Source organism: Microcebus murinus, chromosome 16, assembly GCF_040939455.1.
Source record: "Microcebus murinus isolate Inina chromosome 16, M.murinus_Inina_mat1.0, whole genome shotgun sequence".
NCBI lineage: Eukaryota > Metazoa > Chordata > Mammalia > Primates > Cheirogaleidae > Microcebus > Microcebus murinus.
Window position 1 is genome coordinate 51,361,126 of NC_134119.1, and position 68,607 is coordinate 51,429,732.

Consider the following 68,607-nt stretch of genomic DNA (forward strand, 5'->3'; position numbering starts at 1 on the left):
CCACCGCGCCCGGCCTGTCACTGTTTTTTATTTTAGCCATTCTGAAAAGTATGTAATGGTATCTCACCGTGGTTTTAATTTGCATTTTCCTAATGGCTAATGACATTGGTCATTCATCATTATTTGCCATTTGTATATCCTCTTCAGTGAAATGTCTCTTCATATTCTTTAGCCCATTTGCTAATTTTTTTAAACTGTTGAGGTTTTTTGTTTTGTTTTGTTTTGTTGTTTTTGAGACAGAGTCTCGCTTTGTTGCTCAGGCTAGAGTGAGTGCCATGGCATCAGCCTAGCTCACAGCAACCTCAAACTCCTGAGCTCAAGCAATCCTCCTGCCTCAGCCTCCCGAGTAGCTGGGACTACAGGCATGTGCCACCATGCCCAGCTAATTTTTTCTATATATCTTAATTGGCCAATTAATTTCTTCCTATTTATAGTAGAGACGGGGGTCTCGCTCTTGCTCAGGGTGGTTTCCAACTCCTGACCTTGAGCAATCTGCCCACTTCAGCCTCCCAGAGTGCTAGGATTATAGGCGTGAGCCACCACACCCGACCCAACTGTTGAGTTTTGAGAGCTCTTTTTATAGTCTCAATACCAGGCCTTTCTTTTTTTTTTTTTTTTTTTGAGACAGAGTCTCACTTGTTGCCCAGGCTAGAGTGAGTGCCGTGGCGTCAGCCTAGCTCACAGCAACCTCAAACTCCTGGGCTCAAGTGATCCTTCTGCCTCAGCCTCCCGAGTAGCTGGGACTACAGGCATGTGCCACCATGCCCGGCTAATTTTTTCTATATATATTAGTTGGCCAATTAATTTCTTTCTATTTATAGTAGAGACAAGGTCTTGCTCTTGCTCAGGCTGGTGTCGAACTCCTGACCTTGAGCAATCCGCCCGTCTCGGCCTCCCAGAGAGCTAGGATTACAGGCGTGAGCCACCACGCCCGGCCCCAGGCCTTTCTTAGGTATGTGGTTTGCAAATATTTTTTCTCAGTCTGTGTGTAAAAAAACCTTTTGATAGGAATTGCATTAAACCTATAGATCAATTTAGGGAGAACTGACATCCCTACTATGTTGAGTTTTCCAATCCATGAACATTGTATGCCTCTCCATTTATTTAAGTCTTCATTGATTTCTTTCATTAATGTTGTGTCATTTTTAGCATATGAGTCCTGTACATGGTTTACTAAGTTTATACCCAAGCATTTTAACTTTATTTGAAGTAATTGTGAATGATATTGTGTCTTCAGTTTTGGTTTTCATGTGTTTCTTGTTGGTATATAGGAATGCAATTGATTGTTGTGTGCTGATCTTGCATCCTGCAACCTTGCTGAGCTCACCTACTCAATCCAAGAGCCCTGAGGGATAGGGAAGAGGAGTCTCCACACAGTGCATGCTCAACAGAGATGCAATGGTAGAGGAAGTAGCCACTGTGACTGCCCCATTGTATGGGGATAGGCTCAGACACCCAGGCTTGCAGCTGGTGAGGGGAGAGTTGCACCTAAGCCAGGTCCCTCAACAATGAGGCCTGTACCACCCCTCCCTGTCTGCCAGGCGGGTTGGGGGATGTTGAAGTCCCCAGGCCAATGGCAGCACCCAGAGTAAGTCTGTGAGGGACCAGGTCCTTGGGGAAGGGGTGAGCACAAGGTGAGGAGCAGGAGAGAAGAGGAGATTGGGGACAAAGATGAAGGGGAATAAACAAAGGAAGAGCTGAAGGGGAGGACTCCTGGACCATCAGGGGTCTTAGGGTAGGATAGCCTGGTGACCCACTGTTCTCTGGCACCCCTGGTGAGCACTATTTTCTTTTTGTTATTGGACAGGGCTCCACAACAGAAATCCCAAAGTGGGTGACTCCATGTGACACACGCACACCCCCCATGCTAAGCCCTCAACTGCAAATGCTGAAACCTCATGGTCAACTTGCTCAGACTCAGGTGTGGATGACAGATGGGGCCTGCTGAAACAGATGAACGTTTAAGACAAAACATAGGAACAATATTGTGCATGTCCGACAACAAGGATGTGTTTGGGGGACACGTCCCACTGGTACCTCCACCCAGACAGCCTCCTTGGGTTTCCCCAGAACAAGCCAGATACAGCTGTGGTGTCAGGCTGTTTTTGCAAATATGCTGGGACACCCCCTCCTGTCTGCCTTCCAGTCCACAGGCCTCTCCGTCCTAAGCAGAAGGACAGAAGCCTGTGCCTACTCCTCTGCCCAGCTGTTTCCCCAGCTGCAAAATGCAGACAACCAGGAGAATGTGTTGTGGGGCTGCCCACTGTTGGGGATGGGGAGCGCAGACAGGCTCTTTCTGGCCTCCCCTCCCTCCTGTTGGCCAGCAACGCCGCCCTCCCTCCCACCCCAGTCATGCTTCCCTAAGTCTGATGACTAGTCTGGATGTGAGTGAGGCTCTCTGCAAATCCAGCCTCTTCTCCCTGTGGCTTGCTTGGACCTCAGGAATTTGGGGTCCACAGCTCTTTTCAGGAGATGCAGACTTTTGCTTGGGCTGAGTTACTTCAAGTCCTCCTTCCCTGCGTCCCGCCGCACGGGCTTGTACTGCGTGGCTGTGATCTGGCTGGCCCCTGCGAGGAGGGACTTTTGTCCCTGTTTTTGTGGCAGGGAGTTCCATCCTGAGGCTGAGGGAGCAGGGTCCCACTTCAGCGACAGGTCCTTTTTCCACCAGATGGGTGGCGACCTCCTCCCCCAGCTCTTCTGGGTGGGCGGGGACTAACCCAATCGCCCCACCCCCGCAGGCGGTCCTGGCGCACGCGGGGCACTCATAAAGTCTGCACCGCGGGGACCGGTCGGTGACTGTCCGGGGCGCGGCGGGTGATGGCGGAGCCGGCTGGGGCCGGGCCAAGGGTGGCCGCGGATGGGCCTGGAGCCTCCAGGGACCGGACGGAGACAGCCGAGGCCAAGCCGGGAGCCACCGAGGCCCGCTCCCTGGGCGCACGGCCGGCCCACCGTGCCTACGCGCGCCGCTGGGTCTTCCTGCTGGTGGTCAGCCTGCTCAGCTGCTCCAACGCCATGGTACAGCCGGGACTGACGAGGGGGTGCTGGCACGGGGGAGCCCGCGACCCCCGCCGCGGCTCTGTCCTCGGCCGCTCCCAGCCAGCTGGGTTTCGTTTTCCTTCAGCTACAGCGCAGCGCCCAGGTCCGGCCCGAGGTGCGGCCGCGGGGCACCAAGGGCGCCCTCTCCAGGCCGAGGCTGGCGGCGGTGGAGAAAGGGGCAAATCAGGGCGCGGAGCGGGGCGGGTGCTTCGGGAGGTCTGCAGTCGCTGGGCCCCAGCCCCCCACCCGCCTCCTCCCAGACTCTCCTCAGCCTCCGGTGGCTCCAGCCAGAGGTCTAGGGTCCCTCTCCTCAACCCATCATACACAGGTGGGCTTGGAGAAGGAACCTTCCTCCATGCTCCCCAGCCCCAGGACAGGCCACCACCCCCTGCCCCTGGACAGGTGTCATAGGCACCAGAGGGGAGGGAGGGCTTGGAGCTTTCCTTGCTGCCCTGGGGCTCTTTGAGGGGCCTCCTGCTCTCGCACACCTTAGGCTGTTATGGCTTGGTCCTGCCCGAGCTTCCAGGCTGTGGCTGCCCCCACATCACCTCCTGGGCGTGCCTGTGCCTCTCACTCCCTAAAGTGTGTGCAGGAACCTGCCTGTGTTTTCTGGCCCTCCCAGGGAACCTCAGGAACTGGTTGGGCAGCATTGGCCACTATGCAATGGGCAGCTGCAGTTGGCAGCAGGACTCACAGCTCAAGGAGGTGCTAGGTTGCTGTGGGACCATCAGGACGCCAGACCTGCCAGCAGGGGTGGGGCGTGCAGTGTAGGGGTCTCCGGAGCTGCGGGCTCTTGCTCATCTTTTGGTGCCCCTGCAGGCAGGTTCCTGGGGCCAGTTTCTTGCTGGGCGGGTGTGGAGAGCCAGCCTAGCTGACACCAGCCGCATTTGCAGCAGGGCCCTGGGCTCTGCTGGCTGCCCAGTAGCCAGGCTAAGCCCTCGCTCCTGCTGTGGGCTGGCTCCCTGGTCCCCTGTCTAGACACCGGGGAAGCCACAACTGGCGCTAGGTGGTGGTGAGGGTGCAGAGGGTGCTCCTTGGACACTCAAGGGCACTCTACTGCAATTCCACACCTTCTTATCTACAAGTTATCATGGAGCAGACAAAAGTCCGCCCCCACACCGTAAGCAGGAGCATCGCCTGCTGTCAGGGACCATGGATCCCAAGTTCCGAGAGGGCAGGTGGAGCAGAGCTGGGGATGGCCCTGAGGAGGGACCCAGCACCCTGAATATGGGGGTGGTGGGGCCAGGAGCAGAGGAAGAGAATTCTTGCACATGATGAGTTAGATAGTTGTTCTCCCTACATGTCTCTGCCCCATCTGGCCATGGCTTCAGCTCGGGGGAAGGACAAGAACTGAGCCGTGAGTGGGCAGGGGATGGGCTCGGCTCAGCAGGGCAGCTTTGTGAACAGACACTTTGCTAGTCTCACTGGGCAAGGCCAGGCAGGAGGTGGCAGGACCTGGGCAGAGGCTCTTTCTGAGCCTAGAAAATCTGTCCCTTGCACTGTCCTGAGAAAAAGGAAGAAAAGGCAGCTATTGCCCAAGCTCACCGTCACATGGGGCTTAGTGGTCAGGCCTCCAGCCTCATTATGTGTGGGGAAGCCGGGGCCCTACTACTCCACCATGGAGGGTGTGCCCTGGAGCGCTTCCATCCTCAGAGTTGGATTAATCATGACCTTTGGTGAGTAGCACATCCTTGCCACTGGTCCCTGGCTGCTGGGCACCCCCATAATAAGGCTTGGTGACTCCACTTTTGGCCCTCCCTTCAGGGTGAGCTGATCACCTCCTCCAGGAAGCCCTCCCCACATCCCCAAGTGCACTTGTGCTGTTTGCTGCACATCTGTGGGGTGGAGTTATCCTGGCACCTGCTGATGTCGAGGGTGGGAGTGTTGTTGCTCTGAGGTCAGTCTCACCTGCCCAAACACTGGGGTTTCCTACAGGGGAGGTCAGTTGGCCATGGGCTGGGCCAGGTGTTTCTACCTGAGACTCAGTCCTGAGTTAGCAGATGGGCTGGAGGTACCTTTGCCCACCCCCAAAGCAAAGGGCTCCAAGGTCCCTCTTGCCTCTGGACACTGCTGTCAGCTGCCCTGCATGGCTCAGGGCCCCCCACACCTCCTGCCCTCACCCACCTGGACATCAGCCATGGTGTTTCCACCACCACCTGGACCTCGAAGTCTCTCAGAATGTGCTCCACTGCCCGGCCCATCTCGACACACTATGTGTCCTTGCGACCAGGCACAGGGCCGCACCCTCCCTCACCCTGGCTTCTCCCCCTTCACTTTCCAAGCTCCAGGGCCATGTCTGGGTGACTTCACCCCTCTGATACTCTGGCCTTGCTGTGTCTCCCTGTCCACAGCCTGTCACTCCCCTCCCCCTTCCACACAGCACCTCCCGACGGTGCATGCTCCCCTCGCCGGCAGCCATCACCTACCTCAGAGAGTCAGGTCGAGTCCTGGCAGGGCTCACAGTCCTGCAGGCTCTGGTCTGCCCCCCAGGCTGGTCCACAGTCAGGGTACACTGTCAGGGCATGGTCTCCAACCCTGCTACCTGTGGGGGTGTTCCTGGGCAGAAAGACCCCATGTCCGTGTTGGGCTGCGTCCCCATGGCCTTTACAGGCGTCCCTCAGGTTGGCCGGCAAAGCTGGGGGTAGCAGGGGGCTGGGGCCAGAGCCTGGTGGGCAGTGTCTGTGGCCCCTGGGGCTGACTCCTGCGTGCTCCCTGCAGCTATGGCTCAGCTTCGCACCTGTTGCCGACATCGTCGCCGAGCACTTCTTCCTGTCCACGGAGCAGATCAACTGGCTCTCACTGGTCTACCTTGTGGTGTCCATCCCATTTGGTTTAGTGGCCATCTGGATGCTGGACTCTGTTGGACTCCGCGGGGCTGTGAGTCAGACTCCACTCCATAACTTGCTCTGGGATGGGGAAGGGTCTCCTGCATTGGAGCGGGAGAACTACTGCCTCCTCCCCAGACCAGGGTCCACCACCTGCACCAGCCAGGCCTCCCAGGCAGAGCAGTCGGGGAGGCAAGGAGGATGGTGGTCTGGGCGCTGGGAGGGCAGGCATCTGGGGACCCAGAGGGGTGCCCATGCTGGTGGCAGCACTCCTGACCCCATCCTTACAGACCATCTTGGGCGCCTGGCTGAACTTCGCTGGGAGTGTGCTACGTACCCTGCCCTGCATGGCCATTGGGACCCTCCACCCATTCACCTTCTTCATGGGTGGCCAGAGCCTCTGTGCCCTGGCCCAGACCCTGGTCATCTTCTCTCCAGCCAAGCTGGCTGCCTTGTGGTTCCCAGAGCACCAGCGAGCCACGGCCAACATGATCGCCACCATGTGTGAGTCCAGGGGTGAGGCCACCTGGGTCCCCTCTGGCCCTGTGCTCAGATCCTCTGCTGCCCTGGCTCTCCAGCTGGTGCAAGGGACTAGCGCCAAAAAGGCTTTGCCTGTGGCCTGGACACAGCTAAGATGATGTGTTTCTCTGTCCATCCAGCGAACCCCCTGGGCATCCTTGTGGCTAATGTGCTGTCACCTGCACTGGTCAAGAAGGGAGAGGACATTCCCATTATGGTGAGAGAGCTCATGTGGCACCTGTGTATGTGTGTGCACACACATGCATATGTATCATGCATGTGTGCTCTCTTTGTTTAGCCATGTACGTGTGTGGTGTGAGCATGTGTGTGCTGTGCATGTTGTGTGTGCATACACATGTATATGTGTGGTCCATGTATGCTGTGTGTGGTGTGTATCCATACCTGTACATGTATGGTGTGTCCATGTGTGTGCTTGTGGATATGTATGGTGTGTGTGTGTATCTCTGTGCATGTATGACACACATGCTTATGTATGCTACATGCATAATATGTGTGTTTATGCATACCTGTGCATGTGTATGGTATGAGTGTGTGCTTGTGCGTATGTGTGGTATGTGTGTCTGTGTGCACATGCATGGTGGTGTGAGCATGTGTGTGCCTGTGCATGTGTGTCTGTATCGCATGCATATGCATGGTGCATGTGTGCTGTATGTGCATACATGTGCATGTGTGTAGTGTGAGCATGTGTGTGCTGTGCATGTGTATGGTGTTGCATGTGTGTGCATACATGTGGTGTGTGCTTACACATGTATATGTATGGTGCATGTGTGCTGTGTGTGCATACCTGTGCACATGTGTGGTGTGTGCATGTGTATGCTTATGTATATGTATTGTGTGCATATATGTGTATACCCATGCATGTGTGTGGTGTGAGTGTGTACACATATGCATACCTGTGTCCTCACACCTGTCCGTGTGACACACCTGGCTATGTTAAGACCTTCTTCTTATGTGGGTGTGCAGCAGGCAGTTAGATGCGGAGTCTGGTGCCCGGGGAGGTCGGGCTGGCGTTTTCAAGGAGGGAGCCATCCCTGACAGTCTGCAGAAAGCCAGGGCTCCTCATGATGCCCCGTGGCAGGCGTGGAGGAAGCAGAGCAGCTCTCAGGGCCTGGAACTCAGCGGCCGCCCGAGTGTGGGCAGGAGTGACTGGGGAGAGTGTAGAGTGTGCTGCTGGCAGTCCAGAGCAGGGCCGGGGCGCCACGTGGGGCGTGTGTGTCCACGTGGCCTCCTGTGCACACGCATACCCTTTCCCCAGTTGGGCGTCTGTGCCATCCCTGCTGGCCTCGCCTGCCTGCTGGCCACCACTTGCCTCTGGGAGAGTGTGCCCCCCACCCCACCCTCCGCCGGGGCTGCCAGCTCCACCTCAGAGAAGTTCCTGGACGGGCTCAAGCTGGTTGGTGCTGTGGGATGGGGCAGGGTGGACCTGGGTGGGAGCAGGAGGCCAGGGAGGGTGCCCCCACCCTGGTCTGAGCAGCCCCTCCCCTCTAGCTCCTGCGGAACAAGGCCTATATCCTCCTGGCTGTGTGCTTCGGAGGCGGCACTGGGATCTTCTCCAGCCTCATGGCCCTTCTGGAGCAGATCTTCTGCGAGAGAGGCTACTCCAGTGTGAGCCCTGGGCCCCGCCCTAGAGGGGCTCTGCCTCCCACTGCCCGGTGTGGCTGCGTGAGGTGGGGGTGGTGGCTGTGGGAGGGGGTTGGGGGTTGGATGGGAAGGTGGCAGCCCCGGGATTCTCTGTGTGGACTCTGCGATCCCCCTTCCTACAGGCCCAACCCTGCAGGGCTCCAGGGAAGGGCCACCCTCAGTATTTAGGAATGCAGATGGGAGCCTTGCTCTGCCCATGTATCTCCAGGCTGTGCCCTTTGCCCTCTGGCATCAGTGCTGGGTGTGTCTGTGTGTTCCTGTGCACATGTGTGGCATGTGCATGTGCATCTGTGTGTACACGTTTGGCTTCTGCCTTCTGCTTTCTGGCATCAGTGCTGGGTGTGGGGTTCAAGGGACATATTTCTACTTCTGCCAGGGGCTCAGAGGCATTAAGGACCCATGGGGTGGGGACTTCCCTTTAGCAATTGTTTTGATCCTGGGGCAGGGGGTGGCATGGAATAGGACACCCCCTCCCACCCCAGCAGGCAGCCAATAGCACAGCTATAGCCTGTGTTGTCATGCCTGGGCCTCAGGCACCATGAGCCCCTTGGTGACAGTGTACTTCCTAAGGATGCTGGCCGCCTCTTGAGCCCCTGGCAGCTCCCTACCCCAATAAATTGCCCCAGCCTTTCCTCTCCTCCTCCAGGAGTTTTCAGGCCTCTGTGGGGCTCTTTTCATCGTGTTTGGAATTCTGGGGGCGCTGGTTCTCGGTATCTATGTGGACCGGACCAAGTGCTTCACCGAGGCCACCAAGATTAGCTTCTGCCTGACCTCTCTGGCCTGCGTGGCCTTTGCCCTGGTGAGAGTGCCCTCAAGCTGAGACCACGCAGGGGTGGGAGAGGGTGTCCTGAGTAGAGGGGCTGGATTGTGAGACCTTGGACGGGGCAGTGGGCAGCTTGGCTGGAATAGATGTCTGGGCCTCTCAGGCCCAGCTCCTGCCTGCTGGGGTGGCCCCTGGGTGGGGTGGGGCTTCCTTGCACCCATGCAGCCGAGTCTGCTGCCTGCCCAGGGCCGGTGGATCTGACCGTGCCCCCATCCTCTGCCGCTTGCTGCCCTCAGGTGTCCCAGCTGCAGGGACAAACCCTTGCCCTGGCCGCCATCTGCTCACTGCTCGGGCTCTTTGGCTTCTCGGTGGCGCCCGTGGCCATGGAGCTGGCAGTGGAGTGCTCCTTCCCTGTAGGGGAGGGTGCTGCTGCAGGCCTGGTCTTTGTGCTGGGGTGAGTGTCCATCTGCCCCCTTGCACCCTGGGAGCCCAGAGACCCTCCCCTGTCCCACCTCAGGCTGCACAGCCCAGGCCCCTTTTCTATGAATTGAGAGACCTGCCTGCTCTGGCAAGGGCTGACCGCATACTAAGCACCTGGGCCAGCCAAGGGGGCCCATGCCAGCCAGAGCTGTGCACTGCCCTCGGAGTGACCAGTGGCACGGTGGGTGGTACAGGTGTTGGCCCCTTTCCAAGGTGGCATGTGGCTCTGGTAGGTGGGCAGTGATGCTGGCAGGGGCTGAAGGCCATGTGTGTCCAGGCAGGTGGAGGGTGTACTTATCATGGTGGCGCTGATGGCGCTGACTGTGCGTCGCCGAGAGCCGTCATTCTCCACCTGCAAGCATGGCGAAGACCCCCTTGACTGGACAGGTGAGTGCCCCTTTGGGAGCCCCGGGGAGCAGAGGCCAAGCCAAGCCTGCCCAGTTGGAACAGCTCAGGAGCCCCCATTCCATGCCCTGCCTCTCTGCCCCATTGGCTCTCCTCAGTGTGTGGGTGCTGGTGGGGTCAGAGGTCAACAGGCAGAACCCCTGGGGTCAGCATGGTGGGTGAAGCCCAGAGACCCTGACAAAAGCCCAAATGCCAATGTGAGTTGTTTTAAACCAGAGAAAGAGAAAGTGAAACAGACATGGTGGCAGAGATCTGAGAGTGGAAGGGGGGGAGAGACAGAGATAGGGAGAGAGACAGAGACAAAGATAGGGAGAGAGATAGAGACAGGCAGACACAGAGACAAAGAGAGGGAAAGAGACAGAGGTATGGTGGCAGAGATCTGAGAGTGGAAAGACAAGATGGAGGGAGACAGACAAAGGGAGAGAGACAGAGACAGCGAGGGAGACAGAGAGATGGACAGAGAGGGGAGTAGGGCAGAGATCAGAGGTGGGGTTGCACACCCATTTCCTGAGACCCTGTGCTGGTGACTTCAGAGCTTACAGCTCTTGGAACCTGGGACTGCAAACACCCCCTCACCCTTAGGGGTCTGCCAGAGGCTGAGAACAGGGTCTGTTTCCAGGGTTGCTCTATGGTTTGGTTAGTGGGGTCTGCATGGGCCGGGATCACATCTGCCCATCAGTGGCCACCACGCTTGGCTGTGCTTTCATGTGGGGAGCTCTGGCTGTGCAGACAGAGCTGTGTGCTGTGTCCCCAGGGTCCCTGCTGCTGATGGCCGGCCTGTGCGCCCTCTTCAGCTGTGTCTTGGTGCTCTTCTTCCATACCCCGTACCGGCGCCTGAGGGCCGAGTGTGGTGTGTCCCCCTCCACCCAGAACATGTGCCCAGGAGCTGAGGACCACACATCCAACTCTGAAATCACCCCTGGAGGCTCCCAGTACGCACACACTCCAGTCAGTTCTTCTGGCCCTGCCTCCCCCCTCCAGGAGCCGCCAAGGTCCGAGAGACTCTGACCAGGGACGTCTTGTGAAGGGGACGCTGGGGGCAGGTGTGGGCCACCTTGGCTGTGCTGGCCATGGCTGAGAGCCCGCCACAGAAACTCAGAGGCTTTGGGGCACCCAGGGCATCGCCAGGCAGGGCAGACCCTGTGGCTGCACGGAGAAGAGCTGCTGCCCAGGCAGGCCAGACAGGCGCGCTGGGAGGGCGGCGCAGCGGCCTCGCGGAAGGTGGGGGCCGGTGTGGCACGGGAGTACAGCTGAGGTGCAGCGCAAGGGTGCGGTCCTGAGGGCCCCTCATGGCCGAGTCTGGAGTTGCCGGGTGAAGGGAGCCCCCTCCGCTGCTAGCCCGGGACAGCTGGTCCCAGCCGGCGGCCGCGCACACTCCGTGCCCCAGGGGGACACTTGGAGGCGGTCTGCAGGTGCACATTTATTGAGTGGGCGCGGCCGGCGGGGCCCTTACTCCTTTTCCTCCCCGTGGGTGATCACGTAGCTCAGCGCCTTGTAGTCCAGGTTGCCCGCCGCGTCGATGGTGGCGAACTGGAACATTTGGTCGACCTGCGAGCAGTGCGCGAGTTGGGTCGCGATTACAACCCAGGAATGCACCGTGGCCGCTCTGGTCTCGCTCCTAGTCTGACTGCTGCGCGGGGGCGGGGAGGGCGCCGGGCGAGGGAGGGGCCTAGGGGCGGGGCGGGGCCAGAGGGGTGAGGGAGGGGCCAGAGGGGGGAGGGAGGGGCCAGAGGGGCGGGGCAGGGGCAAACAGAGCGCCGGGGTCTTCTACCTGACTTGAGCCCACAGTCCGTCCCCCATTCCCAAGCTGGTCAGCAGTGCCCAGGTGTGCAGCCCCGTGGGGAGGGCTATGTGAGGTGTGCGGCGAATGGGGTCCTAGCAGGTGGGAGGGCTGTGGTCGCGAATGGGGTCCTAGCAGGTGGGAGGGCTGTGGTCGCGCTGCTGGCGCGGGGCATGCGGAATGGGGGGCGGGGGATGGGACAGCATTGCTGTGAGCCCTGCCCCTCAGGCCAGGACGGACGGCACGGGCCGCGGGGTGGCCTCCAGCCGCTGACCTAATCCCCCTGAGCAGTTCCGTCTCTCAAATGAGCACTTGAAGGGCCGAGGCGCTGCAGCCTCTGGGGGCCAGCGCCTCCCCTGGCAGACCCGGGAGCCCTGCTTGAGAGAGGGCTGTGGGGGAAGCGGGCAGGGGCTGCGGCCAAACCTCATCTGCAGTCATCTTGTCAGCCTGGGACATCAGCAGACGTTTGATGCTGAGAACAGGGAGATGAAGGAGCCCAGTTAGGCTCTGAGAAAAGGCGTGGGTAGGGTGCTGACAGGAGGGGTGACCCCTAGGGTGCGGGTGCTGTAGAGACCAGAGGGTGGGGCCCACATGCTGCACCCGCACCCTCCCCTGCAGGCGTGGCACCTCTGAGGTCACCAGGTAGATGTCATCACTCCTGAGTGGCTTGCCTGGGGGCTTCTGATAGGAAGGAAGACTAAGGGAGACCGGAGGCAGTGCCTGTACACCAGAATATCCCCTTTCCCCAGCTCTGGGCACCAGGAAACTCTCCATAAAAGGGGCTAAAGACAGCATAGGTTGGAGGAACGATGGCCACCTGGGGTGCCTGGTGCCTGTGCAGGTTGGTCTCCACTTAGTTATCCCCAGGACTCAGGACCTGGGATAGCTGCTCAAGGCCATGCAGCTGGTCAGAGGTGGGGTGGGGGATGGGGGCTTGGCGTCCAGGTAACTGACAATCCCTCTCTGAGGCAGTGTCCCTCAGATCCTAGTGGGGGAGGCCATCAGGGAGCCCTTGGAGACCAACATACTGCCCAAAGCCTGGCACTCAGTATTCCTTGTTGATGCTGCCTTTGCCCTTGGGGTCGAGCATCTTGAAGGCATTTAGAATGGTCTCCTCAGCGTCTGTACCTGCCCACAAAGAGGCCTTGAGCCCTAGGCATTTGGGCTCCCAGTCCTGCTCCAGGCTGCCAAGGAAAAACAGGGCAGGGAGGGAGACCAGCCCTGTTCCCAGGGCTCCAAGCCTCGGTCCACGTGGCACCTTCAGCCTAGAAGCCCCAGGGTTAGCCCAGGCCTGGAGTTGAGGGCTAGTGCTCTGTGAGGAAGGACCAAGCCCTTGCCAGCTGGGCAGGCAGCAGGTGTGGGGCAGGAAGTGAGTGTCTGAGCGCACACACTCTGGGGTGGCCAACAGAGGCCCTACCAAAGTGGGCCCCAGAATGCCAGGTCCTGGGGCTTCCCATTAAGAGATCAGAAATTGTGGACGTTCATGTGAAATGTCGGGATTTCTAAGTGTCAGGAGCCCCACCCAAGGAGGAGGAGGAGCTGGCCCCAGGCACTCACCGTTCAGTTTCTCCCCAAACAGGTTCAGGAACATGGTGAAGTTGATGGGCCCTGAGGCCTCCTTAAGCATGGCATCCAGCTCCTCACGTTGATCTTGCCTATGGCAGGCACGGGGCAAGTGTCACTGGGGAGGACCCCACTCTGCCCCATTGTTCCTTGCTGATATGTCTGCTGTCCCACCAGCAGGTGGGCAGGTGGCCCCAGAGCAGTGCCAAAGGAGGGGGGATGGGAGGTGCTTAGCCTGTCAGGGTGCAGGGTGGGGTGTGTCAGTCTCACCCCAAACCCTGAGCCTTGGAGACTAGTGTTGAGGGCAAGAGCAGAGGAGGCATAGACCTTTGGAGACACTTTGATCTACCATTGTTACAACCGAAGGTGGGTCACCTATGACCCCCACCCAGGTGGAAACCAGTCCCCAGCTCCCACAGCAGGACCTCGCGCCAGAGGCAGCTGCTGGGAACAGGACGACCCTGGTGAGGAATGGTGGCCGGGCAAGGCCACACAGCACTCGGGGTCTGCTCTGCAGAGGAGGGGGTGTCTCACACCCTCCCCGGAGCCCCCTGCCCCACAGCCCACCCTGGGTTTTCATGCTTGGGCTGTGCCACCCAGCCTGTCTCACTCTGGGATGCTGTCTGCTAGCTCTGACCAAACCGGGAGGTTGCAGCCACCCCTCACAGCCTGCGGGGATATGGGTCAGCCTTTGAGGCCATTGCCCTGGCTCCACTCAAGGAGGAGGGTGAGGGTGTCCAAGTGGATGTTCCCTGCTGGCCTCCTTTGTGGGCTGCCCCGGCACCTACCCAGAGAGGCATAGGTGTCCTTCAGGTCCTCCTTGTCAATGAAGCCGTCTCGGTTCTGATCCATGAGTGTGAACGCCTGGGGACCGAGGCCAGGGTCGCTGTGCTGTGGCCAGCCAGTCCCACCCCTGCCCTCGTCCCCCAGCTCCTCAGCCCTGGGTTGAAGACAGGCTCCCATTCCTATTGGCTCTGGAGTGAGGCCCACATGGGGGTCTTCCCAGCGCAAGCTTCTGGGAAAAAGGGCTCCTAGGGAAAGGAGGAAGTCTCACCTCTTTGAACTCCTGGATCTGAGTCTGCTCAAAGTTGGAGAAGACATTGGATGATGCCCTCTGGGCACGAAGGGCCCCCCCCCCTCCTTCTTCTTGGTCATTCTGCTGGCCTGAGATGAGAGAACCGAGGCTGAAGGTCCCCTGGCTGGCTGGGGGAAACTTCTGTGGCACCCTGAGTTTTGGGCTACTGAACTCAGAGGCAGGCCTTTGGGGCTGGAGGGGCCGGGCAGCTGGGGAGCACACCTGCCCCAAGCCTGGGTGCCTTGGGGGCAGCTGCAGGTGTCTGGCATTGGCATAGGGAGTGGGGGAAGGGTAGTGGCTCAGCTCACAGCTCTGCAGGAGCCAGCTTAGCCTCTGAGGGCTCGAGGGGCAGATGAACTCTGTGGGTGGGTTTATTCTGGGCACTGGGCTTCCATGATGGCTAGGACCTTCTATCCTGCCCCAGACTGTCACCATGGCAGCATGGGGCACATCTCTCTCACCCCCCAACATCCATACCTACACATGCACACTCATGTGCATGTTTACATATGCACACATGCTCATGCAAGTGTGCACACACATTTAAACACACTCCTGTGCATACACACGCCCCTGCTGCAGTGCCTGCCTGGCCACCCTCACCATGCCTGGGCTGCCTGATGCGATCCCTCTGTGCTCCTCCCTGCCCAGGTTTAGCCCATCTTAAGCTCCTGTCTGGTCCCCCAGGACAGCTCAGACTTTGGCTGCCACTCCCTACAAGGACAGGCTTAAGGCCACCCCAGGGGACTGGACAACTGCAGAGTAAGCTTCAGCAGCCCAGTGGTGACTCAGTCACCCTCATCCTGCCCCACCCAGGAAAGTCTGGTTTCTCCCTGCCCTGACCAGGAAAGCCACTTGCACACATTCTTGGCTGAGGAGCTGAGGGCTTGCTGGGGTACCCTAAGGCCTACCAGGGCTGCAGGAACTCCAGAGGCCAGAGAAAGGGGCAGCTTTTCCAGATTTGCACAAAGTTGCTGTGAGTGGCCCCAGGGACTGGTCAGCAAGCCTTTGCAGAGCACATTCTGTGTGTCAGCAGTTTCTGTGGCACTGTCGTCACCTCCCTGCCTCAGTAGCAGATAACAGCCCACACCCCTGGCCCTGGGACCCCCCTCATTCTGTCCTCATGGCCAGAAGCCCCTAGCCTGGCCCTTGGGACATGACATTACTGGCTTGTAAGAGCCTTGAAGGTGTCCAGCCTGTCCTGGACCAGGGCCCAGGTCTTCCTACTACACCGTAGCCTTGTGGGCAGAGTCTGGGCAGGGGACCTGGCCTGGGGGCCATTTGGTAGTGCCAGATGTCAGAGGCCACCTCAGGGTCAGAACCCACGTCAGGGTCAGAACCCAGATGCCCTGGTCCAGGGTGGGTGTGCAGACCAAGGACTAAGGAGGAGGCCTGCAGGTTGAGCAACGTGGGCAGGTGGGGCCTGAAGCCTGTAGAACAAGCCCTCAGAGCCTCCTGGGCCTGTAGCGGGGAGGGGAGGAGGGGCAGCAGAAAGCAGGACTCAGGGCAGGCACAGCCCTTGGTGCTGCAGTGGGCAAGAGGTGGGAGTGAGTGTGTGCAGCCACTGGAGCTGGGGGGACCATGCTCTGAACCATGTTGAGTCTGCAGCCATGGTGAGACTCAACCATGAGTTGAGTCTGCAAAAGCTGGAAAGACAGAGGTGCCAATGGAGCGCCTACTGCAGCAGAGGTCCCTGGTCACAGTTTCCCCTAGGTGTCACCACATGCAATCCCCAGGGTCAGTGGGTCTTCAGAAGGTGCTGACACCCTGAAATTGAGGACCCTGGAGAGGATTGACCTGCCTGGGAGGGATGTGGGGGAGGCTGCCAGAAGGAAGAATGGGTGACCAGACGTGGGAACTGGGGCGGGGCTGGAGAACCAAGGGCAAGGATTCGCGTGGGACCCTGAGTGGCCCTGGTGGGCTGTAGTAGTGGGGACTGCCACACTGAGATCTGCACTCAGAGGGCCCTACAGCTGCCAGGAATGTGAACAGAGCCCCCTGGGAGAGTATCGGGATTCTGCGCCGACAGCTGACCCCGACAGGTGCGGAGGCCTCAGCAGGCAGCCCCAGTGTCCCGAGCCAGGTGGGACCCTCCCCCACAAATTCTTAGGAAGGCTCCTGAGCCACAGCAGGTCTCCACTGCCTTCAGGAGGACTCCTGAGGGTGAGCGTATGTGTGTGTGTGTGTGTGTGTGTGTGTGTGTGTGTGTATGTGTCCTCTGCCAGTGCCTCTGTCCTGACTCCCCTGAAAGCTGCTGTTACGTACCCTGTCACTTTGGCCCCACCATAGGCCCTAGAGACACTTATTTTTGATTCTGGAAGCAGAAGTTGCTGAGGAGTGTGGTTTATTTTTAAAATGCAGTGAAGGAAAAACCTGGTGTCACCTGAGGGCATCTGCCCAGCTGCTCAAGGGCCAGAACGGGAGGAGGGGGAGCCCAGCACCCATGGCCACCAAGGTGTGCTTTGTGCCCTGTGGGATCAGTGTGGCCAACACTTCCTCAGGCAGCATGGGGGGCCAGGGACAGCATGCTCCTGGCTGCCTGAGGACAAGGTTCAGGCAAGAAGGCCTCAGGCAGGAGTCCTCAGAGGTTCCAGGTCAGCCTCACAGAGGGTAGAGAAAAGAGTGGGGTGGCCCTATAGCATTGGCCTGCTCTCCCCAGCCCAGGAAATGGTGCAGATGAGTTCTCATTTCCCAGCTGGTAGGCCCAGGGCCTGGACTCCTGAGTAAGCCAGGAGAAGGAGCAGGCTCTGCCCAGGTGACTGGAGGGCAGCTTATACCTCCCTGTATGCCCAGGCTGGCCAGGCTCATGGGGTCCTCATGTGGGGTCCTCTCCCACAGGATTGTGAGCACCTGCCATGTGTCCTGGAGTTTTCAATGTTGCATTTTATTCACTTAAGATTCATAGTTAAGTTCTCTTTGTTGGCTAGGCACAGTGACTCACACCTACAAACCCAGCACTTTGGGAGGACAAGGTGGGAGGACTGCTTGAGACTAAGAGTTGTAAACTAGCCTGGACAACTCAGTGAGACCCTATCTCTACAAAATATATATTAAAAAATTAGCTGGGTGTGGTGGCAAGTGCCTGTAGTCCCCGCTACTCGGGAGGCTGAGGCAGGAGGATTGCTTGAGCCCAGGAGTTGGAGGCTGTAATGAGCTATCATCAAGCCACTGCACTCCAGCCTGGGTGACAGAGGAGACCCTGTCTCTTAAAAAAAAGTCATCTTAAGGCCGGGCGCGGTGGCTCACGCCTGTAATCCTAGCTCTCTGGGAGGCCGAGGCAGGAGGATTGCTCGAGGTCAGGAGTTCGAAACCAGCCTGAGCAAGAGCGAGACCCCGTCTCTACTATAAATAGAAAGAAATTAATTGGCCAACTAATATATATAGAAAAAATTAGCCGGGCATGGTGGCACATGCCTGTAGTCCCAGTTACTTGGGAGGCTGAGGCAGAAGGATCGCTTGAGCCCAGGAGTTTGAGGTTGCTGTGAGCTAGGCTGACGCCACGGCACTCACTCTAGCCTAGGCAACAAAGCGAGACTCTGTCTCAAAAAAAAAAAAAAAAAAAAAAAAAGTCATCTTTGTAAACACATGGATTTGATAGTGAATAAGAGTGGGCCCCATCCCAGCAAAGGACACCAGAGGAGCCCCAAGCCTTGGTTCCGAGGAGTTTCTGACCTGAGCAGTGGAGGGCGAGGAGGCTGGAGCACAGGCAGCAGCAGGGAGGGACCGAGGCACTACTGCTTTGTTGCGGCAAAGGAAGCTGATGGCAGGGGGTGGGGGGGCCCAGAACCCCAGAAGAGCGGTGCTCCCATGTAAGCTCCAGGCCTGCTTTCCACGGGAACGGTGTGTCAGCACAGTGGCACAGCTGGGAGGCTGTGGACACCTCTGGCCTCATTTTTGGGTAGCCCCTGCCAGGGCTGACCACGAGACAGTAGGACACAGGCAGCTACTGTGAGGTGGGCAAAGGCTAGCAGAGACAGTGTTCCCCAGGCTTGGGTTGAGGTAGGCCTTGGAGCGAGGGATTGTGGGATCCTGAGGGCTTGAGTCAGAGGGACTAAGGGAGCAGCATGTGTTAGGGGTGGTCTTCCCAAGACTCCAGCCCCTCCTCCGGATGGGAGTGACGAGGGCTCCCAGGGTAAGGAAGCTCTAGCCTCCCTATGGGGCTGGAGCCTGGGTCCCAGTGGTCGGCGCTCCGAAGGCACAGCGGTCGCAGGAAGAGGGCTCCAAAGTGCCATGCTCTTCCCGGCCGGCCTGAGTCCAAAGGCGCCATTGGGCAAGGGGCCTAGGGGCACAGGGGCCTGCCCACGAGCCCACCTGTGCTCGGCTCACTCGGTTCCCCGGGACCTGGTTCCTGGCCCAGCACTACCCCCGAGGGCTGCGTGCCCAGGGGGCCGGGATGAAGCTGGGGGCCGGCCCGGAGCACCCTCGACCTGAGCTCCAGGGCTTGTAGGGTATTCTCCCAGGCAGGAGTGTACAGCTAACTTGAATGGACGCACGCCAGAGCCCTCCCCGGGAAAGCAGCCCGCACACACCACGCGGCTCAGACCCCGTCTCACAAAGCCACAGCGCGTGCGCAGCCGCTGGTGTGCGTTCGCGCATGAACGGGGAGCACCGTCACCCTCCAGCCACCAGGGGGCGCCGCCGGAGCGCTTTGGCTGCCACGGCGCGTGCGCCCCTCCGGAGCACATTTGCTTCCCGGCTTTCCGGGCCCTTGGGCCGTCCTCTTCAACCCTTGAGTTGTGCTTCCGGTGCGAAGATCAGGGCCAAGATGGTGCCGCCGGTGCAGGTCTCTCCGCTCATCAAGGTGAACCAGACTTCGTGGCCGCCGCCCGGTGCTCTGAGCCTCCGCGTCCTGCCTCGCGCCCCCGCCCCGCGAATCCCGACTCCTGCCCCGCGCCCCCACCCCGCGAATCCCGACCCCCGCCCCGCGAATCCCGACCCCCGCCCCGCGCCCCAGCCCCGCGAATCCCGACCCCTGCCCCGCGAATCCCGACCCCTGCCCCGCGTCTCCGCCCCGCGAATCCCGACCCCCGCGCCGCGCGCCCGCTCTGATCCTCCTGCTCCGCCCCGCGTTCCCGGCTGCGCTGACCGCCCTCTCCCACCGCTCTTTCCTGCAGCTCGGCCGCTACTCCGCCCTGTTTCTCGGCGTGGCCTATGGAGCCACACGCTACCGTAAGTGATGGCGGGGCCAGGGCCGGGGTCTGCTCGTCTTACCTGTGGGACTCCCAGTGCCGTTTAGTAAACCCCAGCGCAGAAAGGGGACGGGGGGGGGTGCGAGTTTGCAGGACACATCTTGCAACCTAGACCCGCAGAGGCGACAGCGGGCTTGGCCCCCGGGGCGCAGCCACTGCGCGGATTTAGGGTTGACTTGGGATTAGCTTACTCACAGTGAAAGCTTCTGAGGCCCAGGGACTGGAAAGCGCCTGGTTCTGGATGAAAGCTGGTAGTGAGCGGGTGTTGGAGTGCTGAGGTCTGACGGGAGGCAAGTGGACCTCCGAGTGTTGGCAGAGGACCTAGGGAGCAAGTGCGTGAGGGGTGGGCTGCAGGGACCCTGTAACTTCTGGGTTGGGCTCTTTTTGGGATCAAGATCAGGCCTTGTCCTGCATTGAGGTAAAGGAGAGTAGACAGCAGGTGTATCTGGTTCACAGCATCGCTGAAGATACCTTGACCTGCGGACTCAGTTCCTTTTATGCAGCGTTTTCAGTGAATCGAACACGCTCCCCTCAACAGGTTACTTAAAACCTCGGGCAGAAGAGGAGAGGAGGATAGCAGCAGAGGAGAAAAAGAAGCAGGATGAGCTGAATCGGATTGCCAGAGAACTGGCAGAAGGTACTTTTGTCACTTCTAGATTGTCCCCTCCCAAGTTTTCAGGAAAAATAGGTGGTCTCCAAGTGAGCTCCCTATTTGAGATGGGGCCATCTCTCCTTTTGTCCAGCAGTGGCCCAGTGTGAAGAAGAGTGCTTGAATTCTCCTTTGTGGAGGGGGCTGTGGAGGGGGTCTTGATGACAGCCAGTCTTTGTTGAGGCCCAGGCCACAGGCTGCCCATGTGAAGCCACATTACCCCCCCTTAGAGGCCATGAGATGAACACACTTTGCCATGACTGCCTCGGCAGAGTCAGGTCCGGGTGTGCAGGGATAAGGAGACAAAGGAGAACAGTTTAAGTAGGGCATGGCTGAGTTCTGCTAGAGGTGGATATTGAATCATTTAAAGGCTGGAAGTCTGAAGTACTTTCCAGTTGCCCAAGAGTGTAATAATGTATGTGCTTTCTCTCTAATCTTTCAGCCCAAGAGGACAGCATATTTAAGTGAGAAGTCTGTGCCAGCCTGCTGGTGTCCGGAGCAGTAGTGGGTGAATAAAGCTTCCTGTGTTGTGTGATTCTCTGGTTCCCTCTCATCTACTGGTGTCAGTTGTCTTGATTTACCAGACTCAAGCTCGGCAGTTGTACTTTGTCTTTGCAGTTTGTTTGGGGTGGAGGATGGGGAGGGGGTTTCAAAAGAACTAGTCGGCATCATCAGTCACAGACACAAAAGGTATTGCACAAATAGTGAGACGTACAGAAACCCATTGCTTGTTCTGTCTGGGGCATCTAGCAGGCCAGACTCCTAGGTGGGCTTTGGCCCTCTGCCCCCTACTCACAGACCCTCCTTTTGATCCCACGAGGTGACCAGGTCAGACTTAAGACTAAAATCCAAGGATATGGGCTTCAGAGGATGAGGCCAAGGTGCTGCTTGAGCTGTTCAGAGAGGTTGGGCCTGTGCTACCTGGCCTTCCAGCCCCTGCTGGCTGTGAGCCTGTCAGCCCCATGGTCTGGTGGTTTGGAATGGAAAAGTTGATGTTGCTATTAATACTTCCCAGCTATATGCCTTGAGCAAATTTCTAGGCTTTGAGCCCCAGTTCCATTTGTAAAATGAGTTCATTTGCCTATGGGAAGAGAAAATGAGAAGCCCTACAAATGTTTTAAAGCCTTGTGCTTGGTTAGGGTGAGGTTTGAGTGAGGGAGGTGACATGGGCCTCCTGAGCTCGGTGGGATGGTATCCAGAGGGGCTGTCTGCTGTTGGGTCCTGAGAACCCCTAGGAGCCCTCAGTCACAGGCTCTTGTTACCAGGGGTCACTGACCAGTGAGATGAAAATTAAACTGGCTCTTCCTTGCAGTGGGCTGTCCCTGCCCAGTGTCAGGGGAGCTCACATCACAAGCTGAAAATTCTTAATTGCTACCAAAGAAACCATTGGGCCTCCTGCCTCTGCCCTTCACTCTAGGCTTACCAATATTAAGTCACTGGGGCGCATGGTTGCTGCTGTAAGGAAAGCTGTCGCCGCTAGCTAGAAGGAGAACCTGGGCCCAGGTCCTGCCATCAGGCCCCCCCCCCGCCCCCCCCCCCCCCCCCCCCCCAGTTAGGAAGGAAAGGAGCGTTTCATGTGGCGTTTGGTGAAGATCGTTTCTGCTCAGACTCCTCAAGTCTGATGGCTGCTTTGCTGTGGCCATGACCTTTCTGGCAGAATTTCCCGACGAGTCAAATACAATGTGTTCTCTGCCGTAATTCTACCACATAAAAAATGGGCATTTGTTTTCTCTTTATTTTAAATCTCTGGCCTTGTGTTTCTTCCTAAACCAGATGGGAAACAGCATCTCTGAACCCATCTGTCTATCTATATACACATATATACATGTGCAGTTGTGAATGTTCCACTCAATGATTTTAGACACAGTTCACAGACCTTTTTAGAGATCTGGTGGTAACTACTACATATCCAAAAAATGGATGAGTAATATAGCCTACACTGTAAAATATTCATAGTTGGCTTTATAAAAACACAAACCTTGACAAACCCCCCAAATATCCAAAGTTATCTTCAGTCATTTTCTTGAGCTTCCTAACCTCTTGTACCAAACTGCCGCAGGCAGGCCCTGAGTCCTAATGTATGAGTGGCGTGTGGGAGTCATCGGATCCCCACGGGACTGGTGCTCACAGGATGCAGCAGGTTGAAGACTTGGGTGCTGGGCCGCCATTGCAAATTTCTGTGCCCACTGCAAGAGAGGACAAGACCGAGAGTGAGAACTGTGGACTCTGCACCAGCCCAGTGTCTTCCCCTCCATTCCCTGTGTCCTCTGCTAGCACCTGTAGGAGAAAGGACAGAGCCTGGGTCTGTGACCATACCAAGCCGATTAGCTGGGGCTGAGCCTGCCTTAGTGCTTTAGCCCTGTTGACACTGTGCCCGGATTACTCAGTCCTGGCCTCCCACAGCCCTGGCCGCCTTGTTTACATTTTTCTGTTGATAGTGTAGGATTGCGGGGAATAAGAAGCAAAACCCCAGAGCTAGGTGGTCGAGCACAGGCCACACCAAGGCCATGATGTCACTGGGGTTCTAATTTGGGGGCCACTGACTTGTTACAACTGAGTCCCATTCCCATAATGTAGGGTGAGGAGGTAAGTGCTCTGGACACAGTATAGGACTGTTTTTTAATCGCAGCTTGCTTATTTTCTGAGGGTGGCATGGGAGGAGGGTAGGTTTCTGAGTTACTGGATGGTGGAAGAAGTGAGCTGTTAAGAGGTCAGTGGGCTTTCCTGTTGCAAAGGAAAGAACACAGGTGTTTCCTTAGGAGAAATGTGAGATCGCTGGCCAGGAGCACGGAAATCCTTCACTCTGGGTCTGTTAACCAGGTGGATGTGGCGTGCCATGTCCGTGGGATGGGGCCTCCCCACCGCAGCTCCTGCAGTGGGAACCTGAGTGGGCCAGTGACAGGGCTGTCTGAAATCTGCTCTGTCATGTGGTTCTCTGCCCCTTCACATGCTACCCGGGAGGTCCACAGGTGCTGCCCTGCGGAGCACGGACCTTTCTTGGTCGGCTGCTCCTCCTCCTTCTTCTTCTCCTCCAAGGCCTTCACTTTGGCCTCGTACTCATCGGCCAGCGCCTTCCACTCCTTCCTGTTGTTCTGCAGCCGTTCAAACATGGGCAGGATCTCTTCATGGAAACGGGAAAACTCCTGGAGGGAACAGAGTAGTTGCTTTCCCTGCCCATCCCCACCACTCTGCCTCACTTGCCCCTGGGGACCAGCAGGAAGAGGGAGAGCCATTGAGATGGCAAAACCGTAAAAAGGGACAAGGGCTCAGGGTTTGTGTTCTTGATGTTAGAACGGGGAGCTTTAGGGTGTGATGGCTCACGATGTGGACAGTGTTAGCAGGGAGAAGATCCCAGAACAGTAGAAAATGCTGCCTGCAGGGGCAGGGCAGGATGGAGGGAGGGGTGGTGAACGCGGGTGGACGGGCAGGCCCTGCGGCCCCCTCCCGTCTCTCGCACACAAGTGCACATCAACGAGCACACGTCAAAAATCATGTGGACACTGTGTGGATAGAGTCGGGGAAGGCAGTGGGTGTTGCCTGGTATAGGGGCTGTGACTTGTGGCCACTTCTGGACCTAGTCTCCCTGGTCCCACCTTTCCCCACAGGTGCACAGCCCAGTCAGGGACAACTTCATGGAGAACCAGATAATGTCCTCCTCAGGGTGTGGGCTGTCACCACAGAGCACACCCAGAGGATGCTGCTCCTGTGGGGCCAGGGTGTCATGAGGCATCACACAGAGGGCTCTGCAATTGGATCTCTGCCTCAGTATGTCCCCCAGTTCCTGCCCTGTGTCCTTGTGGGGCCAAACGGCAGACCGACATGGAACACCTCAGTGCCACACACCTTGTACACGAATGTGCACACAAAGTCGATGAAGCCAACCTGCAGCTTGGGGAGCTCGGCTGCCTTGTTCCTGTCCATCATAGGCTGTGGGGAAAGCAGAGGAGGGTCACAAGGGGGCCCCCTCCTCAGTCCCTGGAGATCTCGCCCAGCCCCCAACTCCACAGCTCTGATCAATTCGCTCCCAGAGGCGCAAAAAGAGCAGAGCCCAAGGTTGGAGACAGACGCTGGCCCTTGGAAGCAAAAAGCCAGGACGCCCCCCATGGCCAGCTGTCAGTGGCGGCTCTTGTCCACGTCCCTGCTGGCTCTAGTCAGTCCAGCCTTGGGGCCCCCGTGAGTAGCAGACCTCGCCCAGGGTGCTGCTGCGTTGCTGACTTGAAGACCCTGGCGTGTCCAGCTCACCATGGCGTGGGCCCTGCATGCCCTGCCAGGGCCTTCCTGGAGCAGAGCTTGGTCCAGCTGGGCTTACCTGCAGAGCCGCCTGGACCCACAGAGGGGCCCTGGTTCTTCCAGTTTCGACGACTCTCATCTCTGCTTGGGCATCACCCCAGCCCTGCTTTTCCATAGCTTTTTTTTCTTTTCTTTTTTTTTTTTTTTGAGACAGAGTCTTGCCTTGTTGCTCAGGCTAGAGTGAGTGCAGTGGCGTCAGCCTCGCTCACAGCAACCTCAAACTCTTGGGCTCAAGCGATCCTCCTGCCTCAGCCTCCCGAGTAGCTGGGACTACAGGCATGCGCCACCATGCCCGGCTAACTTTTTCTATATATATTAGTTGGCCAATTAATTTCTTTCTATTTATAGTAGAGACGGGGTCTTACTCTTGCTTAGGATGGTTTCGAACTCCTGACCTCGAGCAATCCTCCCACCTCAGCCTCCCAGAGTGCTAGGATTACAGGTGTGAGCCACCGTGCCCGGCGTTTTCCCCAGGTCTTGAGCCCCCTAAACTCATGTAGCACCGTCTCACAAAGTAAGATTAAGACTCAGGACGCCAGAAACCCCGGGGTCCTAGCTGCCAGTGAACCAGGCCGGAGGCTCCTGAGGACCATGATGGGGTCTAATCTCCTTGTTGGGGTGAGAGGTTCTAGAAGCAGCACTCACAATGGGCTGCTGATCCAAGACTGTCCTTTCCAAGTCACCTTGTTCCCAGAACTCAGCAGCCACCAGAAGAGCGACCTGGGGGGCACACAAAGGCAGTCATCGCACACAAAGGCCCAGAAGCCTCTGGGCCTCGTCTTCTGTGCCCCAGACTCTGGGGTCCCACCACGCAGGGCTTTGGGCCACTCTTGAGCACAGGGGGCACTTCCCATGCTGCCGCCCTGGCCAGGGCTGGAGGCAGCGCTCAGCGCTGCTTGCAAACCCCTGTCTGGGCTTCCCAGATGCAGCCCCTCAAGGCTCTGAAGAGGTGTTAATACCAGGTCAATGTGGCCTGTGTGAGCACTAACCTTGCTCTGGACTTCCCAGGGCTTGGTGATGGCAGACAGGTCACAGGCTGTCATCATCATGGCCCTGCAGACAGACAGACCCAGTCAGCAGTATTCCCTGGACGCCTTCTGAGTGCAGGTAGTTTTTATATATTTTCTTGTATGTAAGACAAGCTTGAGACAAGCCTGGGCAAAGATGTTAGCTCCAAATCAACATTTTTTAGATGAAATAGATGAAGAAATGGAAGCTCATGAAATAAAGTGAATGATTGCTGAAGGCCCCAAACCAAGAAGATGGCCTGTGTGTGCCCCCGAAGTCCTGCACTTTCTCCCCTGAAAGTGGGGAGTGAGTAGGGTGGGGCGTTTGTTTTGAGGCATCAGTCGGCTACTGAGAGATGGGCTGCTCTAGTGCCAGAGATCCAGGGGCTGGGGCCCGCTAGCTTGTCTGGGGAAGTGTCTCAGGGTCAAACTGCTGCCGGGCGGGTGGGGCTCGTGCTCTGCAGGGGCTGAGCCCCGCCACTCACATGACAATCTCCTTCCGTGTTGTCTCCAGGGACAGGTACTCCACCCAGCTCTTCTTGTCCTCATAATTCTTGGACTCATCCACGATCTTCTGGAACATTGTCCTTTTCCTGAACCCCAAGAATAAGGGAGGGTGCAGGTGGGAACAAGTGGAGACCACCCTCCCCACTCCCCTGCAGGAGAGGCTGGAGGCCAGAATCCAGGCCCCGTCTGCACCAGGATCGGGCCCCTCCCCTGGCTGTGCTGCCTGAGCCTCAGCCCCGGATGCCCCTCAAGCATCCCTGTTCTGGCCCCCACGGCCCTAGGGAAGGGTGCCCACTTGAAATAGAGTGCCAGGTCCGTTGCGATGATGGCGATGTCCATGAGGTGGATCACATGCTCGTGCTGACGCCGGTTCAGGTTCTGGTAGATGTTCAAGCTCTGCAGGAGGCCACTTGGTCAGTCGCAGGGCTGTGCCCAGGGCCATCAGGGTCCCCACAGTCATCTCAGGACCCAGCCACCAGGACCCAGCCCCTCCCACTCTTGGGTGGCTTGTCTGTGTCTTTCAAGCCCTGGCCCTTGGGTCCTTGGCAGGTGGATCCTGTTCCTCTGCAGCCAAGATGGCCCTGCCAGCACCTCCCTCAGGGTGCCCACCCTTCTCCGAGCAGCTTCTACCTTGGGTCATCACTCTGGACCCAGGTGGCCGCACAGACCACAGCCCGGGTGGGGAGGGAGGGAGGGGTGGCTGGTGTCCTGGTTCCTTGGGAACCACCCTGCTCAGCCACTCCTTGCTCAAGACCCAGCTACCCCATCGCATCCTCTGCCTCCCACCAGGCAGTCCCGGACCCCTGCCTCCTTGGACCCCCCCCACCCCAGGATGATGGGAATGTTTCCGAACTCGGCTCTGGCCCTGGGGCTCCTCACACAGCCCACCAGCGTCCTCCTGCTGCCAGAGCCGGGCCCACCCCCTCTAGCTTCAGCCCTGGCTCCGAACACCGGCTCCTAAGGACACGGCTGCATGGTACCCAGGAGCAAGACACAAACCTCCTCTGAGAGCAGGAACTTCCCAAACTCCAGGTGGTGCCGTTCCAAAATTGAGGAGCCATGGAGCTTGGCTAAGGGATTCTGGGATCTATGACAGATTTCATTAAAAACAAATGAATGGTTAGAAGAGCAGCCGAGAGGCAGAGGGGGTGAGGGGCCAGTGCTGGGTGCCCTGCTGGGGTGGGGGCACCCCTCAGTCCCCAGGGGCTGCAGCCCCTATGGCAGGCCCCGCTTTCTGTGTAGTAGCCACTGGGCTGCTCAGATTCACGCCAAGGGTGCCGAGGCGATCTATCGCTAATTCACATGTTGCCCGTGTGCCCCAGTGTGGAGCCTACTTCATCTGGTACAGGTTGTTGGTGCCGCGGTGGTCAATGTCGTGGCACAGACCGGCTGTCACCATGGCGAAGGCCTCCAAGTCCGTGTAGTAGCTCTTCAGCTTGCCCGTCTGTGGAGACAGGACCTCCCATGTGTATGTGCCCTGGCTCCAGTGGGGCACAGGGTGGGCGTTGGGGTGCCGGGCCTGAGTCTTCTCCCCTCCCCCCAGGTGCCCTCCACTCATGGCCAGGCTGGAGTGTGCAGTCGGGGCTGTCGGCCTCCTCCAATCCCTCTGCCCTTGAAGGGCCTGTTTCTCCCTCTGGGGGCACGTGGGGCACTACCCTTGGCACCAGCAGGGGCTGTACAACCCTGGTCATTCAGGAGGCCTGACAGGGAGACCTGTCTTGAGTCCCGGCTACGCACCATGAGCAATGTGAACATCGTCTGGGCCACGTTGAAGCCATGGCGCCAGTTGTGGTAGGTGATCCTCCGGTACCCTTTGCTGATAGAGAACAGGAACCGCACCAGGACCTGAGGGAGCCGAGAGGACACATGGGCCCTGGCACCAGGTGGAAGCCCACCAAAGCCTCATGCGCTGATGGCTCTGTGGTAGATTCCCTGCTTCGAGTCCATCATCCCCACGCCCTGTCTCCTAGGCCTCTATGACCTTCCCTGTCCCCCCTGCTCACTGCTGGCCCTTGTCGGCCTTCATGGGGGTGGGGAGTGCCATGTCATGCACCTGTGAGGTGGAGCTGGGTAGGGCAGAATCCATCACCCACCCAGCAGTCCATCCACCAATCCAGTCTTCCTTCCATCCATCATTCTATCCATCCACCTACCCATTCATTCATCAATTCACCCTCTCACCCATCCATCACCAAACATCTAATCACTCACTCACCCATCCATCACCCATCCATCTAACCATCCACTCATCTCTCCATCCACCCATCTATTCATTCATCAATTCATCCTCTCACCCATCCATCACCCATACACCCATATAAGCATCCACTTGCCCATCTACTCATCCATTCATTCACCCATCCACTAATCCATTCATCCATTTACCATCCATCCATCCATTCACCCATCCACCAATCCATTCATCCATCCACCATTAATCCATCCATTCCATCTATCTATCCACTTGCCCACTTTTCTTTCCTTCCTTCCATCCACTCATTCATCCATCTGTTCATCTAACCATGCACTCATCCATCTGATGGTTTATTTTAGGCATACTTGCTGCATATATTTTACCTGTTCTATGATGAACATGTCTGCCCTCCAAACTTCCTGTGGGACCTGGGACCCCAACAAAACTCCCTCACCTCCTGCCTGGGGGATCCAGGACCCCCTGCCACATCCCCATCCCCAAATCCTGGGGGACTTAGGACCCTGCCTATTTCTCCCTGTCACATCACCCACCTCCTGGGGGATCTGGAACTTGCGGACCACGCCCAGCTCGTAGTACATCTGGATGCCACATTTGACCAGCTCCAGTTCTGTGCACTCCAGGTCAGAGAAGTGGAACTCATAGATGTCAAACTTCCTGGGCCCCGGCAGCTCTTCCTTCTGTGAGGAGAGACCTTGGGTTGAGGGAGGCAGGCCCACAGCAGCCCTCACTTGTTCTTCCACTTTTCTCATCTCTGAAGCCACTGTCCAGCTACAGACGCCCGGGCATGTCTGCTGGCATCTGTCCTCCCAGTTGCTCCAGCCTGGAGCCCAGGACCCTCATATCCCTGCCGGTTCAGGCCATCCTCCCCTCTCCTCCCACCCTGTGGCCCAACAGTGAGGACTGTGCCCAGCTGGGCAGACAGAGTAATGGTGGAGAGACAAACAAGCAAACACAAAGGGATGCACCTAAAAAGAGATGCAGACACATGTGGATAAACAACCACACTTGTGGATACACAGGTGCCGGTGTGCACACCACACAGACACGTGCACACAGCTGTACAGTAATATAGAGGAATGACTTTCAGAACCTGCCAAGCACAGTCACATGCTCAAAGGCCTCCTGTGTAGGACTGACAGCCCCTGGATGACTCTGGCTAAATCACGAAGGCAGGCGCAGGGTGATGGAGACACCATGTCACTGCCAAGTTACCAAGTGATGGTCTCGGGAGACTCACAAGCACATGTCCATAGGCACCATGTGCACACACAAATGCGCACACGCGCGCGCGTGCACACACACACACACACACACACACACACACACACTGAGTGTTGTGGGCTCCTGGCCACTCCTGTAGCAGGGACGGCATGCATGGACATCTAGTTCAAGCCATGCCCACAGAAACTAAGCATAGATGGTTCTGGAAAAGCACAGAAGAAACAGGTGGACATGGAGGTACACTCAGCAGTGCAGACGTTGAGTCACATCATTAGCTGGACAAACACACTCAGAGACACGCTGGGTGAGACTGAAAGCCAGGACAACGTAGACACACATGCGAGGCATGTACACACACGTGAACACACGTGCAGACAGCAGCCAGCACCACAAGATGACGCCGTGTGTGTCAAGCACCTGTGAGCTCAGGGAAAGGAGGACTGTCCCCTCCCACCTCAGGGTGGCCAGTCTCCCTGCGAGGGATGGGAGTGGGACCCTCACCAAGATCGCCCCCAGCTCGTCCTCCTCGCAGTCAGCAGGCTCCTTCCCCAGGCGCTCCCTGGTTGGCTAACGGAAGAAGGGTGTGTCCTGAGGCAGCGACAGTGTCACCTCTGCCCTCGTGTGTGGGATGGAATGACGTCTGAGTGCTAACGGTCAGCTTTCCCCTTGCCAAGGCCCCGGTGGCCACTGGCTCCAGAGACAAGGGCAGTGGGTGTGTGGCAGCTCACTTTCCTGTGTGCTCCTGTGTGCTGGGCACTGTTCTAGCCCCCACATGTGTGACTGATGGGCTCTCCTGGGACGGACCCGGCAGCTGAGGAGACTGGGGCACGGGGAGGGCACCCTGGGCTGGGCACAGGGAGGGCCCCAGGGGTGTCCTGGCCCCGGGGAGCCCACCTCCCTGCTGCAGAGGGACTGCCGGCAGGAGGGGCAGTACCAGGATGGCCTGGATTTCGTCCTTGTCGCATTTCACGTGGTAGAGAACCATGTCCTGTGCGATGTCCTTGCGGTTCTCCAGCTTGTTCATCTTGTCGTAGGTGTCAGTGTTCATCACCGACCAGCCCAGGAACTGTGTCAGGGACTGGGAGAGAGGGCAGCAGCGTCGTCCACCCCAGCACAGCCGGGCGCCCCCCTGTGCACTGTGTCCCGCGGCTTCTGAGCAGGCCCTCAGGTGCCACCACAGAGCTCTGCTTCCAGGAATAGGCCCCACCAGCCCTCCCTGCCCCCACTCTCCCCGGCCTTGTGCTGGGCGGGGCCGAGGTGCATGGCGAAGCCCCACAGCCATCGTCCCGCACACATCGCCCCCAAAGCCGCACCTGGTAACAGGTGTTTACCTCCATGAGGACTTCGTCCTGTTCGTCAAACGGTTTCCCATCTTTCCTGTTGTAAAACGTTGCTACCCCCACGATCTCCTCCTTCTTGTTGACGATGGGCATGGACAGCACGTTCTTGATGACCCAGCCCGAGTCATCCAAGGCGCCCTCCTGCAGGGTGGCGTCCAGAGCTGAGCACCCCCGAGACTGGCCCTTGCCCCCGGGGAGTGTGAGCCTTTTTTATTCTGCCTCCAGCTGTGAGGATTGGGTCACTGCTCCTGTCTCTCCACTCCCTCCTTGTGTGTGAACTCATGTCCATGCTTCTTGTGTCGTGGTCTTCCCACTAGAGGAGTGGAGGATATTTTCCCACCAGGCCTGTGAGGGCTGCAGTCACACAGGACCTTCCTCTCAGGATGGTCCTGTGCTTGGTTGAATGCTCTGCTGCCGTGCTCTTAAAGTTCTTAATAATTGCTCAACAAGGGGCCACATATTTTCATTTTGCATTGGGTGCTGAAAATTGTGTAGTTGGTCCTATCTTCCACCCCCCGATACTAGGCCTTGGCAGTGGGAAGTGGACAGTGCACCAATGGCAAACCGTGTTTCCACCAGTCCCTCTGACTCTCCACCTCCCCCAGGAACCAGCCTTTGCCAGCCACGTGGTGCCAGATGAAGGCATGTGTAGCAGACTCGAACCCTCAATGGGGCCCAGCCTGGCCCAGCTGAGCCTGGCCCACATCAACTGAGACCAGCTGAGATTAGCCAAGACCAGCCAGGATCACTTGAGTGCAACAAAGATCATTTGAACCCAGCTGAGCTCAGCCAAGATCAATGGACCCAGCTGAGCTCAGTGAAGCTCAGCCAAGACCCGCTGAGCCCCGCCGACCTGCACACCTATGAGCATGAAACACGTGCTTCTCATTGGCACTGAGACTTCGAGGTTGTTTACGTAGCAAAAGCTAATTCAGTTCATCATGTCTGCACCACAATATCTTCTTGCCCAAGTAAAATACAGTTTCTATTAAGCAATGGACAGGTACCTGAAATTGGAACATTTCATCAGCGGAGGCATTCATGATGTTACAAATCTGGAAAAGGATTAGGAAAACGACCTCACCTCAAGCAGCTGAAGGTATGGTATGATTCTATGATGGACTCGCCACCCCAGTCTCACTTGCAAGGGGTGAACTTCTAAGCTGGCGAAGCGTAGCCGCTGAGGGCTGGCTGCGGCACAGGGAGATAGGCAGGGAGGGGGCTGCGGGAGAGGAGGGGAAGCACCAAGCCAGGGCAGGGCCGCGGCCCAGACAGCACGGGACTCACAAAGCCACTTTCTGCCACGTAGGTTGGAAGGCCGCTGGCCAGGGCCCAGTGGTCGGCCGGTGGAGTGCTGCGGGGAGAGCAGAGGGTCAGAGGACCAGGCGCTCAGGTTGTCAGGAGTGCACGTGCAGACTCTGGCACCGTGTGTGAGTCTTGATCTTTGTTCCCCTCTCTGGGCTCCACGTGGGAGCAGGGGCCATGGAGATGGCGAGCACTTGAGCAGGGCCTGAGGTTTGGCGATGTCTGGGCTGCCTCATCCTCCCAGTGCTCTGCCGTGCCAGGGCCTGCTCTCTGCAGGAGCCCTCGCCCCCTCCTGGGGACCCCACGGCTGCAGCTGCCTCCTGGGACTCACACAGTCACCTGTCCTGCAGTCCTGGCCCTGACTTGCATTCCAGCCTGGCACCTGGGTCCCAGTGCTGTCTGGGGCCTAGGGCCGGGGTCCTGACAGGCTTGTGGGGTCACGGCCCCACGGCCACGCAGCTGCAGGGTTGGGGGAGCTGACCACCTTGCCCAGTCTCTCTAGGCTGGAGTCCTGCTCTGACCTCTGGACTGGACACCCCTCCTCTCCCAGCCCCACAGGGGTACAATGCCAGGCCGCCCCCCTAGAAGCTCCACTTGCCTGGGTGGGGCTGCGTGAGCCAAGGCAAGGCCGTGAAGGCCTCAAAGCTCAGCTGCTGCTGATGGGGCCACTGGACAGTGCACCTGGACCTCGGCCGTCCACTGGAGGGCCCCAGTGCCTCAGCTCCCCTGCTCCCCACTGTCTCCCAAAACAGCGAGTCAGCCTCCTCCTCCTGCCCTGCTCCAGGACACCCATGGCGCAGGGAGCAGCCCGGGCCCAGCCGGGCACTGCTGACTCCACTTTGGTCCTGAAGCCAGGCCTGGGGCTGTGGGTGTCGCTCCTGTGGGGACGCCTATTGTGAAGCCCTGGCACTTACGGAATGACTTTGATGTCTTCCTTGCCGTGGAGGATGTAGTCAATGACTTTGTAGAAGACGATTTCCTAGAAACAGACACGTTCTGGGGCTGCCAGCCATGCAAGAGACGCCAGGTACCCTGCTCCCCACAAACACAGCTACACATGAGCACGCACTCACGTGTAATTACACACGTGCACAACAGATGTATCCACCATGCATGTTTTACAAGCATATACTCACATACACCTTCATACATGCACATTATGGGCACACATGCTGGTACCCGTGGGGCATGCTTCATGCACTCTGACTTGGATCCATCCTCCCTCTGGGTCCCACATAACCCCACACTCAAACTGGGCCCATACTCCTGCACACATGTGCACACATGCACACACGCATGTTCACAGGCTCCTGCATGGGGAGATGTTATGATGATTGCCGATGGAGCACCAGGAGCCTGGCCAAGTAGAACATTTGCTGGCAAACTCGTTTGGGGGCCACCCTCTCCCACCCTGGAGCTGGAGCCAGGGAGCCACCAAGACTTACTCGGCCGTCAGGTGTGCGTGGGCCTGAGTACGGCTGGGATTCTCCCATCAGCACAGGCCACACGTCAAAGAATTCCTGGGCGGAGGAGAAGAGAGTGAGGTGGTCAGTGCAGGTGCCCAGCCAGGCGGGCAGGCGGGCCCCTGAGAGCCCCAGGCCTCACCTTCTCCTTGGTCATGTCCAGGAGGCCCACCGAGTACCGGTCGCAGTTCAGATAGGCCCGCACGGTGTAGAAGGCCTTGTGGAACTGCCTCTCGATGTCTGTCAGCTCCTCAAACACCTTGTTGGCTGACCACAGCAGCACCTGGAGGGGGTGGCACACCTGTGAGCCTGTGGCCACACTTACATGCCCACACCTGCCTGACCACACCTGGGAGGGAGCGACAGATGCTGTGCCCCAGGGTTCCCTCTGAGCACGTGACAACCTGCTTCCTGACCCAGGGGACCTGGGCAAATGCAGGACAGTGAGGCCTCCAGGCTTTGGCTGCATCCCTGCCACTCATGGCCAGCGCTGGCCTCGTGCTCGGGTAGCTCGGGTAGCTGGGGTAGCTCAGGTAGCTCGGGTGGAAATCAATTGTTTTGAATGCAAAGACCTGGCCAGAGATTCCCCTGACTGGCTGTTGGGTGACAGCTTGTGATAAGCTGTGGACTGTGGATACGAGTTCACTGTTTTCTGGACTTCAGGCTCTCTGTGGCCTCAGCAAGGAGGGTCTGAGAGTGCTGATTTGGTGACGTGCCCACGGGGTCCTGGACAGACCCTACCTGCACATCGAACATCCCTCCCCAGGGCCCCTGGTGGTGGGTGAGCGCTGCTGCCAGGCTCGGACTAGCCCCTGGCCCGCACCCCGGCCCAGGCCACACTCTGTTTCCTCAGTCACCACCACACTGACCCCACCGTCGCCAGGTGTCTCCGGCCTGCCTGGGGCCAGCCCCTCCTCTCACAGGCAGGGATGGCTCCTGGAGCCTCAACTTCCCCTAGACCTCCCTGCAGGAGGAGGCCCCACCCTGTGTGCGCCCTGCCCTCCCGCTGTTGCTGCAGTGGCCCCACCCGAGTGTGAGGACTTGGCCTCTGGCCCCCTTTCTCCACCCCCAGGAGATATCAATGTCAGGACCAATCCCAACACCCCAGACTCGCTGCATCTTCATCTTCACATCGGCAGACCCTGCCTGGGCATCTCCACCCTCAGACGCTCGGCGCCTGCAACCCTGGGCTCTGGACTGCCAGGGCCCGCTGTGCCTCCAACACTCAGCCCTGTCCCCTGCCCTGTTGGGCCTCCAGGCAGCCCCACCCTTCACTGCCCGGCTAGCGTGCCAAGCCTCCAAAGCGACCCTTCACTGCCTTCCCTCCATCCTGCCCAGCATTCTGCCACTAGCAACCTCTGGAATGAAAGGAACACGAATTCCTACACCATCAACAGGCAACTGATAGAAAGATCCAAAAGCCACCCGGCACCAAATCCACATGGCACGCACCACGTCCACCATGCAGGTAGGAGGCAGCGCAGAGGAGGTGCTGTGGCCACCTCTACTTTCTTGCGTGGTGCTCGTGCTTGGAGGGTGCACGTGGCCAGTCTCTCCTGCTGCTCGAGGCCGTGGGCATCTGTAGCTTTTTTTTTTTTGGCAATGATTTTATTTTATTTCTATTTACTTTTAATTGACAAATAATTATGTGTATTTATGGAGTACAATGTAATGTTTTGATCTACGTATACAGTGTAGAAAGATTCAGTAAAGCTAATTAATATCCATCACCTAACTTATCATTTTTTTGTGGTGAGAATGTTGAAAATATACTCTTTTAGCAATTTTGAGGTATACAATATAGTCCTCCCCTGATGTCCTGGGGGACTGGCTCCAGGACCCCAGGGACACCAAAATTTGTGGATGCTCAAGTCCCTGATATAAAATGGTGTGAGGCGTATGACCTCCACACACTTTAAATCACCTCCAGAGTGCTTATAATACCTGCTGCAATGAAAATGCTACATGAATAGTTGTTATATTTTATAAAATTTGCATTTTTTCTTTTTCAGACAGAGTCTCACTCTATTGCTTGGGCTGGAGTGCAGTGGTGTCATCATAGCTCACTGCAGCCTCCAACTCCTGGCTCCAGCGACCCTCCTGCCTCAGTAGCTGGGACTACAGTCACACGCCACCACACCCGGTTCTCACCAGTCTTGCTCAGCTGATCTCTAATTTGCATTTTTAAAATTATCATGTTGCTATTTTTATATTTTTTTCCAAATATTTTCCACCTGTGGTTGAGTAAATCTCAGAAATGGAGCCTGTGGACGCGGGGCCACTGCACGTCATAGACAGTAGTTACCACGAGGTGCAGCAGTCACCAGAGCTGCCCTCTGGGTGGAGACCCTGTGCCCTGCCCCAGCCCTCCTGCTCCCCAGCCTTGGTCACCACCTTCCCACTCTCTTCCGTGAGAGCAACGCTCTCAGAGTCTGCACTGAGTGAGTGCCTGCAGATCTGCCTCTCTCGTTTCCCTGCGTGCAATGTCCTCAAGGGCCACCCATGTGGTCGCTTCACCCTGGGCAGCTTCCTCACATCCAGGGTGTGTCCAAGCTCTGTCCTTCCTGCCCCCTCTGCTGGGAACCAGCCCTTTGGAGGCCCCGGCCATCCTCTGCAGCAGGGCCACCGCCCAGCCCCTCCACCCCGTCTCCCTGGAGCCCTCCCTGGCTCTCACACAGGAGCCACCATCCCCCTGCAGCCCCTGACTCGGTCAGATGTGCGGGACTGCTCCGAGCTCCCACGGGGTGAGCTGACAGCTGTCCCTGACGGCTCTGAGCACCTGATGTGGGTTCTGGTCCTGCCAGGGCTGTGTCTGCAGTGGAGCATCGTGGGGCAGACGCACCAGCCTGCCTCAGGGAGTGGCCGATGGGCCTGTCCTCACCCACCTACGCCGGCGCTCACAGCCTTTCCAACCCTTCCCAAGCATGCCCGATGCCTGACGCGTGCACACTGGACCTCAGGCTCCATGAGCTTGGGCAGGGGTCAGTTCCACCACTGGAGTTAGTGGGTCCCTGAATAGGACTTAGAAAAACAATGGAATTGAATATGAACTACTCGCATAGCCATGGTGCCTGCTGTTCTGCAACGGCCACATGTCAGGTGCAGACATGTGGAAATATCCGGCGCATTTTCACTGTGCACCTGGTCCACCAGGGAGAGCCTGACCCCTCCCTCGCATCCCAGGCACACACGGCGCTCTTGAGACCTCAGGGCCTTTGCACAGGCTCTGTCTGCTGCCTTCGGAGCCCTCATGCCAGGAGGCCCTCCCTGAGCTCCCCCAACCCAGACTCCCTGGTGCCCCACACAACCCCATTTGGTGTCAACCTCACAGAAGTCCCGTGTCCTTGTGCCCCCACTCGACCATGACCTCTGTGGGGTTGGGAGGCACAGCTCTTTGTGCCCAGAGCACCGAGTGTTCAGTGGCTGTGGATGCTCTGCCCGGACCCAGACCGTCTGAGCTCTGCCACTTGCCTCCAGCTGCCGCCGGGAGGCCCCATGGTCACGTCGCCCCCCATGGCTGTCCTTCATTTGCTGGCTGGAGATATGCCCCTCCATGCAACCAGGCTAATGGCCTAGGAGCAACAGCCCCTGGCAAAAAAGTGACGAGAACCACGGACAGGGAGGGAAAGGCTATGCAGCCACCTCTCAACAGCTCTGCAACCACAGGAAGAAGATTTCCCCACCGTGTAAAATGGGGGTGATGCCCTTCTTCCCTATGGGGGGTTGCCACGAGAGATTTCACGTAAGGGTCCGAGTTTCCAGTGTCTCTTCCCTGCTGGGCCCTGTCCCCCAGCCACTCCATGAGCCAGAAGGCCTCCAGGTAGGTACCCGGCTGGTGGCTTGCTTACCCTCCCGTGGGCAGCGGGCCACCACTGGAGGCGTTAGGGGCTCCCTTTGGTCTGGAGTCAGAGTCGGGGGACTGCCCAGGAAGAAGCGGGAGCTTCTGAAATCTCCCGACTTTAAGTGATGGAAACTTGTTAAATCAAACGTTCGTACGTGGTGGGGCGAGGGACACATGCGCTCCTGCAGTCACCGGGCCATGCGCCCCCATCAGGGAGCTGTGACCCCTCCCGGCCTGGGCCTGGGCCCACTGGCCCAGCACAGCCACATGCTGCATCAGCAAAGCACTGGGTGATTGCTTGAGTGACCTGGGCTTCTCGTCAGCCTGAAAGCTGCGGTTTTGCCCTGCATGGATTGATTGCGGGTTCTGGTTTAATGCTCCAAGGTGAACCTGGGGTTGTGGAGTTGGACAGAAGTGGAAGGGAGCATGGGAAGTGCTCACTACTTACGGGAGGGAGGCGTCAGGATGTCCTTGGGGCAGGGGCAGACAGTACCACAGGAAGGCAAGGCTGGCTGCCCCTGCACAGGGGAGAGGGACCCCAAGTCTCTGCCCCAACCCAGGGAGCCCCAGGCTGACAGCCACGCTGGGGAGAGCGTCCCTGCCTGAGGCTCTCGTGGATCCACCAGGGAAGAGTCTTCCCCACCGCAGTCGGCTCGAGTGCCCCGGGCTGAGCACCTGTTGGGCCCTGGAGTGGAGGATGACACCTGGTGCCCCTCAGGCCCCCAGCGGCTCGAGGTCCCAACACTGGGCCATCACTGCCACAGCGCCCCCGACAGGAGGCCTGTTTCTGGGACGTTTCCCCACTGGCCCCACGGTAGTGGCCCCTAAATCTAGGGCGCGGCCCGGCGTCAGCACCAAGGCCACATTTCGCTGTGAGTGCCTGAGAGCTGGCTGTGGAATTCTCAGGAATCCCGAGAGCTGGTTGTTAAACCTAGCTGCTATTAAAATTAAATCATGTAAATCCATAAATTAAAACATTATATGGAAAACAAAGGTAATAAGTACCCAGACGCGCTGCTGCCTCCTAACTCCACTGTGGTTCACCATCCTCCGTTCTCTTGTGGCCTGTGAGTGGCGACTGCCTACGTCACTGCATTCTCCCCCAGCTGCGAGTCCAGCACCCTGGGGGCTGCAGTGATGGGAAGTGGCTGCACCAGCCAGGCCCCCCGCACTGCCCCCCGGCGCAGACTCTGCTAGCCCCTCCTGCGGCCTCCTGACTTCTGAACATTTCCATTTGCTCGTGTAGCAGAAGTGCGAGACCTTCTAAAAGTGAAGGCCCCACCTTCTTCCCACACCCGTCCTGGGGTGGGCGCGCGCCCTCCCACCGTTACAAGGTGCCATCGGGTCCCAGACACGGCCGGCCTGGAGGTGGCAGGCCACAGTCCTGTGCCAACAGGGCCTTCATCTGGCTTTTGGTGACACTCAGACGGCCGGGCAGCGGGAGGAGGCACTCGCTGACCTGAGCAGGCCACTGGTGTGATAGGTCAGAGAGAATTCTAACGTCTGGGGGCCAAACCTATGGCTTCCTCGTTGCTTCTCTTTGGTTTGACCAAAGTGGGTGAGATGCTTCCTGGAAAGGCATTGACAGGTGCCAGCCGGGCAGGGTGCTCCGGACGGCAGCAGGTGAGGAGGCGGGGTCACTGCTGAGGTTTGGAGGTTTGGAGGGTGGAGGAGGGGCGACCACCTTCATTCCAGTGGCTCCAGGAAGAGAGGCAGAAAGCCCAGGCGCCAGACAGGCCGCGGGAACTCAACTTTGCTCATTACAGACGTTTCTTTTCAAAAAGAGCTGTGAGGCAGCGTGCGGCTCGTGCAAGTTAGGGTTCTTAAAAACGCTGTTCAGAGCTTAAGGCCTCAGAAACAGCCTTTTCCTAGGACTAGGTGACATCCGGATGGAAAATCGGAAGTGCCAAGTGCAGACTGAGCTTTGAAACTCCCACTTGGCGTGAGGTTGCGGCCTGACAGCCTGGAACGTGCCGGGTCAGCCGTGTTTCCCAGTGCTGGCAACTCGCCTCCTGCTGGGTTCAGGGTGGGACGCGAGTGCCAGCTCTGGATCCTACCCTCCAGTTTCTGCAGGGGCGTGTGGGAGCAGGGCAGCCAGGGCAAGGGTGGGCGGGGGCTTGGGGAGAGAGGCTGAGAAGGAGCCTGGGGGTCTCGGGGCTCCGGAAGGGGGACCCTGGGGCAGCTTCAGTCTGGTGCTTGAGGAGGCCGGGGTGCTGGTGGGGAGGCAGGAGCCCCTAAGGCCAGCCAGTGACAAGATCTGCTTTAACAGTGCGGGTCTGATCGCTGAGCTGGCATGGGCCAAGGGGCACAGGAGGATAGGGACCCCCAAGACAGTACCCAGGGGCCACTCCCAAGAAGGCAGAGGGGTGGGGCAGCTGGGAGGGGCCAGGATGTCAGTAGTAGGGACTAACCCATCCTGGCGGAGCACGGCCCTGGGGGAACAAGTATATGGGGGGCCCCAGAAGAGGCATCTAGACCTGTTGCCCACGGCCTGTGGCTGGACCTGTGGGTTGATTTGGATTTGGGCTGAGTTAGGAGGCCCAGTGGGATGAGGCCCTCCCCACTTCTGGGAGAAAAGGGGCTGCAGAGAAAGGGAGTGCTCAGAGCTAACCCAGGAGCGGGCCGGACCCTTGGGGAAGAGGCCCTGCCTAGATGCGAGGCCACTGCCTGGAGGCTGCCGGGCAGCTGGATGTGAGGCCCACCTGGACCTGCGCACTCTAACTTCTGGTGCTTCTGGGCCCAGACAGTGACCCTGCGCTGGGCTGTATCTGCCATGTCACCCTAAAGGAAGCAGTATCCTGCTTCTTTGCAGAGATCAGGGAGCCTCGGGTACCCGTGGCACATTCATGCCCTGGGAGAACCTGGAAGCTGGAACCTCCCTGCAGCTCTTTACAGGGCAAAGGCTCAGAAATGTTTGCAACTACTTTTAAAGTTATCAGGATACAGACTGAGAATCAATTGCTTTTCCTAGACCTGGCATTCAGAACACAATTATCAACTTAAATTGTTATAAAAAATGAAATACTTAGGTACAAATCTAATAAAATATGTATAGAACCTATATACAAAAACAATAAAACTCTGATGAAAGAAAATCAAAGATCTAAGAGAGGGATTCTATATGCTTAGGATCAGAACAATCATTATTTTTAAGATGGCAATTCTTCCTGACTTGATCTACAGATTTAATATAGTCCCAGTTAAAATACTAGTAAGATATTTTGTGGATATTAACAAACTGATTCTAAAATTCATGCAGAAAGGCAACAAACCCAGAATAGCCAGCACAATACCGCAGAGGAAAATACTGCCGCTGGCACGAGAAAGTTAAACTTGTGTTCACAGTGGATGCTGAGGTGACCTAAAATTGTAAGAATTCACTACGATGTTTCGCAAATATTTTCTCCTAGGGTATGGCTTGTCTTTTTATTCTCGGCAGTCCTCAGTCACCCTTGTGAGTTTGCAGTTCTACACCACACCCTACTGGCTTGAGCTGGCTGCAGAGAAAAAAACTTAGAGGCATCTCTTGGGCCTAGCAGACTGGCTCCCTGGACCATTCAGGCACTTGCCCTTGAACTTAAAGTGACCAAAACCCTCTTCCCTGTGTACACTGCTAGTTGCTTCTTGATTTTGCAGTCTCTCTCCCCGTCCCACCTCTCTCTCTCTGCCTGGCCCTGCACTCCGGCCCCCGTGACCCAGGACAGATGGAGAATGCCCTTCCATCTCTTGGTGCCCTCCCTGCCAGCATCTGCAGGTAATAAATCTTTGAGCCTGTTTCCTACTGGGTTGGTGTATTGAAATTGCACCTTCCACATGAAGAACCAGGGGATGCCCCAGGCCAGTTCCCTGTGGACGACAATGGGGACACAGGCCGGGCTCCCAGCCCCAGAGCGATTGCCAAGCAGGCACAACTGGACACGGGTCAGCCGAGAGCCACAGGAACACCCTCCATTGTAAGCCAGCTCCTTGGGCAGGGGCCCCTGGTCTTGGGGGTGGGACAGCCAGGCTGTAGGCTGCCTGCCAGGTAAGTGAAGTCCCCCAAGGCAGGCACACCGGGCACACAACATCCCTCCCCTTCATGTCTTGTTTTGAGGTGGGGCTGCCAGCCACTCTGGCACTGGAACACCGGAACACCAATTTACATGAGGTGGGTCTCAAACACAAAGGACTTGTACCCAAAATATACAAAATACTCTTTAAGCTAAACAATAAGAAAACAAAAACCCCGATTTTAAAAAGGGCAAAAGATCTGAAAAGACACCTTACGAGAGAATAAGGTGCACAGATAGCAAACAAGCGCATGAAAGGGTGCTCAACTGCATTTGTCACTGTAAATCAAAGCAATAACGCGATACCACTGCACACCGATTAGACTGGCTAAAATTCCAACAGCTGACAACGGCAAATGCTGGTGAGGATGTAGCACATCAGGGACTCTCGTTCACCGCTGGGGAACCAAAATGGCACAATCACTTTTTGGCAGTTTCTCATAGCATCAAACATAGTCATACCATATAACCCAGCAACCATGCTCCTTGGCGTTTACCCAGTTGAGCTAAAAACACGTTCACACAAAAACCTGCACATGGACATCTATAGCAGCTTTATTCATAATTTCCCAAGCTGGAAGCTACCAAGATGTCTTTTAGTAGGTGAGGGGATAAACAAACTGCGATACATTTCTACAATGGAGCCTTATTCAGCAATAAAGAGAAACAAATGACCAAGCCATAAAAACACATGGAGGAAACATAAATGCATATCACTAAGTGAAACAGGTCAATCTGAAAAAGCTGTACACTGTGTGACTCCAACCATATGTCTGTCTGGAAAAGGCACAACTGTAGACACAGTAGAAAGATCAGTGGTTGCCAGGGTTTGGGTGGGGGTGGGGAGGGCTGAACAGGTGGGGCACAGCACAGGGGGTTTAGGGCATTGGTGCTATTCTTTATGATCTGTGATGGAGGGTGCATGTCCTTATGCGTTTGTCAAGACCTATAGAACTTTATAGCACAGAGTGAATCTTAATGTATGTAGAAAAATCATTTAGTAGGTTGGGGGATCCAAGAGAGAATGCAGATTGTGACAAGATAATCTCACCGTGTTATGAATGTCTGGGATGGCCTCACTGAAGTGGCTGGGGAAAGAGCTGGCCTGCGTGATTTTGGAAATGAGTGGCACCTCTAAGACTGAAGGCAAAAGGAACTGTTCGTAAACACTGGACTTCACTTGATAAAGTAAGTTACTTTCCGTGGAGGTAGCTTAGCAATTCTGACCCTGTGATACATGTGTACTGAAATTAACAAGTAAGTGAATGAGTGGCGATGGCTCCCAGGTGTCTCACTGTTGACGTGGAATTCACACATCAGAGTGACCACATGATAGTGGACTAGGGTTGGAGACGTCAGTCAGACACACGCTTTACTTAATACAGACACAGAAGTTGCATGCAGGAATATTTATAGGTATGTGTATGGACAAGGGCTAGATACACATCTCTCCTGGCTCTGCCAGCTGAGAGCGCCTAGAAGCAGTGACTCCCCAGCAGCAATGAGCACACCCAGCACCCTGATCTTGGCTTCTACCACCACTCTCCGTAAAAGGTCCTGGGCTCCTCAGAGAAGGCCCATTCTAGGGCCAGGTAGGAAACATGCAAATGAGCTTGTAGTTCCAGAAAGTAAGGAAGTTTAAAAACCAGACCAAACCAAAACAAAACCCTGCAATGATGGGAGTATGTTAAGAGGCACAGGACCCAAATGAAAGAGTCCCCAGTGGCCAAAGCTGAGACCATTTGCGCAACAAGACAAATAAAATAGTACTGGCTCATACTCTAACCTAGAGCATAAAATAAATGCCCATGAGTTCCCACTGACATAAATAAATGATTGGATAAATTAATAATGGCAGAGAAGAGAGAAATCTCTTGTGTAGAAGAATTCCACATAAACTACATCGCTATGCCACCTCCAGGAGGGCGGGCATCCCTGGAGTGTGGTCCACTGTGACTCCCTCCCCGGGCGGGCGCGGTGTGGAAGGCACCATGGGGCGCGGCTGCAGGAGGGAGGACCTCACAGGCTCGACTCAGTTGGGAAACGGGTTCACACCATAGTCATGTTGGCGTAGGCGCCTCTCACATCATTCTGCTAAATGGCACTTAACCTCTGTGACCTTATTCCAAACACCCGTAACCCCACGTAATTATAAGAAAACACCAGAAAACTTCCGATAGAGGGGAGCCGTGTGCTACCCCAAACAGTGTTTCTCAAAACTGTCCAGGTCATCAAAAACAAAGAAACTCTACGAAACTGCCACAGCCAGGAGGAGCCCAAGGAGATGTGACAAGGGAAAGTGTGAGATCCTGGTTGGGATCCTGGGACAGAAAAGGACATCAAGGAAAAACTGAGGCACTCTGAAAGAAGCGTGGACTTTAGCGAAAAACAATGTGTCAGTGTTGGCTCGTTGCCTGTAGCGAGCGCCGCGTCGCGCGAGCCGCTGCTGACGAGGGCAGCGTGTGCCCGCGCGGGAGGCGTGTGGAACTCCGCCCTGTGTGCGCGACTGCCTCTGTAAATCGGAAACTGGGCTAGACATTCCTTAAGACGGCAGCATGGGAAATTTATGTGAAATGTCCAGAACAGCAACGTCTATAGAGACAGAAAGTAGATCAGTGGCTGTCTGAGGCTGGGGGTGGGCGTGACCGCTAGTGGGCGAGGGCTTCTCCTGGGGTGATGAGAGTGCCCTAAAAGAGGTTGTGGTGACGGCGGCACAACCCTGTGAACGTGTCACACATCGTGGAATTATTCATGACGGGGCAGAAACCGAATCTGGGGGCTGAGGAATGGCATGGCTTGTGTGACCAACTCCGGGCCCTGATGTGCAGGAGGGCTTGAGACGGGCTCTTGCCTTTCTAAGTAAAGACAGAATGAGCCGATTTGTAAAAGGCAGGGACCGGCTGACATAGAGGGAATGGTTGTCCATGCCAGAAAGAGGCTACCGGGGTGTGCACACCTGGAGGGGAGAGGCAGGGAGGGACCTGGGGGGCAGGTGCAGGCCACATGAGCACGTTGGTGGGGGAGGGGAGAGGGAGAAGCCCCACTCCTGAGACCAGAGAGCCGAAGGGTGGACGCGTCTGCAAGGCTGTGTGGTGTGAGTGTGGTATGTCGTATGTGTGTAACGTACATGTCTGTGGTGCATTTGGTGTGCAAGTGTGTTTGCTGTATGCATAGTGTGTTTAGATGGTGTGTACATGGTGAATGGCTTGTCTGTGGTGTGTGTGGTGTGAGTGTAGTGTGTGGGATCTGTGATGTGCCTGGTGTATGTGTTATGTGTAGAGTGTGATGTATGTGGCATGTGTGGTGTGTGTGCTAAGAGTGGTATGTGGCGTGCGGCATGTGTGGTATGTGGTGTATGATATTTTACATGTGATGTGTGTGACATGTGGTGTATGTGCAGTGTGTGTGTGTGTGTGTGGGGTGCATGTGGTTGTGCGGGGCATGTGGGGTATGTGTAGCGTGTGTGGAGTGTGGGGTGTATGGGGTGTGTGCTGTGTGAGGTGTGTATAGTGTGTGTATGTATGTATGTGGGATGTGTAGTGTGTGTGGTGTCTGTGGGGTGTGGTGTATATAATATATGTTGTGTGTGGAATCTGGCATGTGTGGTATGTGTGGTGTGTGGTATATGTGATGTGTGTGGCATGTGTGGTGTGTGTGGAGTGTGAGGTGCGTTGTATGTGTAGTGTGTGCTGTGTGTGGTATGTGATGTGTGGTGTGTGGTTTATGTGGTGCCAGGTGTCTGTGTTGTCTGTGTTGTCTTTGTGTGTGGTTTATATGATGTCAAGTGTGTGTGGTGTATGTAGTGTGTGGTATGTAGTATGTGGTGTGTGTGGTGTCAGATGTGTGTTGTGTGTGTTGTATATGTAGTGTGAGGTGTGTTGTGTGTGTGGTGTGAGGTGCATTGTCTGTGTGGTATGTGGTGTCAGGTGTGTGTGTTGTGTGGTGTGAGGTGTGTGGTGTGATGTATGTGGTGTATGTAGTATGTGGTGTGAGTAGTGTGTGGTGTATGGTGTGAGGTGTGTGGTGTGATGTATGTGGTGTATGTAGTATGTGGTGTGTGTAGTGTGTGGTGTATGGTGTGAGGTGTGTGGTGTGAGGTATGTATGGTGTGTGGTGTGTGTGGTGTGTGTTGTGTATGGCGGGTGGTGTGTGTTGTGTGTGTAGGGTGTTGTGTGAGTATTGTGAGGTATATGGTGTATGTAGTGTGTGGTGTGTGTAGTGTGAGGTGTGTGTAGTGTGAGGTGTGTGGTGTGTGGTGTGAGAAATGTGTGGTGTGGTGTGTGTAATGTGTGGTGTGTGTAGTGTGTGGTGTGAGGAATGTGTGGTGTGGTGTGTGGTGTGTGTAGTGTGTGGTGTGTGTAGTGTGTGGTATGTGTAGTGTGAAATGCAAGGTGTGAGGAATGTGTGGTGTGGTGTGTGATGGGTGGTGTGTGGTGTGTGTAGTGTGAGGTGTGTGGTGTGAAGAATGCACGGTGTGGTGTGTGTAGTGTGTGGTGTGTGTGGTGTGAGGAATGTGAGGTGTGGTGTGTGGTGTGTGTAGTGTGTAGTGTGAGGTGTGTGTTGTGTAGTGTGAGATTGTGTGGTGTGAGATATATGGTGTATGTAGTGTGAGGTGTGTGTAGTGTGTGGTGTGTGTAGTGTGTGGTGTTTGGTGTGAGGAATGTGTGGTGTGGTGTGTGTGGTGTGGTGTGTGTGATGTGTAGTGTGGTGTGTGTGGTGTGTGTGGTGTGTGTAGTGTGTGGTGTGTGTAGTGTGAAGTGCGTGATGTGAGGAGTGTGGTGTGGTGTGTGTGGTGTGTGGTGTGTGGTGTGGTGTGTGTGGTGTGTAGTGTGGTGTGTGTGGTGTGTGGTGTGTGTGGTGTGTGTGGTGTGTGGTGTGTGTAGTGTGAAGTGCATGGTGTGAGGAATGTGTGGTGTGGTGTGTGATGGGTGGTGTGAGGTGTGTGTAGTGTGAGGTGTGTGTAGTGTGAAGTGTGTGGTGTGAAGAATGCACGGTGTGGTGTGTGTAGTGTGTGGTGTGTGTGGTATGAGGTGTGTGGTGTGATGAATGTGTGGTGTGGTGGGCGGTGGGTGGTGTGTGTAGTGTGTAGTGTGAGGTGTGTGTAGTGTGTGGTGGGTGGTGTGTGGTGTGAGGAATGTGTGGTGTGGTGGGTGGTGGGTGGTGTGTGTAGTGTGTAGTGTGAGGTGTGTGGTGTGTAGTGTGAGGTGTGTGGTGTGAAGAATGCACGGTGTGGTATGTGTAGTGTGTGGTGTGTGTAGTGTGTGGTGTGTGTAGTGTGTGGTGTGTGTAGTGTGAGGTGTGTGGTGTGAGGAATGTGTGGTGTGGTGTGTGGTGTGTGTAGTGTGTGGTGTGAGGTGTGTGGTGTGGTGTGTGGTGTGTGTGGTGTGTGGTGTGTGTGGTGTGTGTAGTGTGTGGTGTGTGTAGTGTGAGGTGTGTGGTGTGAGGAATGTGTTGTGTGGTGTGTGGTGTGTGTAGTGTGTGGTGTGAGGTGTGTGGTGTGGTGTGTGTGGTGTGTGTGGTGTGTGGTGTGTGTGGTGTGTGTGGTGTGTGTAGTGTGTAGTGTGTGGTGTGGTGTGTGTGGTGTGTGGTGTGTGGTGTGTGTAGTGTGTGGTGTGAGGTGTGTGGTGTGGTGTGTGGTGGGTGGCGTGTGTGGTGTGTGGCAGTGTGGGGTGCAGCAAGGGAGGCTGCCGAGGGGGACCGGCAGAAGGCTGGCCCGCGGTGCCCTGGGGTGCCTGGCGTCCTGGCGCAGGCTCCGGCGGCCGCGCCCTGGGCAGCGCTGTCTCCCACCAGGGCCCTGGGCCAGCCCCGGCCCTGCGCCTCCCTCAGGTCACCCCCCCGTGGCAAGCGGATGGTCCTGCCCACAGCGGCCTGTCCCCCAGCCCTGCCGGGCCACCCGCGGCTCCTGCCCCCCCTCCAGGCCTTGTGTCCGTCCGTCCGGCGGGTTGCTGGCTGTCACTCCTCCTGGCCGGCAGCCCCTGCCACGCTCTTCCTCTCTCTGGAGTGTGGGCAGCCCCTGTGTCCTCCTGCAGGGGCCACGGCGTGAGTGCCAGGACGCCAGCCTCGTCTCTCCCTGGGCTGCGGAGCCCAGCCCCAGCCCTGGCCCCGGCCCGTGGGAGACACGCTGGGATGGGGCCGTGGCGTCCGCCTGGGGGGCTTTATCCCAGGGGCCCCTTGGTCATTGCCAGAACCTGCCTGGCAGCCCTGGGGGCAGGAGGTGGCCCTCAACTCAGCCTTGTTCTGCAGACGCTGAGAGAAGCCCAGCAGCCTCTCGCCATGGCTAACAGGTTTGCAGCAGGTGACCAGGGCCGGGGCCACACGGAAGGCGGGAGCACTGGCCTCCCTGCCTTCTCTGAGGCTCAGCCCAGTGCGGACAGCCTTCCCCGCCCAGGCAGAGCGCGCTCCTGCTGCCCGCCACCGTTTCCACAGGGCTCCCACGGACCAGGGACCACCTGCCCCGGAGGCCACCTTCAGTGTGCCTCCCCACACGCCACGGCACACCTGACCCACAGGGCCGCCAAGCCTCCCTGGAGGGCAGGGAGAGCAGAGCGGCCCAGCGGCCCAGCCAGGGCCGAACGGGGAGCTCGGCCTGCCCGGCACCCGCCCCGTCCACGCGTTCATTTATAGTTCACACGGCCCCTTCGCGAGGGGGTGACGCCGGTTCTGAGAGGGGAGGGGCCTCCTGCGCTTGTGGCGCCTCACACCACGCTGGCCGGGGCACATGGGGCGCACAGGTCCGGGCTCTGCAGGATTGCTTGGCCTGCAGCTCAGCACAACCACAGACGCCACGAGACCCTCCCTCCCTGGAGCAGCACCCCTGCCCCAGGACCTGCCCATGTGAGCGCAGTACCCCTGTGAGCACCTGTCTGTGGACAGGCAGAGAAACGGGACAGAGGGAACCTGGACGCACTTGGCCAGAGGCATGCTCAGAGGTGAACGTCACCTCCGTTCACAAGCCAGGAGGGCCGGAAGGCTGGGGTCTGGAGGAGCAGCCCCGGCTGGACGGCGCACGCAGGTACCTGGCCTCGGCGAGTCTCGCAGTTGTGGAGGTAGCTCAAGTGATAGATCTTCAGGTTTAATGTGGCAAAATTCAGGTACTTCAAGAAAACCTGAAACAGAAATTATAACAGCAAGAGTTAAAGTTCGAGTTTTCAGATGTGTGTCCAGGTGTGCATTTGCAGAAGAGATGCAGGCTCACCCTGAGGCTGCCCAGAGGAGTCCATGCAGGCGTGGGCTCGCACACACGTGCTCAGGCGTGCAGGTGGGCACATGCGTTTGCACACAGATGTGCAGCAGGGACAGGGCAGTGCCCAGGTCAGCACACAGAGCCAAGCCGAGGAGAGGCACACACACACAGAGGCATATGCGGGCAGACACAGACAAAGAGGGTGCACAGAGGCTGGGCGCGGTGGCTCACGCCTGTAATCCTAGCACTGTGGGAGGCCAAGGTGGGAGGATCATTTGAGCTCTGGAGTTCGAGACCAGCCTGAGCAAGAACGAGACCCCGTCTCTACTATAAATAGAAAAATTAGCCAGGCATGGTGGCGCCTCTAGTCCCAGCTACTCAGGAGGCTGAGGCAGGAGGATCGCTTGAGCCCAGGAGTTTGAGGCTGCAGTGAGCTATGATGACGCCACAGCACTCTACGTAGGGCAATGGAGTGAGACTGTGTCTCAGGAAAAAAAGGGTACGCAGAGACACGAGGACGTTTCCCTGACACTCACATCTTCATCTTCGCTTGTGAAGCACGGGCCGTCCAGCTTGTTCACAGCCATGATCACGGCCACGACATCTTTGCCATTCATGATGGGCATGGCCAGGATATTCTTTGTCACGTAGTCTGTGAGCTCGTCAGCGAAAGGGCTGAAGTGGGAACACTGTGTCACAAGAGAGGAAGAGAGGCTGTCACTCTGTGGACCCAGAGCCCCACGCGCTCCCAGGGTGGCCGCCAAGCTCTGTGGAGGCCATGCCCATTTCAGCGCCGAGATGCGAGGTGGCCTTGCCTCGGGCATGGGGACAGGGTCCTTGCGCTCCAGGCTGGCTCCCCCACCTCTGGGCGTGACTCCAGCTCTCCGCTCGGCAGACCTGGGGGTGTCACTCACACCTGCCTGTCCTCTGGCTGGGCCGGCCTTCTGGACGCCTCTTGGGAGCGTCCCGCTCGCCCCATCCCCAAAGCCTCTGGTCCAGGCCATGCGCTCCTGCCACAGCCCCTCCGGGTTAGCACCCCCACGCTCTTCTCCAAAAGAAAACTACCGGTGGCTTGTTCACGGAACACTTTAATAAGGACACGAGTGCAGCTGAGGTCCCAGCCCCCTGAGGCCTGTCCTCAGCCCTAGGGCCTCGCGGCCCCTGCTGCCAGGGGGCTGCTCCACGGGGCCCCTGCCTGCCACGGGACTTTCTTCGCACCCCTGATGAGAGCTTTGCCTACCTCTGGCCCCAGGGTGCCCCCGTTCCTTCTTCCCCCAGATACAGAGCCCCCCACCCCGTCCTGGGCCTTAGGTTCTGCCCCACAAGGGAGAGGGGGCTGGGCTTTGCCTCAGCCCGGAGGTGCCGCGTGTTAGGAAGACAAGGCACCTCCAGGCGACCAGGATTCTGTCCTTTGAAGAGTGGGACCCGGCCTTGTCCTCCTGCTTCCTGGGTTCTCACATTTATTTACATGAGGTCACAGTGTCCTGCTGCAGGGACCAAGGTGGATGGCCCTGGAGTCAGCCCGGCTGGGCTGGGTCTGTGTGACCTCCAGTGAGCCCTGGACGGCTCCTCGCCTGCTCCCCACCAGTCACAGGGGACAGTGCCAGCGGTATGAGGGACTCCTGCAATGCTCCTTACGCGTGCCATCATCTCCACCTGTCGGTACAGGGACTCTCGGGGTCCTGTGGGGACACAGGGTTGACTCCCCAGGTGCCTATCTGCGCCCTCCCCAACACTCGGCCCACCAGGCAGCCCACAGAAGCCCCACGCCTGCTTCCAGCCTCCCCGGCAGCAAGGGCGGCGGGCCACGGTTTGGGCCCACGGGAGGTCGGAGCAAGCCTGCCAGGACCAGGAGAAGCTGTGACGTTCTCACGAGGGGGCGCACCAGGCCAGTGCCAAGCTCCCCTCGGCTCTCCCTCCCAGACTCTCGGAGATGCAGCTGCCGTCTGCAGCCACGTGCTGCTCAGCACTGCGGGAAAATCCATGTTTGAACGATGGAGCAGGAAGACACAGGTGCGTCCTGGCAGTGGCAGCAGCATGGAGCAGTGGCACCAACATCCTGTTAGAGGAGGACACTGAAGCCCTCGCTGGCAAAGCCACTGCCACCAGGTTCCTGCTAGTTGGAGCTGAACCAATGGGTCTCCCCAAGGGAGGAAATTGTCCTGGCACCCCAGTGCCCTGAGCCTAGCACATATATTCCTCACTGTGTTAGGGTGGCCATTGGACATGTGGCCGTCTGGACAGTATGTCTCCCCTGGGAGCCGTCGGTGCCAGTGTGTGTGTGGTCCCTGTCACGTTCTAGATTCCCTCCTGCCGTGGCTTCCTTCCCTCTCCGCCCGGAACCTACCATCTCAGCCCGGCCCTCGACAACCTCACCGGCTCCCCTGCCTGGGTGCTCCCACGGGGGTGTCTTAGCACCACACTGGACGGACACCAGTGTGTCTGGAAAGAGCACAATAAGACCCACAAGTGGTAGCTACCACGTAGGTCCACTGGACGTGACCCTTGGTGGCACTCACAGGCACACAGGCCATAGTCGGATGTGCCTCTTCTCTCTCCGGCCGCTCTGCCGGTTCCTCCCCTGATCTCAGCCCTCACCCTGCCCCCTCTCCCCACCCCACACACCTTCGCAGCTCCTGTTTCACAAGGAAATTGTGTGACCGACACAGGCCTCCCCTGCCTGCGTCTGGTGGCCCACCTCCCTCTCAGAAGGCTGACACAGCCACCCCCTCGTCATTTAAGTGCACTCAGGACTGTGTTCAAAATGCTCGCACGGCCCCGTCATCTGCTGGCCTCCCTCCTGCGGGGCCTCGCTGCGCCCAGGCCCAGCCGTCCTGGCTCCGCTGGGCCCATCTCGGCTCTCCCGGCCGAGGCCAGCCGCAGGATCCACCCTTGCCCTTCACTGGGTGACCCTGGGCCCCACTGCTCGCGGCGTCCCCTGCCATGCCAGACACCCCAGGCCCATTGCCAGGACCTGCTGCCTTTGGGCGTGTCGTCAGACCCACACAGCCCGAGAGCGAGGTGGACAGGGCTCAGGCAGGGCCGGGTGGGCAGCCGGGATCCGGGCGTGGCCACCTGGCAGGCTCTGGCTGGAAGCTCTGCCCCTCTGAGCAGCTGGCTCTGCAAGTGGTCACCCCTCACTCCTCCCTCCCTGGGCCCTGTCAGGCCTCTGAGAGTGGCACACCCAGCCCGATGGCTCCCTGGGAACGCTGGTGCCAGATTCTGGCCTGCATACTGCCCCTCTGCTTCCCTGGAGACCACAGGGAATGTTTATGCCCCAGTAAAGAGACAGCGGAGTCCCACGTGAAAACACCCTGCCCGCCCTTACGCCCCGTGTCCAGGTCATGGATGCCATGTCATTCGCTCATTGCCAAAGTCTCTCCTCTGGCTCTGGTAGCTCTGCTGCTCATGCATGGATGGGCGATTGGGGTCACCATCCTGGCCCAGCTTGCCCAGCACAGCCTCCTGGCCTGAGCCACTCCCTCCGTGCTGTCCTCAGCCTGTGTGTGCCTCCCACCCCTTCACTCAGTCCTTAACCCTGACCCTAAGTCTAACTCCAACCTGAGCCTAGCCCTTTGTTCCCTGTGAAGACAGCTGGCAAACTCCCCAGGTCACAGGGACCGCTGCCCGCTGCATCCCCGCTGGCCCTTGGCTGCCCCACCCTTTCTGGGGTGCAGGGACAGAAATGTGCATTCTAAGTAAAGGCCTCCAGCCCCTGCTCGGGCCTCTTCAGGCTCTGCCCTCCACTCCACCACCCAGCCAGGCCGGACCTCTCTGCTTTCCTGGAGCCCCCTGGTCAGAGACAGTGGGACCATCCGACTCTCATGTGGCCTGGCACTGTCCGGACCCCCAGAGGCCAGCGAGTGGGAGCAGAGCCTGGAGTAGCTGGCTCTGTCCATGGCAGCTCCCCAGGACAGGCCTCTGGGGGAAGGGGGTCTGCAGCCTGGCCTGACACCTCGCCCCAGGAGGTGGACACTCGCATCTTTGGGAGAGCCTGTCACCAGGGGCTGCGGCTCCTTCCCTGCACTCAGTCTTCCTGTGCCCAGGAGCCGCCTATGCTCAGGGTCTGGTTTAACCACGGCAGCTTCACTGTGAGGGAGACATTGTTTTCCCAGTGTGTGGGGGGAGAGGGGCCCAAGGGGGTGAGAGACTCCGGGTGTGCCATGTGGCCCCGGTGTGGCGGGTGCCTGCCTTTCCTGCTGGGCTAAGGGTCCCGCACACAGGAACACGCCCCACCTCCCAGGCGCTATCGGAGGCACCCGCTGCCCGAGTCCCCTCTGTAAAGCAGGAGGTGACCCAGAGGCCGACCCCCGACAATGCCCAGTGTGTTGGGTGCACTGGAGGGAAATGTGCACTTTTGCTGGTTTTGACCTTGGTCTCTGTCCCTCTAGTCTGAGATAAATAAGTCCCAGCACAGCCCGGGGATTTTCCCAGACACACAGGGAGGTGGGCCTGTGCCTCGCCCCGGGGAAGAGCCCCAGCTTGGTGGGTGGGAGGTGGCCTTGGGGGAGGTCAGTCCAGAGGCAGGTGCAGCCGAGGCACCTGGAGGGCCAGAGGGCCTGGGCCCAGCAGTTTGAGGCCTCACAGCAGGAGCCTGAGAGCTGCCAGCCCAGGCTGGGACCAGCGGGCAGCAGCTGGAGAAGGACCCCCAGGCTCCGGGTAGGCTGAGGATGAGGAGCTGCCATGGGGACTGCGCAGTAGGAGGAAGTAGGAGGAAGGAGGGAAGAAAAGAGAGAAGGAGGGAAGGAAGGAAGGTAAGGAAGGAGGGAGGGAGGGAAGAAAGGAGAGAAGGAGGGAGGGAGGGAGGGAGGGAGGTGGTTAATGTCCCAGCCCAGGCCCCACCACTGCTGAATCTCTTGTTTGGCTGCTCATTCATGGTCTTGATGGTCCTGGTATCCCATGTGCACATGGGTGACCCATTTCTTAAACCGGAAGTGGAGACGGAGCTAACCCTGCAGATTACTATATTTAGGGCGCTGCGGCGGCGTGTTTACTGCAGAGACTTGTAAGAGGATTATAGCGGGGCTGCTGGTGTCCAGGGATGAGGGTGGCCTCTGGGGGCTGGCCTGGGGGTGGTGTTCCTGGGTCCCTTGTGGGTCCTCAGAGCCCCCTTGCCCAGGCCCCGGCCTTCCCACAGTCTCCCACTGCTGCACCCACGGGAGCCCGGCGGCCGCCTCACTCAGCTGCTCCTCCCACCCGGCTCCTCTGTCCTAGCTGCTCCAGCAGCTTGCATGGGCGCCCCGCTCCTTGTCACCGACAGTAACCCACGGCGAGTCTGTTCTGATCTCTCTTCTCTCTGTGCCCCACTCCCCAGCCCGCCCTAGGCCGGCTTCTCCTCCTGACTGGCCCGGTCCTTCTAGACCCCAGTCTGCCCTCCCCCAGCAGCCAGCATGGCCTCCCATGGGTGGAGCTGCGTTTGCCATGGTGGGATCTTGGGGTTCTGGGGTCTGCTGATGCCCCTCCCTGCTGGGCACCAGCACCAGCCATCGCTCTGACACTTCTTCCCAAATTTTCCTGCCCCTGAACTTTGGTCCCCAGGAAGACCAAGGCCCCTAGGACAGGGCTGTCCAGACGCCCCCACCTGGGCTACCTTCCTGGAAGCTGTGGGTCCTCTCACGGTCCATGTGGACCCCATGGGCACTGTGGCGGCCCCAGCCACAGGACTCAGATACAGAAATGGGGGACTGAGGTTTGAGCCTGAGACCCTCAGCCTCGAGTCTCATGTACTCAGCAGCCCAGAGCCAGCTTGAGGAGGCCGCCCCGCCCCGCTGAGCTCACCTGGAACCCGACAGACAAGCGGGGGCTGGAGGACGTGTGGGGACAAGGGCCGCGAGGCCTGGTCCCCTGCACTGACCCTTAGCACTCAGGATGGAGACCCGTGCGCCCGAGAGCCCGTCCCAGGCTGCGCAACCCACCTCCGCCACGTCCTGGACGTTCACCATCTTCTTGGTCTGGGCGACGTGGCCCACGACCCCGATGTCCAGGGGGAAGACGATCTCGGAGTCGGGGGGCACCAGGCACTCCTCCAGGACGCTGCCCGGCTGCACGCTGAAGAGCCGCGTGGCCAGCTCGGCCACGCCGTTGCGCTGGCGGTACATGAAGAGGCTGCAGCGGTCGGCGCGCAGGATGGTGCAGAGCCGCCGCAGGATCTTGAAGACCACCCGCTCCATGTTGATGCTCTCCTGCATGTCCTGCACCAGCTCGAACAGCGCCGCGCCCTCCTCCACCTGGCACAGCTCCCGAAGGCTGCCGCAGTCTGTGGGGCGCCCGTTGTCGCAGGCCGCGGCCACATTCTCCGGGCTGAGCTTCTTCCCGAAGTACTGGCGGGCGAAGTCGGGGTTCCCGTCCAGGAAGCTCCGTACCTGCTCCTCTCTGAGGCTCATGGCGACCCTGCTGCCTGCTCCGAGAAGCCGCTGCTCCCGTGCACATGGGCTCCCAGAAAGCACTGTCCTCAGCAAAGTCGTTCTTAGTGACGATTAGGGAGCCCTGTGGGCGCGGCGCTGACTCACGGCCCTGCCCCTCCCTCCCCTCGGACCTGAGGCCTCCTGTCTCCCGAGGAGAATCAGACACCGGGAGGGACTTGGGGACCACAGGTGGGGGCTGCAGCCCAACACAGGGGTCATGGTGGGGGTCAGGCATTTGGCTTCTCGTGGAACAGGTCCTGAGGCCTAATCCCCGAGGCAGGGCGGTAATCCCACAGGACCACTCTGCGTGGGGAGCCACCTGAGGTTCGGGTCGGTCCGCCAGGCAGGTCCTCCTGGGTGCCCAAACCTGGGCTCAGATGCGCAGAGTGGGGACGGGGGTGGGGTGGGGCACAGTCCTGTGCCCAGGAGATGCAGCTCACTCCCGAGGCGGTGAGAGGGAGGCCAGGCCAGCCGCACTGTGCTCAGGGGCGCCGGGGCGTCCCCAATGGCTGTGCAGGAGGGGGGTGGAGTGTGGAGGAGGAGGGACGGCGCTGGCACCGAGGGTGGCGATTCCACACAAACTGTCCCCAGCCCTGAGTCAGAAGTCATCCAGAAAACCCCATGTCTGTCTCCTTGGCTTGTACCTCCTATGGGGACCCTGACTGGGACACCCTTTGGGGTGATGTCACTCTGGGGCCATGCAGTTGTCGATGGCAAGAAGACCTGAACTGAGGGCCGAGTGGCTTCGCAGCCTGGACCCTCCTCTCTGCTGTCCCCAGCGACAAGCCCCTGGGCCTGCTCTGCCATGGGACACGCCCTGGCTCCTGGGCCAGCCCTTCTCAGGCTGAAGGTGATGTGACCCAGAGACACCTTGCAGGTGGTGGCATTTCTGACTTCCTTGAATATAGAAGTACTGAATATGAGGTACTTGTGGGCACCTTTATTTATGTCGTTGGGTCCTTTCCGGGCATGCAGTGCACACTGCACTGGTGAGGAAACCTGGCAGATCCTACCTGACCCATGTGCCCATGGCAGCAGGTGCCTCTAGCTGAGGGCTGTGGCCATCTGCCTTGGGTGTCATACCAATATTAGCTTCTTTGTGAGTCGCAGTGTGGAAAAGAAAGGTTGAATGAAAACTGGAGGGGTCCACCCAGGTGGGTCTGACTCACTTAACGCAAAGGGCACCTGTGTCCGTGTGTGCCTCGGGCTGGACGGCAGGCAGGTTGGGGTGGGAGCTGGTCACCCTGTCCCAGTGCCTGTCCCTGTCCTCAGTGATGAAGGCAGATGTTTTAGCTGGAAGGATATCCAGACCTTTCTCAGCCAAGGACCAGGAGTCACAGTACAGGGCTCTTGAGCGAGGGAGACTACCTGAGATTTCTTTGAACAGTTTTCGTTCTTTCTCTGCCTATATCATCACTAGACTTTTAACCAGGATTCAAGATTTGTGCGTGGTTCTGACTTTTACTGCATTTAGCTGGTCAAAATGTGTGTGTATGTGCATATGAATGTGCATATACATGAGTGTGTTTGGAGTGCAAGTGTGCACATGCATGCATGTGCACGCGTGTGGGTGTGTGTTCATGTGTGTGTGCGCACATGTGTACATGGTGCACACAGAGCCAGGGTACACCTCTCTGCTTAGAGTTTCTTTACCACAAGTCCCGCTCCAGGGAAGCTTCCACATGGGCACTGGGCTGGGGCTGCTGCAGCTGTCCCGCCTGGGCAGTGTCCTGACGGGCAGCAGCTGTGCCATCCACAATGGGCCCAGCTGGCCGAGCGCAGAGCGTGCCCTTGTGCCGTGATGTCCCTGCCTCTGTTAGTCATGCAGCAGCTTCTTTTCGGGGATCTGCTCGGAGGCCTTCCCCTTTTCCTAAAAATAGTGAGTTCTGCCTGGGCGGGGGGGACGCGGGGAGGGCAGGTGCTGCGCCGGGCGCTGTGGTCCTCTGCTTTGCACCAGTCCCAGAGAGGCTTCCAGACCTGGCTTCCTGTCTCCCAGGCTCTCGGTGCCGAGCCCAAACCATGATTGGGTGTGAGGGAAATGCCAACCGTGGGGCCGGGGGACTGGGGCTTTGGGGAGACGCTTCCTGAGTCCCGCCTTGGGTGTCCTACCAATACCAACTTCTTTGTGAGCCACAGTGTGGAAAAGAAAGGTTGAATGAGAACTGGAGGAGTCCACCCAGGTGGGTCTGACTCACTTAACGCAAAGGGCACCTGTGTCCATGTGTGCCGTGGGCAGGCAGGTTTGCGCCCCCACCCCTCAGCTCTGACCCCAGCCTGACAAAGGGGGGGAAGGTCCACAGGAGCCGAACGTGGCGGGCAGCCCCAGTAGCCAAGGCCTGGGCGGAAAATGACGTCGGGCCCAGAGGGGAAAGCAGGCTGTGCTGCTGTCTGCGGGCGCGTCCAGAGCAGGGCCCGTTCTCTGGAGGGCAGCCCCCCTCCGGGCGCTCCCTTCTGCTCAAATTCCGACTCGGGCTGCCCAGGAGGCAGAGCACACACTCCTCTGATGGGCCGGGGTCCCTTGCCCACCCAAACAGCATTCGTGCTGCTCCCAGGGGCAACTCGGGAGCAGGATGGGGTCACTGGCCCCTGGCAGGGAGAGCCACTCACGGCGGCAGAACACCTGCGAGGCCTGTTCCCTGCTTATTCAGGAAGAGCCCGCGGGGCTCCCTGGTGTTCTATGCCTGCCTTGCGGGAACTTTTCAGCAATTTGTTTCATTTTAGACCTTGGGGGGGGTACATCTCGCCATCCATGAAGGACTTGGTCCTTCTTCTCCTGGGCCCTACAGTCTAATGGGGGCAACAGATGTGCATTGAAGAACCCCATGAACGGTCGGGCGCTGTGGCTCACGCCTGTAATCCTAGCTCTTGGGAGGCCGAGGCGGGCGGATTGCTCAAGGTCAGGAGTTCAAAACCAGCCTGAGCAAGAGCGAGACCCCGTCTCTACTATAAATAGAAAGAAATTAATTGGCCAACTGATATATATATAAAAAATTAGCCGGGCATGGTGGCACATGCCTGTAGTCCCAGCTACTCGGGAGGCTGAGGCAGAAGGATCACTCAAGCCCAGGAGTTTGAGGTTGCTGTGAGCTAGGCTGACGCCACGGCACTCACTCTAGCCTAGACAACAAAGTGAGACTCTGTCTCAAAAAAAAAAAAAAAAGAACCCCATGAACGCGTGTGAAGCATTCCCTGTGCCCAGGGCCAAGCCCGTGGCAAGCGAGGCTCTGGGTACTGGGGCAGCCTCTCCTGAGGGGACTTGGTCTGTTCCCTTGGGGGGGGGCAGGCAGTGGGGACAGAAGGCGGAAGCCTCAAACTTGAGATGGGTCCTTTCCAATGAGCGGGAACCATGTGGGCCACCAGAGATTACCCGTGGCTTTGTGGTGCCTGTGGGCTTTCATCTCAGTTGTTCAGAGCGGATCCATCTGGTGCCGCCTGGCCTCAGTCTGGGCACGGGGGCAGTGAGCACTCAGCCTCGCCCGTGGGCCATGGCAGTACGGAGACAGGTGAGGACACGTCCTTTGTCTTGAGGCCTCCGGGCTGCGCGCTGCTGAAACACTCTCCCTGGTTCCACCACCCTACCTATTCTCTCTGCAAAAGTGCCTACAATAATCTAACACTTTTGGTTTCTTTTCTGATGGCATGGACTTTCTGGGGTCTCTATAAACAGCCTAGGGGTCCCCTGGGGCTGTCCACGTGGGCTGGTCAGGGGCTAAGCCCCGGTGCAGCCTGCAGCCACCAGGCTTCGCACAGTCCACCAGCAGCTCCGTCCTCAGCTGCAGCCTCAGGCGGCGCTGTGCTGATGCAGTGCCCGCTCAGCGGATCCCTCCTCCCCAGCAGTCAGCCCTGCAGCCTGCACTGCCTTCCGGGCCATCTCAGTGTTCCAGGCCCGGGAGACCTCTGCGCCCTGTGTGGGTGCCCCTCCTGTGCTGCGTTTCGAGAGTGCCCCAGGCAGAAAGCTCCCCATTCTCACGGGCTCACCTCCTCTCAGGGCTCACAGTCTTGCACTGCCTGTTGGCTGACATCTGAAAATAGGTGTTTCACAAATTCTGCCCATTTTGTAGAGTTTATGGTGGGAAGCCTAGTGTAGTACCAGCTACCTGTTAAGCTGTGATATTCTAACAGTTCATTTTTCTTCCCCAAATTTCCATAACAACACATAAATAATTGCTATCATAAATTAATAGAGCCTTGTGTAAGGAATCCTCAAGCAGATTTTCAAAATATTAAAGATATTTTAATGTGAGTGGTGTGTTCTCGTATACATCCTGAGCCACTGTACATGGCAGCCGTGTCGTATCCCAGAGATGCTTTCATTTGCTGATGCATTTGGGTGGAGCCTGATGCTTTGAAGCAAGCAAGTCATGACAATAGGATGCTGGAGCTATTGGAATTTCCCAGAGCTATTTTATTATTTTCTCCCTGTTTTCTGATGTGATCAGCGCAGCATGGTAAGGATGTTCGAGTGGCTTCGTTCCCTCATCCCTCCCAAGAAAGACTACTGCTAAGTTGGTCGTAAAAGGGTGAAACCATGAGGAAAAGTCGCATAGAAAAGGATCACTGGCAGACCAGAGCTATGGCTGACTGGTTTAGAGGGGCAGAAGATGCCAACCAAAAAGGCTGCAGAATGGGACACCCGTGAGAAGTACCAATTCACCCCACCCTCCAGAGGACAAAGAGATTCACACCTTGGGGTGGTGTCAGTCGGGGCTCCCCAGAAGCAGAGCTGTGGAGCAGCTTCGCTGCACAGGGGACCAGTCGCAGAGAGGGCTCAGAACACCTCCAGCTCCGTGTGCTGCATCCAACCCCCTCATGAGTCGGCGAGGAAGGACACTCACGCGACAGACAGGCAGCAGACATACGCCGGGACCCACGGCAGACAGGTCCCCCAAGGCTTCAGAGAGCTGCCCAGGGTGGGGGGGAGGAGTCTTGCCTGTGTGTGCCCCGTGTTTCCCCACAGCTGAGGGACCCCTAAAGTACACTCTATCCTGGGTTTGATAGCCAGAGCACCCATTTACTGGACTAGGACATTGCAGGATGTCCTGGTGGCAGGTATGGGACAGAGCCTGGCTCTCCCAGCCGGCTGCTCCCCACCTGGGTGCCGCACTCCCAGCATGTTTTACAGTTATTCATCAGAGCTACACGTAAGCAAGGGGGGCCTGGTTCTGCCCAAGCCCATCCGGAACTTGCCCTGCAGATGCCAAGGCAGAATTAGGGGTGCAGGGAAATGAAGCAGGAGCCGACGAGGGAGCCTCAGATTGGTGGGAGGCTCCTGCACAGGAGGGCGAGCGTGAGACTGCAGGGCAGCTCAGCGGCTCAGCCCAGCTCCTGTGGGGCCTGCTGGGGGCCCCTGGACAGGAGCAGCCTGGGTGTAGCACCCTGCTTGGACTAAAGTGGACTTCTGGTCTCTGGCACCTCACATCAGGAGTGCCGAGGGCCTCACCCCATCCTAATGGTAAGTGGAAAGCTGAGCAGACTGAAAAAATCGCCAGCTCTTCCCAGATCCATGAGAGAGGTGAGGACACAGGCAAACCACTGCCAGGCCGGTACAGGGACTCACGGCTCCCAGGAGCAGGGACTCAGGGCTGGGAGCCGCCTCGGGAACCATTGCCACGGTAGGAGACCCTGGACTGTAATCGATGACAGGGCAGGCTCCGTGTGGGCAAGTCTGAGAGTCGAGAGCTCCAGGAGGACCCAGTCAGAGTGCCCCACACGTCCGCGGGTCCTACCTCCAGGAGCTTGGCCATGTTCTCACAGTGAATAGCAGAGAAAATCTTCCTGTGCTTCAAGTAGGAGGAGGAAAAATGGAAACATTTTGGAACATTCTGTTCTTAATAAGAGCAGCCCTCAGGAGAAAGTGACCAGAGCCTAACCTTCTGGGGGTGCATTAGCGCCTAACCTCCCTGGAGGGAGGGAACACCCAACTCCAGCTCCCACCACCACCCTGTCCTGCTTAGGAAGGTGAGGTGTCTGAGAAACACTTGTGAAGTTCACAGTCCAAGGCACAGTGACTAAGACTGAGAGCTGATCTGAGGACTATGGGCGTTTCCTGTGTCCTCACAGCTCACCTGCACCACGAAAGGCCTGTTACTAGCAGTTTCTTATGGCCTGTGCATCGTGCATATGAAAAGGCAAAAAACTCAGAATTTGCAGAGCAAGTGTTAGAACCTGATGTGGCAGGGATATTGGAATTATGAGACCAGTAATTTAAAACGGCAATGCTTAGGATGCTACAGGCTCCAGTGGACACAGTAGGCAGCATGCAGGAACAGATGGGCAAGCTAAGCAGGGAGATAGATAGACCATCTAAGAAGGGACCAAAGAGAAATGTTGGAAAACACCGGGGCAGAAAAGAAGAGTATCTTTGAAGGGCTCATCAGTAGACTGGACATGGCTGAGGAAAGTGTCTCTGAGCTTGAGGTTATCTCCATAGAGACTTCCAAAAGTGAAAGGCAATGAGAACAATGATAGAAAAACAGAAAACAGAACAAAATATCCAGATCTTTGGGACAAATATAAAAAGCTATACAATATGTGTAATACTAGATGGGGAAGAGAGAAAGGAACAAAAAGACCTGAAAAATGATGACTGAGAATTTCCCCAAATTAATGTCAGACACCAAACCACAGATCCAGGAATCTCAGAGAACATAAAGCAGGATAAATGCCTAAATACTACACAACCCCCCCCAAACAAACGCAAAAACCCCACTCTAAAGAAAACGAACAAAGACACCTAAACATATTATATTCAAAGTACAGAAAATCAAAGATGAGAAAATCTTGAAAGAAGCCAGAGGAAAAATCACTTTACCTAGAGGAACAAAGATAAGAATTACATCAAACACTCTCAGAAACCATGTGTCTTAGTCCATTTTCTGCTGCTATAACAGAATATGACAGACTGGGTAATTTATAGAGAAGTTTATTTGGCTCATGGTTCTGGAGGTGGGGAAGTTCAAGAGCATGGTGCACGTGTCTGGCAAGTGTCATCACAAAGCACAAGGGCATGAGAGCAGGTGAGAGCACAAGACAGAAAGAGGAAATTGTGGTGAACTCATCCTTTTATTAGGAGCCCACTTCTGCCATGAGAACATCTATCCATTCATGAGGGTGGAGCCCTCATGACTTAATCATTTCTTAAAGGTCTCACCTCTCAACATTATCACAATTAAATTTCAACATGAATTTTGGAGAGGACATTCAAACCACAGCACCATGCAGCAAGAAGAGAGTGGAGTGAAGTATGTAAAGTGTTGAGACAGGCTGGGTGCAGTGGCTCATGCCTGTAATCCTAGTACTCTGGGAGGCTGAGGTGGGAGGATTGCTTGAGCTCAGGAGTTTGACACCAGCTAGCAGGAGCCAGACCATATTTCTACAAAAAATAGAAAAATTAGCCAGGCATGGTAGTGTGTGCCTGTAGTCCCAGCTGCTCAGGAGGCTGAAGCAAGAGGATTGCTTAAGCCTAGGAGTTTGAGGTTGCTTGAGCTACAATGATGCTACTGCATTCTACCCAGGGCTACAGAGCAAGACTCTGTCTCAAAAAAAAAAAAAAAAAAAAATAGTGTCGAGAGGGCAAAACCACCAACCTAGAATTCCATGCCCTATGAAATTATCCTTCAAAAGTGAAGGAGAAATAAAGAATTTTTCAGACAAAAGTTGAGGTAATTTTTTGCCAATAGACCTGCCTTGCAAGAGATTTTAAAAGGCTGGACACAATGGCTCATAACTGTAACCCTAGCACTTTGGGAGGCCAAGGCAGGAGGATCACTTGAAGCCAGGAGTTTAAGACCAACCTGGGCAATATAGTGAGACCCCCATCTCTATAAAAATAATAAAAAGAAATATTAAAAGAAGTTTTTTAGAAGAAAGAAAACATAATATGCCGTAAACTCAATTCTACATAAAGAAAGGAAGAGCATTGAAGAAGGAATAGTGAAGGTAAAATAAACACCTTGATATTCTTATTCCTAATTGATCTAATAGATAACAACTCTAAATAATAATCATATATTAAATTATAGGTGCTTGTGTATTTGTCTGTGTGTACATGTTATGTGTGCAGATGCTGCATATGTTCGGAAGTGCAGGAAGGGAGGGGCACCAGCAATACACGGGGTGGGGAAAGGCAGGGCCTGCTCTGCCCAAGTGGGCCCCGGTGGGGCAGAGGCTCCTGCCACGCCTCTGAGGGCGTCGGCTCTTGGGTTGGGCCTCAGAGTGGGAGGAGGGTGGCCAGCGACCTGTTTCCTGGAGCCCTGTGCTTTTCTGCCTTCTCTGCCTCAGCCGTCCTCTGAGGGTGAGGGACTTGTTCCTTCTTAAATTCAACGTTTATCAAGCGCCTGCTTCGTGGCACAATGCTGGGGACCTAGTGGTGGCCGAGCCAGACTGGTCCCTGTGTTGTCAGGCAGGACAGGCCCCACCAGTGATGGTGGGAGCAGAGGGCGGAGGGAGGAGGGCTGCATGGGGAAAGCCCTCTGGGTGGTCGGGGGCTGGTACGGGGGAGACCAGGTCACCATGGGAGCTGGATAGAGGGCTGAGAAGGGCTTCCTGGAGCAGGCGATGGACCCATGAAAGAACAGCAAGCTCTGGGCCCTGGCTCCGGGGCTCCCTGTGCAGATAAGGAGACCAATACCTCACCAGACAGCCATGGGGAGGCCCAAAGGGCAGCGAGAGGAGACGGCTGCCTGGCCTGGGGTTTGGAGGGTGTCCTGGCAGAGGGATTACGAGCTGACTCTTGAAAGGTAGATGGAGGGGGCAGGACAGCCAGCAGGGTAATGAACACAAATGCATCGCTATCGGAAGCATTTTAACAGTGCTACAAGGGAAATAAATTGGGGGCTGACATGGAAAGTAAGAGATCATTGGAATGGGGTGGCGGAGGAAGGGCTCTGTGGGGCGGCTTTCATAAAGAACTCCAAGGACGACACGGGCCAAGGGACAGTCAATGCACTTTGGCCCCCCTTGGCATAATAACATGAAGAGGCTTAACTGAGTTGTCCAACTGGTATTTACCTTAAACGATTGAAGTTTTGTGCCAGTCTTCTTCCCTAACCTCGCAGTGAGGCCAAAGGCCCCTCCCAGCATGGAACCCCCACTGCCACCTGGTCTCACGAAGCCTGGGCCTGAGCTTGAAGACAGAGGGGTGTGGTGAGCAGGTGAGGCTGGGGAGATGGCACAGGCCTCTTCGTGCATTCATTCACTCATTCACATACCCACCCACTCCCTCAGCACGTTCATCGAGCACCTGCTACAAGCCAGGCACTCTGTAGATGCTGGGTAAGATATGACAGCGAACAAAATGTGTCTGTCCTGCTGGAACTCACTTTATAATGCTGGGAACAGTGGTGGAAATAGCATATTTGACACTTGGAGTGGATACTTTTTTTTATATCCCCTCCTCTCTACCAGAAAATTATTTTCAATAATAATGTAAGAATAATTGTTTTATTTGTTTTTTAGTTTTAAAACAATAGAAAATGAAAGTGAATACATTTCAATTTTAAAGATGTTGCTAGCCAGGTGCAGTGGCACACACCTGTAGTCCCAGCTACTAGGAGGCTGAGGTGGGAGGGTTGCTTGAGGCCAGGAGTTGGAGGATGTAGCACACTATGATTATGCCTGTGAACAGCCACTGCACTCCAGCCTGGGCAGCATAATGAGACCCTTTCTCTAAATAAATAAATAATTTTTAAAAAGATATTTGAACATCAATGGTCTAAAGTTATTTTATCAAAGACACCTGCACTTGAATGTTTACTGCAGCATAATTCACAATTGCAGAGATGTGTAATCAACCCAAGTGTTCATCAATTCATGAATAGATTAACAAAATGTGCTATATGTATACCATGGATTACTACTCAGCCATAAAAAATGATGAATTAACATCTTTTGCAACAATTTGAATGGAACTGGAGACCATTTTCCTTAGTGAAGTATTGCAAGAATGGAAAAAAAAAGAACACCACATGTACTTGCTATTAAATTGGAACTAACCAGTGAGCACACATGTGCACAGAGGGAAATAAAACTCAGTGGAAATCAAGCAAGGGGGAAGCAGAAAGAGGGGACAGGCAAAAACCTACCTAGCTGGTACAATGAACACCATAAGTGATGAGCACATTTATAGCCATGACTCAAGAATTACAAAAGCGATCCATGTAATCAAAAACATCTGTACTCTTTTAATATTTTGAAATTTTAAAAAGTCACTATTGTGCCAATATTTCTCTTGTCTTCCTATTTGACTTGATGGTGTTGCAAAATATTTTTATAAAGTTTCTAATTTTAAGTTATCCTTTCATCCCTGGGAAAAATTCTACTTGATTGTAGTAGAGTGGTCTTTTAATATGCTGTTTAAGTCTATTTTCTGGGCCAGGCATGGTGGCTCACGCCTGTAATCCTAGCACTCTGGGAGGCCGAGACAGGAGGATCATTGAGCTCAGGAGTTCAAGACCAGCCTGAGCAAGAGCAAGATCCTGTCTCTACTAAAAAAAAAATAGAAAGAAATTAGCTGGACAACTAGAAAAAATATATATAAAATATTAGCTGGGCATGGTGGCACATGCCTGTAGTCCCAGCTACTCTTGGGAGGCTGAGGCAAGAGGATTGCTTGATCCCAGGAGTTTGAGGTTGCTGTGAGTTAGGCTGATTCCTTGGCACTCTAGCCCTGGCAACAGAGTGAGATTCTGTCTCAAAAAAATCTATTTTCTGGTATTTCAGTTAAGAATTTTACCTCTAAGTTCTTAAATGAGTTTTTTCTCTTGTCTTTTTTGATTGTTTTTTTTTATATGCACTGATCATCATGTTTTGGCTTCAAGTTTTTTCTAATTTCAGAAAATAAATTGAATAATCTTTCATCTTTTCCTGTGCCCCAAAGAAATTACACAGAAGTGAAATTACCTGTTTTTTAAAAATATGAAATAAATTGTCCTTAAAACTAAAAATAAAACAAAATAATAAAAATGAAAACAGAGATTGTCAGAGTGGATCAAAAAATAACACCCAACTATATGTTGTCTACAAGAAACACACTTTAAAGATACATAGGTTAAAAGTAAATGGATGGGGAAAGATATACTGTGTTGACATAATCAAAAGCAAGCAGGGGCAGCTATGTTAATTTCAGACATAGCGGACTTCAGAGCAAGGAGTGTTATGAGGGATAAAGACGGCTTTGCATTACCGTAAAGGGGCCAATTGTCCAAGAAGGCATAATAATTCTTAAGGTATGTGCACCCAACAAGAGAGTGTCAAAAACTATCTGAGACAAAAACTGAGCACTGCAAGGAGAAATACACAAATCCTTTATTATAATTAAAGACTATAACACTCTCAATCAGAAATGGACTGAACTGTGCCCCACTATTCATACATTGAAGCCTTAACCTTTGATGTGACTGTGTTTGGAGAAAAGGCTTTTAGGAGTTAATTGAGGTTAAATGAGGTCACAAGAGTGGGGTCCTAATTCGATAGGACTGTGGCTTTATAAAAAGAGAACTAGATCCCCTTCCATGCATGTATCAAAGAAAGGCCATGAGAGGACACAGCAAGAAGGCAGCCGTCTGCAAGCCAGCAAGAGAGCCCTGCCCAGGACCCTGCTGTGCCAGCACCCTGACCTCAGACTCCCAGCCTCCAGAACCCTGAGAAGCAAACATTTCCTTCCCAGGCCCCCTGGTTGGTGGTATTTGGTATGGCAGCCTGGGGACAATGAGATAGGCCCCGACTCTGCTGAGTGAACAATGGGGGTGCCTGGATACCCCTCATCGCGGCTCTCCCGCGGGGAGATCTGAGCAGTGTGCCCATGGTGGCCGGTGCACCCCTCAGGCCATACAGTCCCACTTCTCCAACCATGTTAGGGCAGCAGCTCCTCACAGTTTCTAGAGCCTGTCCTGCTGAGGGAAGACTTAGAAGTAGACAGTTGGTGGGGCACATGACAGCCCCCACTGCTGCAGTGGCCTCTGGCTGTGACAGGGGCCCATTGCCTCCACTATCTGTTCTAATTTCCTCTCCCTTCACTGTCAGCTCTGTAGGTCCTGGAGGCTTCCCTGGCCATCAAGAGGTCTGAGCCCCTGATCATCACAGGACTGGGTGGCTGTACCTGCCCAGGCACAGTGGCTTGGGACAAGGCATCCCTGAGGCTCACCTGGTCTTACACTGTCCCTTCCCAACCCACATTGTGCAGCAGCTCTGCGCCCTTGTGCTGTTCGGGGTCAGTTACTCCACCAGGATGGTGGCTCTCTTGCTGCCTTGACCCTGACGCAAGAGTTCTAGTGCCCTGGCAGCACGCATAGCCGGTCCGACAGGACCTGCGCTGTGTCCCCTGGCTTGAGCGTGCTCGCTCCAGGGACCAGGACCTTCAGCCTTGCGGCAACCTTTCAGGGACAGGGAAGTGTCAGTCAGGCTGGGGGCGCCCAGAGACCACCGCCTGTGTCCTCGGGCGAGAAACAGGGAAGCGCGCGTGTGCACAGGAGCTATAGGATGCCGCGGCGAGGAACTGGCAGAGCAAGAAACAACCCTCACGTATTAAAAATACGATAGCATTTTTTTAAATTAATGGAAGTCTTGCTAGAAAAAGTCCAGATTCCCCCCTGCCTGATGCCAAATAGAACCAAAAGCCAAATGGAAAATGGAACAGATAAGAAAAACAGAGCACCAACTGTAGCCCCAACACCCATGTGGACGTTGCGGAAGGAACCAAGAAAACGATGTGAAAGAATGAGTAAAGACGACATCAGGGATGGAGAAAGGCTTCCCAGCACACACCCTGTGGGCACGCGGGACACTCAGAAAACTCGACCTGGGAAGCTTGGCGGTGGGGGTGGGGTGGGGGCAGGGTAGAAGCCACCTGGAAGGGAGAAAGAATCCAACTGGCCCCGGTCTGTCACAGCGGCTCTCTCAGCTGCGGCATTTTAACAACATCGCATCGGCGAGAGGGTGGGCACTGAGCCTTCGTGCCCAGCCAAGCGGGAGCGAGTGAGACAGGCCACCGTGCCCTGCGAGGAGGCCCCGCCCAGGGAGCCGGGAAGGGGGAGGCACGTCCGAGGGGGAAGTTCTAGGAGACAGGAATTGAGGGCTCATCTGACAGGTGATGCATTTGGGAGAAAAGCAACTAATACTGTGCACGCGGGCGCTCTGGTGGAACGTTTGGGGAAAATGAAGGGAGGGAGAGTAAAAGAACTTGCAAGTTTAAAAACAGACCTCCCAGCAGAGCCACGGGCCTGTGTGCAAAAGATCACGCATGGGGCCACCCATTCTCGGGACCCTTATCTGCCCAGTGAGAGGTGGACAGACTCGTCTCCTGGGGCTGTCCCAGCTACAGCTGCAGGACCTGGAAATGGGGAGGGAGTCAGAAGCACCTGGATGGTCACCTCTGGGGAAACGGGGCAGGCCTGGGAGCAGGTGGTCCGGTCTTTCAACATGAGCCTTTCATGGCTGACTGCTTTTTAAACCATGGGGATTTATTACTCACTTAAGGTAAAGATAAAACTCAAAGTGGAAGCAAAGAAAGTGAAGTGCAGGGTCACAAGTCATGTGACTCTGCTGGTGGCTTTGAGGCTGGGGCTGGGGAAGAGGGGGTGAGCAGGCTGGGCCTGGCGCTTGTGGGAAGAAGGGCCATGGTCTGAGAAGGTGAGGCAGACGGGGGTGGAGTCCTCGATGGGAGGGGCGGACTAGGAGGCAGGAGACCCCGTGGGCTGGGGGAGGGGTGCACTAAAGAAGCCACAGTGAGGTCCCCTCCCTGTTCGTGGGGACAAGACCGGAGGCTGAAGCCAGTTCCCAGCAAATGGAGCCCAGCAGCAGAAGGCCTCATTTCCTCAACTTGAATTTTGCTGACAAAGG

The 68,607-nt window shown here is 56.7% G+C and overlaps 4 protein-coding genes across 4 annotated transcripts; 2 read left to right on the top strand and 2 right to left on the bottom strand.

Annotated features, from left to right (window-relative positions):
• The first annotated feature begins 2,736 nt into the window (after positions 1-2,736).
• On the top strand, positions 2,737-11,295 carry SLC49A3 (solute carrier family 49 member 3). Its single transcript, XM_012783426.3, is given in 11 exon segments — positions 2,737-3,015; positions 5,755-5,913; positions 6,152-6,365; positions 6,521-6,597; positions 7,657-7,794; positions 7,890-8,006; positions 8,689-8,841; positions 9,102-9,259; positions 9,563-9,672; positions 10,445-10,554; positions 10,556-11,295. Coding segments are annotated over 11 exon segments (1,647 nt in total). The 5' UTR covers positions 2,737-2,817; the 3' UTR covers positions 10,769-11,295.
• Positions 11,140-14,543, bottom strand: MYL5 (myosin light chain 5). Its single transcript, XM_075993426.1, is given in 8 exon segments — positions 11,140-11,238; positions 11,894-11,942; positions 12,499-12,598; positions 13,028-13,120; positions 13,810-13,897; positions 14,088-14,168; positions 14,171-14,197; positions 14,331-14,543. Coding segments are annotated over 8 exon segments (750 nt in total).
• A 4,330-nt stretch (positions 14,544-18,873) lies between these two features.
• Positions 18,874-20,499, top strand: ATP5ME (ATP synthase membrane subunit e). Its single transcript, XM_020281879.1, has 4 exons — positions 18,874-18,909; positions 19,223-19,277; positions 19,836-19,934; positions 20,389-20,499. Exons 1-4 carry the CDS (start codon positions 18,874-18,876, stop codon positions 20,412-20,414), a joined length of 216 nt encoding a protein of 71 aa, XP_020137468.1. The 3' UTR covers positions 20,415-20,499.
• A 1,544-nt stretch (positions 20,500-22,043) lies between these two features.
• PDE6B (phosphodiesterase 6B) lies at positions 22,044-54,812 on the bottom strand. Its single transcript, XM_012783429.3, has 22 exons — positions 54,283-54,812; positions 48,904-49,056; positions 48,201-48,290; positions 33,437-33,577; positions 33,277-33,351; positions 32,746-32,810; positions 31,814-31,880; positions 31,534-31,581; positions 30,518-30,667; positions 30,121-30,264; positions 29,688-29,753; positions 28,496-28,642; positions 27,488-27,595; positions 27,085-27,194; positions 26,750-26,837; positions 26,046-26,146; positions 25,729-25,836; positions 25,226-25,289; positions 24,882-24,956; positions 23,790-23,873; positions 22,939-23,089; positions 22,044-22,132 (listed from the first exon to the last, which is right to left on the bottom strand). Exons 1-22 carry the CDS (start codon positions 54,748-54,750, stop codon positions 22,071-22,073), a joined length of 2,565 nt encoding a protein of 854 aa, XP_012638883.1. The 5' UTR covers positions 54,751-54,812; the 3' UTR covers positions 22,044-22,070.
• Positions 54,813-68,607: the final 13,795 nt, after the last annotated feature.

Coding starts and splice junctions, on each gene's coding strand:
- PDE6B (XM_012783429.3), bottom strand. CDS start 54,750: ATGAGCCTCAGAGAGGAGCAGGTACGGAGCTTCCTGGACGGGAACCCC. Junction 30,668..31,533: donor ATGAAATGTTCCAATTTCAG/GTACCTGTCCAT, acceptor GCCACCCTGCAG/GAGGGCGCCTTGGATGACTC. Junction 27,596..28,495: donor AGTTCCAGATCCCCCAGGAG/GTGGGTGATGTG, acceptor CGGCTCCCTCAG/GTCCTGGTGCGGTTCCTGTT.
- ATP5ME (XM_020281879.1), top strand. CDS start 18,874: ATGGTGCCGCCGGTGCAGGTCTCTCCGCTCATCAAG. Junction 18,910..19,222: donor AGGTCTCTCCGCTCATCAAG/GTGAACCAGACT, acceptor TCTTTCCTGCAG/CTCGGCCGCTACTCCGCCCT. Junction 19,278..19,835: donor CTATGGAGCCACACGCTACC/GTAAGTGATGGC, acceptor TCCCCTCAACAG/GTTACTTAAAACCTCGGGCA.